General features: G+C 42.6%; 5 protein-coding genes across 13 annotated transcripts in view; 1 reads left to right on the plus strand and 4 right to left on the minus strand.

Annotated features, from left to right (window-relative positions):
• Positions 1-4,585, minus strand: part of LOC142994795 (tripartite motif-containing protein 2) — a 12,913-nt gene extending 8,328 nt beyond the window's left edge. For 2 of the 4 annotated variants that reach the window (XM_076145650.1, XM_076145647.1), the window contains exon 1: positions 4,428-4,585. The gene's annotated coding sequence lies outside the window, so the exon portion shown is untranslated. Of the gene's footprint in view, positions 1-91; positions 196-754; positions 937-4,427 lie in introns of those variants that run through there. The other 2 variants (XM_076145648.1, XM_076145649.1) reach the window with 2 other exon arrangements.
• A 10,493-nt stretch (positions 4,586-15,078) lies between these two features.
• Positions 15,079-25,419, minus strand: fhdc1 (FH2 domain containing 1). The gene is made up of 11 exons (XM_076145732.1): positions 24,913-25,419; positions 23,733-23,794; positions 21,220-21,322; positions 20,960-21,045; positions 20,501-20,601; positions 19,782-19,852; positions 19,502-19,609; positions 18,708-18,778; positions 18,073-18,190; positions 17,478-17,642; positions 15,079-17,331 (listed from the first exon to the last, which is right to left on the minus strand). Exons 1-11 carry the CDS (start codon positions 25,417-25,419, stop codon positions 15,079-15,081), a joined length of 3,645 nt encoding a protein of 1,214 aa, XP_076001847.1.
• A 9,970-nt stretch (positions 25,420-35,389) lies between these two features.
• arfip1 (ADP-ribosylation factor interacting protein 1 (arfaptin 1)) lies at positions 35,390-46,491 on the minus strand. Of its 4 annotated transcripts, none has more exons than XM_076145356.1 (10): positions 46,228-46,491; positions 44,748-45,145; positions 41,588-41,689; positions 40,400-40,508; positions 39,776-39,877; positions 38,490-38,602; positions 37,950-38,171; positions 37,398-37,555; positions 37,141-37,315; positions 35,390-37,026 (listed from the first exon to the last, which is right to left on the minus strand). In XM_076145356.1, the coding sequence occupies exons 2-10, from the start codon at positions 45,141-45,143 to the stop codon at positions 36,871-36,873; spliced, it is 1,533 nt and encodes a 510-aa protein (XP_076001471.1). In that variant the 5' UTR covers positions 45,144-45,145; positions 46,228-46,491; the 3' UTR covers positions 35,390-36,870. The 4 variants fall into 4 exon arrangements, with proteins under 4 accessions (XP_076001471.1, XP_076001472.1, XP_076001474.1 ...); XM_076145357.1 differs by lacking the exon at positions 46,228-46,491 and adding an exon at positions 45,841-46,173; XM_076145359.1 differs by lacking the exon at positions 44,748-45,145 and having other exon boundaries at positions 46,228-46,490.
• A 265-nt stretch (positions 46,492-46,756) lies between these two features.
• fam193a (family with sequence similarity 193 member A) lies at positions 46,757-60,149 on the plus strand. Of its 3 annotated transcripts, none has more exons than XM_076145466.1 (23): positions 46,757-47,181; positions 48,374-48,445; positions 49,409-49,648; positions 51,434-51,609; positions 51,701-51,868; positions 52,106-52,352; positions 52,459-52,583; positions 52,882-53,029; positions 53,155-53,229; positions 53,324-53,398; positions 53,485-53,597; positions 53,688-53,930; positions 54,057-54,213; positions 54,332-54,478; positions 54,646-54,921; positions 55,274-55,496; positions 55,591-55,950; positions 56,258-56,540; positions 56,982-57,168; positions 57,414-57,653; positions 57,781-58,675; positions 58,972-59,053; positions 59,170-60,149. In XM_076145466.1, exons 1-23 carry the CDS (start codon positions 46,960-46,962, stop codon positions 59,261-59,263), a joined length of 4,848 nt encoding a protein of 1,615 aa, XP_076001581.1. In that variant the 5' UTR covers positions 46,757-46,959; the 3' UTR covers positions 59,264-60,149. The 3 variants fall into 3 exon arrangements, with proteins under 3 accessions (XP_076001581.1, XP_076001582.1, XP_076001583.1); XM_076145467.1 differs by having other exon boundaries at positions 55,591-55,938; XM_076145468.1 differs by having other exon boundaries at positions 55,591-55,890.
• A 3,367-nt stretch (positions 60,150-63,516) lies between these two features.
• Positions 63,517-64,414, minus strand: part of tnip2 (TNFAIP3 interacting protein 2) — a 3,613-nt gene continuing 2,715 nt past the window's right edge. The window contains exon 6 of the mRNA XM_076145825.1: positions 63,517-64,414. This exon is cut by the window's right edge and continues 214 nt beyond it. Coding sequence (XP_076001940.1) covers positions 64,362-64,414 — 53 coding nt within the window. The 3' untranslated portion in view covers positions 63,517-64,361.

Consider the following 64,414-nt stretch of genomic DNA (forward strand, 5'->3'; position numbering starts at 1 on the left):
CTGTTACACATCTGTCCTCCTCTCTCCCTCTCTGAAGCCATAACTGTCTGTAACTGTAACTGAAGTGAATCGAACCAAACTGCTGCTTTACCTGGCAGGTGACATCGTTTTAAGTGTTGGCGACCTCAGTCCATCTTCAGCTGGACCCAACTGAACCAGTGACACCGACTAGGTCAGCATTCCTAGTTTAGAAAGGCCAAACCCAAACCAAGTGATGTTCCAAATTATAAATGCACTCATGTGACAAAGAACCCATCACTTCTATCAGAGAGATTCAAAAGACAAAACATTGCAGCACAGAAAAGCACAAAAAGGAAAACAGCTCAAATGTTACCATGTCAGTAACTCACCAGTCTCATGAACCAGACTGAGCAGATAGCCTCATAAGAAGGTCACCGATTACAATGCAAACATCCCCAAATCCTGCACACAGCCACAGCAGGACAGCAGCAGCCCTGTGCTGACAGTGGGCAAGGTTGCAGCAGCTACAGAGCTCCACTCTTACATAATCAGATCTGCACCAGCTAAGCAGAAACATTCCTGCTAGACTGAGATGTCAGTGAATGCGCAGTTAAAATTACCAATGAAAGGAGAACATTTATACTTCTGTCTAATGCATATTATTGTTTTGCATTTAAAATGGACAATAATCAAAGCCGTACATTTACACCGGGTCAAATGTGGGATCAAATGTTACACCGCTGTTCTATATTATTCAACATAACCATTGCCACAAATGAATTGGAACACTTACAGTGCTGCATCTACGGACCAATCAACAGGCGTCATCCAGCCCAGCACTCTGTACTCCCTCTGAGCGCCACACTTCCTTCATACAAGTGAAATGCTCAGGCAGCACCTCTGTATGCCAAAACCTTTGAACCAGGCACCACCGCTGATATTAAAGGTACAGACATAACGGCAGCAGCAACAAGCCGGAGAGGAGGCATCAGGATGTGTGTGTGTGTGTGTGTGCAGGACAAGCAGTGCGTGTGAGCATGTTTATGAATCTGAACTCATGAGAGACAAGCGGAGGAGGGGGGAGGCGGTTGAGTTTGATTCTGTGGCTTGGCAGTGGGTTTGTGATCATGCCTTCACCCCTCCCTCCCTCTGTCCCTCTCTCCCTCCCTCCCTCTTCTCTAAAGTGGAACATGTGCTCTCTCCTGTCTCATCCGTTCATCCTCTTCCTACCCTCCTCTCGCCCACAGTCTGAAGTAAATGCTGGCTCACTGCGGTCGTGTGAGCATGTGCAGCTTCACGACAATGAGAGCGATTATTGGCTGCCTGGCTTGTGAGCTAGCGAATGGGAGATGGCAGAGCGGGGTTTGGGGCTCCACTACAGCCAATAGAGTGGAAGCCAAAAGGGTTCTTTAGGAGTGCATGTGTGTGCATGTGTGGCCGTGCTGCTGACTCACTGCACATGCTGCAGACAGAGAGCAAAAACAACAACACTAGGGAAAGAAACAACACAGAAATGAAATGTGGATGGAGCGAGGATGTTGCCAAGAATTTAAGAAGGAATGAAAGTAAGTAAAGCATGAGAGAAGAAGGGATCAGCAGAATGCCACCAGAGACACTCCTGTTTGTACGCACATGCATTCCTTCATATTCACACACATACACACACACACTCTCAACACAACACAACTCAACAAGTCTAAATCGTGATAGGAAATCAGCAGAAATTCTATTTATTCTACTCTATTCTATACTATTTTTGACTTTTTTCAGGAGTAGAATAATTTATGGGAATAAATACGCATATACTTTGTAGGAAGCATATCTTTATGTCAGTTCAAGGTCATTACAGCCAGGTTGTGTTATCAGTTTGTTCAAGGAAACATGAAACTAAGATACTCAAAGCACAGCTCTACACTTTGTCCTCTGGCAGGAAAAGAGTCATAATACCCATGTGAAGGCATATGCAAAATATTCATCAAACATCATGCATAAATCCTGATCTTGACCTACATTATGGGGAATCTTATTTTGAAAATCACATGCAGTCGTACTTCCTTAGAAAAGGCTGCTTCCCGTCTAGCAGCATTTAAAATCTCTCATTTCTGCAGATAACTTTACAGCTTTTTATCATGGATTATATTTCAAAATAAAGGGATAGAGGGAGGGAGAGGGAGAGAAGGAGAGAGGGAGAGAGACCATTCATAAACACTTGAACAGTGAGCAGTGTCTACAGGTGCCTTACATTTGGATAATGCTAAATTTAGTCCTGCCCTCACCTGTTTACAGCATCGATGATAAGCACCCAGTGTGAGCATTACATCACCGACAGGCCGGCGTGAAAGCCAGTACCACACACAGTCGCACACAGCTCAGGGCCATGGACACAAACATGCAGACGCTGAGGAGCAAACACTTCGCTCGACCTGTTTGTGTTGCTGAACATCAGCAAAAAGCATTCTGTTACTCGCACATCTTGTATATGGAATTTTGAGGGAAGGAATTTTTGAACATTTTCAGTGATTTGCATGAACTCTCATCTCCTGAACGCATCCCCACCCCGACACCAGCTGGAAATGACAGTCTGAGCGGGTTGCAGAATCAATTTTAGCTACCAGGCAAAGGCTCTAATCTCTACTATAGAATGTGACAAATAAATGATCAGACTAGTTGGATCGTCTAGGCCTGTTAAATAATCTATTATGGTTGATTAACTTGGTGTGCAATGTATTGTATTTTGCGTCACTTTAGTACCTAAAGTCAGATGGCCTGCCTGTAATGGTGCCACTGAATACAGATCTCCTGATTAGAACAAATAAAACACACACAGGTGATAGTATTGTAACTCAATTGAAGTGTTATATTATTATTTTAGCACTCTTTTTACAGAGTTAATAATAACCATCACAAGCAGAGTAAAGCTTTATGAGAAAGTTTATTTTAGATGATTATTATATTTAATTACTATATTTTTTAACATTGCAGGAGCAGTTAATGTTTGACACCCATACTCCCTAAATGGTGAGCCTAGTATTCATATAGTTTCATCAGAACTGGAATAGATAATCAACACACAGGTTAATTCATTAATTTACTGTCTATTCTCTGTGTGTTATGTGCTTTTTATCGATTATAAACTATTTTAAAAACTCTGACATACTGAGGTGCCAGAGGATGCAGCAGAGTGTTGGAGGCCGTCTGTACATCATTGCCTTGGAGTCTTTGTTACCGTGGAATTGGAGGCTTCTGGTGCCTTTAAGAGGGTGACCTAAGACCCACCCCTGAGTCACAAACACACACACACACACACACACACACACACACACACACACACACACACACACACACACACACACACTAATCTAAAGGATCCACTAGGGAGAGGATGATGAGCGATTACAGCAGCAAAGCACGCCGTCAGTCTGACCATCCCCTCCTCCATCTCCGTCTGGATCACACACCCCTTTCAAAGGCCTCAGCCTCAAACAGCATCTATCACAACCACTGATGGGAACACACAAAGTAACTGCAAACAACAATAACAAACAATAACAGTCACGACAGTTCAATTCAGTATGAATTTACTGCTTCACTCTACAACACATTGGTTTGATTGCTTCTGAACCTTTTTCCGGGACAGAAGCTGTACAAAGACTGAATAAGGAGACATCAACATGCCCATGCGTCATTTTGCCATATAACTGCCAACCATGCATTCTGGGTTCACGAGATAAGACTATGTTGGTGTGTGTGTGTGTTTGTGTGAGTGTGTGTGTGTGTGCGTGTGTGTGTGTGTGTGTGTGTGTGTGTGTGTGTGTGTGTGTGTGTGTCTGTAAACTACTGACTACTACTGATCTCAAATTAGACATGTGCTCACGCAAGGCCATTGGAAAGTGCCTGTGTTGCACATCTGTCAACCATATTCACCTCAGACAAACATGCAGGTCTAAACCCAATGACATCACAAGGTAACAACATGGTTTGAAATAACCCTTATACATATTGATAAAATGTTATCAATAGTCATAAAAGCATGTATAGGTTGTGTCATAGAGATAGAGAACACAACGGAGAGATCTAAGCTTGCACATGTCTGATAATTATTTTCTCGTAAACAGAACATGACAGCACACTTGCTCCATTTTAAAACAATTAGAAAGGTGAGCTGTTAATGTAAAGAGTGCAAATATTTCCCTGAATTTACTCAAAGCAGGGAGTAAACACTGTGTGTACTGTGTGAGGAGCTGTAAACACCTGCAGGGAACATGTGAACTCCTAAGTGGAACCAGTATTTCTAGTATCCACTCACACACTCTCTAATAGTGCAACTTTTCCCGTAACACAAATCTGCAGACAGGCAGACTGAGAAACACAAGCCTAGTGTGATGACTTCAACCCATCGTCATTCTTCCATCTATTACCAACTCTTTCCTTTCAAATCTCTCTCAAAGCCAAAACATCCCACTTACTTCAGCTCCATGGCTGCCATGCTCTCCTCTCTCTCTCCCTCTCTCTCTGTCTCTCTCTCTCTCCACCGAGGGAAAAGGAAGCTGCTGTCTGTCACCTAATCCTCGTCATGTGTGATATAGTGCACCGGGCACAGAGGGAATGCATGTGAGCGTTATAATAATCCAAACACACTGACAGAGAGACACGGACAGGGGCGGGGCTGGAGTGTCAGAGGGAAAAGACGGACCAATCAAAGGGCTTAGTGAGGCTGGTGTGTGTGTGTGTGTGTGTGTGTGTGTGTGCGTGCGTGTGCGTGTGCGTGTGCGTGTGCATGTGCGTGTGCGTGTGCGTGTGCGTGTGCGTGTGGGGGGGGGGTTATAATGCTTGTGTTGCTTTTTTTAAAGTCCCAGAGCTGATGGGCACAGAGCAGACACAGATAAGCACTGACAGAGGAAAGGGGGTTTGAAATAGAAAAAGGTTATCTGGTTTAAAAAAAAATTAAAAGTTATTACAATACATCTAAACTGTTATTTTGTCGTTATTTGAATTTACTTAAATACACATTTTGTTAATATCTTTATTTGTATTCTTTATTATTAGAAAACATCATCTCAATTTATTCTTCAACTTCCTAATGTTATTGACTAACTGGCAGATTAGAATCCCAGTTTGTTTACATTTCCTCCACTTCTTTTTATGAGCACAAAATGCAACACTTTGTGGAAAGTGGCCAGGCAGAAAATGACATCCACTGTTTCCCTAGAAAGGCCTCAAGCGCTCAGGGGTTTCAGTTTTACCTTTAGCAAGATGAGATGATGTCACTGTTCAGCAGATAAAACCAGTTTGTCACGACCAAAACACACTGTAATGTCCCAGTGTCATGGTAACAGAAACAAGATGGCCATAATACTGTAGATCTCATTAAACCAGAAATCCACAAGAACCACAGAAATCCAGAGAGTGTTGATCACAGTCCAGGAACAAAAGATTAATCCACAGTTAGAGCTCAAAGTGCAAAGCGGCTGTCATTCATCAACCCAGCCATGGTGCCGAGCTCTGTCCTCTCCGTCTCCGAGGATTCAGGCACTGACATTGGTAAACAACATGGAGATGAGGTCATGCACCCAGGAGGGACCGGGAGAGGAGAGCAGCTCCTGTGGTCTCCTCTACCCACACACGTCTCAGATCAAAGTCAAGAGAACCACGTCAACAAACACAACGTGCGTGTGGGGAACTCTTCATTTACTGGGTTAGTGTGTGTGTGTGTGTGTGCAGTGTGTTGAGAGGTCTTGCAGTACAGTACCTCTGCAATGAATGTGTTTCAATCCATTTACCTAGAGCTCATCATCAGCAAATACACACATCATGACAAAGGAAGATTGCATATGCCACAGTAATCAGAACCCCACCCACCCACACAGTAGACACACACACTCTCTCTCTCTCTCTCTCTCTCTCGCACCCACACACACACAGACACACAAACACACACAGTTGTACACCCCCAGAGAATATCCTGTTTCTTAAAAGCTTTAATCTTATTGGCAGGCCACAAATAACGTTTGTAGTAATTATCCAAATGCATTTGTTTCCCCCCTGTCCATCCAGTCTCACTTAACTGGATTACTCACATCTCATAAATGGCTGTGTGAGAACAGGAATAGGTCAGTTACTTTCTATACATATAAGCTTTATGTAATGTAAATATATAGAGAATTTGTATTGAGGGGAAAAATCACCTAACAATATTTTTTAGACAGAGACAAGCAAATAGTGCAAAACACTGGGTTTCTTCTTCAGATGAAAGTATGTTTTTTCTTTATGTTATTTATTGTAATTTCGTTTCACAATGCGTGTTTCATAAAATGTATACTTCCAAGTTATGCAAGACTCAGTTCAGATGTTTTTGTAGTTGTGAACAATTGTCAACAGATCATTTGGTGTGGCTGAAAACACGACATCATAGGTGGAGCTGAGTTTGATTGACAAGTAAGGACAGAAATTCCACAAGTATGATGAATCCATTTGTCACAGCAGCCTGACATTTCATTTTAATTCAAAACAAACCAGTTGCTCAGGATACAATGTTCTGGGTCGACTAATCAAAGTATCAAGTCTTACTCTTACTAAATCAAAACAACAATAGAGTCTCATACTTAGGTGTGGCCTGCTGTGTATCCACCCATATGACAAAATGACACCCAGCACGGTAAAACCAGATCAGATTGTTCAGATGCTGAGGCCATTTAACTATTCCTTCAGTCTTTCCTTCCGGGCAAGGTAAAAGAAAAGCAAATGGCACGACCTACATGCAAAAGAACACAAAGACGAAGAAGGCAAACAACTACATGCAAACAGTCACACCGAGCAAGCATGTAAGCCACGAACAAACACACTGCTAAATGTTTGTTTGAGTGTTTTTTGTACAGTACGCTCACATACAAAAGACAAATTCGGATGGACGTCCCTCTCTTACTATACGCCCAACTGCCCGAGTCTGTTTAGATATTCTTTACATACAGTATCACCACAGCAACAATCATTACAGCTTTACTGTCACCAGTCTGTTGTATCCCTCTCACCTGTGTGTTGGTTCATAAGCAGGTGTATCAGGCAGCTCTTTAAGTCAATGCAACATTTCCACCTGTTTCCTAGAAGTTGTCCCTGAATCCCTGAGTATCTAACTTCAATTTAGAAGATATGGTGCCTTTTATGGTTGAAGATTGAGATTGGTTGAGATTTTTTTAATTCCTCAATTTATGCTGCACATCTTACTCATCATGTCAATCATTTGAGAGGGTCAGTGTTCTTTTGTGCAGCACTGTTCTCCTCTGGTGGCTGGGTCATGACAGACACTCTGCATGCCGATAGTTAGTATATAGTTTAGATAATATATATTTGCTGGCAGGGTCCAAATTAACTTTTTTTTAAAACTAGAAGCCGTTTGAGTGACCATAATAATGTCACATATTGGAGCTTAATTCTGTTGTATTCCTTGCCACTGATTGTAGAGTAATCAACTATTAAAGACTCCCACTTCCTGTTGTCTTGCTGCAGTTCACACACAAACACACTGTATCCCAAATTCAGAGCTACAACTTAATTAATGGTCACCAAGCTGGCTGGTGTCCGGTTCACATCGATTAGCTTTAGCCAAGCAGACGACACAGGAAAGCCTCAGCAAGACTCACAGGTTCATCCAAACAAAACAAGCACAATTAAAGCTTCCAAGGTGTTTACTCACTGTGCGAGTTGCAAAAAGGTTGATAAGAACATCAATAGTTTGTTTGGAAAGTCTGATGCTGAATATCAACTTAGAACAAAGTGACTTTAATGTGTTACACAAAAGATACTATTTGCCAGAGTTGCTCTAAGGCACAGATTTAATCAGCACACGTCTGTACAACAACTAAATATGTGGTCAAACACTGTCACATTTCTTACCTTGTGAAAAAACAATGTTTTACACAAAATAAACATCCTAAAGAGGAATTATTTAGGCCTAAAAACCTGTGAAGTTGTACTTGTTAATCAGGACAGTACACACTTACGTACGGTCATTTCAAATCAATGAATTTCCGGTTCACTGCAGAAGTAAAACATTCCACATGATAATGCACTATAGGACAGGTAGGCCAGCGATTCTATGTCACAGCAGGGAACAAGTGTGTGCTTGGCATAGACTGAGTCCTCTTGCTGGGTGGTTTACCTCCTGATGAAGTGTACAGTGTTCAGCATGAGGACACTTGTTCCACAGCAGCTGCAATGTTGCAGTATGGGAGGCCAGATGAGGAATTATTCATACTTGCTCACACACACACATTCTCAAGATCACACACACACACACACCATCAAGATCACACACGCATCATCAAGATCAAAAACGCACCTTCAAGATCATACACACACACCATCAAGTTTACAAACAAATCATCAAGCACACACACACACACACACACACACAATCAAGATTAAACACATGCGCTATCAAGATGATGTTGATAGTGCATGTATATGACCTTGATTGTGCATGTGCACAAACTTGATAGTGCGTGTGTGAGAGCTTGATAGTGTGTGTGTGAGCAAGTTTGAAGAATGTCTCACACAGCCTCCCATACTGCAGTGGAGAGTTTCTGCAGCCTGGACTGCATCACTCTCTACGTCCTGCTTACAGAATCACTTACTGCATCAAGCAGGTCTCTCTAATGTCACAATGACTCAAAAGATAGCTGCTGTAGGAAAACCAAGCACCAGGCCTTGAGAGAGAGGCTGTCACGCACGCACACACACACATAGAGAGAGAGAGAGAGAGAGAGAGAGAAACAAAGACTTGACCATGGCATTGGGTCATTGTTAACTTTGTATCCTTAAGTAGGAGAAGAAAGTCTTGACATTTGTATAATACTCCAAGGAAAATGTTACTTTTCTCTAAATGAAGAAAATAAAAAGGTTTCCGTCTTGGCATCAAATAAAACAAATGACTTTTTATTCAATGTCTAATTAAATGTATTACATTATTACATTAAAATAATGACTAAAATGCCACTTTGTAAAACCATTGACTGTATTTCTTGAAAGAGAAGTTAGAGCTACATAAAATCTAAATTCTCTTATAATATATATAATTATAAATATGCTATAGAGAATGTCTAGTTCTTGGGAAGCTTGGATCCTGAAATATTTACAATTAGAGTTAAAATGTTCATTGTAGCACGTTGCTGCACAGAGGGGCTCCGGTCTCCACACAGTACAAATGCTGCTGTTAGATCTGTTCACCTTCATGTATAAACATATTAAAGTCACATCATTATGCACAGACATGCAGGCGCACACGGACCTTCAACTCTTTAACACTGATGAGGTTTACTCAATCAACCCTCACACTCTGCATGTTTTAAACAGGACAGATATAAAAACACAGCAGACATGTGGATGTGAACAGATGAGACAAAAAGCCAACATGCAGCCTGGGAGCTCTCATTCACTCACCGGGTACCTGACAAAGCTGCCGTGACGCATCAGGAGGATTTACAGGACGAAAACACTCGGGGATCCAAAATGTGTGTGTGTCTCTGCGCAGTGATCAGTATGCACTGAAGCCAAACTACAGCTGAGAGCAGCTGCAACTCCTCCGGCTCATTTATTAAAGGGATCCGGAGCCTGCAGGATGAATGCAGCAGCAGCAGCAGCAGCCGGAGGAAAACTCTTCATCAATATTATATCCACGTGTAAAAATAGCTTGAATGTTTTCATGCTTTCACTCTGTGTTACTGTACCTCTGCGGTGGAAATGCTGGCATGGGCTGATCATCAAGTTTTCAAATGGTTCAATGCTTGAATGGGAAATAAGTTATTCTTTATCATACAATTTATTTTGAATGGAAATATGACGATGTGAATCCATATCAAAATGACTTACTATCTGAAATGATATAGAAAAGAACAAAACTATCAATTTGAAACCGCTTGTTATGTTATGTTATCTTATGTGTCTATTGTCATTCACACAGAAATGAGTTACTGTTATTGATTAATGTGAAAAGAAGAGCCTGGATTATAGGTAAAAGGGTTTATTTGTGTTTTCATATAATTGTGTATGTAAAGCTTTGCATATGTGAATAGTTAATAGAAAACAACATTAATGTAAATCAAGGGCTGTGGTTTGATTTACTTGTGATTTTATGTTCTTGATTATGGAATATGTGATGTACATAAGTTCATTCATTGTTTTGACACCTGAAATAAAATCTCATAAGGAAGAAAATCTGAATGTTGTAAGCAACATCAAGCCTTTCCTCTTGATGGGACGTCCCAGCACCATACAGGACTAGCAGTACTTTCTGAGGAAACCCCTCCCCTTCTTATGAGGGAGGCTGTTCCCATGACAACTCTACATTATGCAGCAGCCCATGAAAGGCTCTTTTCAGATTAAAAAAGGAAGAAAGAAAGACAGAAACAAGTTATTTGCATTCCTTTTCCATTACTGATTTCTGTGATGCCGATAGAAGAAAAAGGCGGTATGAGGGTTATTGTTTGGTGTGTGTGTCAGAGGGGGAGAGAGGAGAGGGACACTCGCTTAACATGCAGCGCACAACCAGGGAACACAAAGATTTCACTTCATTTCAACATCCCGCCTCATAACCAAACAGCTTAAACGCTTAAAACCCCAAATCTTCATCATCAAATCCTGTACAGTATGGATACGGTAAGAACAGTGTGGACAGTTTGGAGACATAAACAAAGATAATGGTCTTTGGACATCGTCAAAGTTTGAAACTATAGCATCAAAGCAGCTTCAGCACTGAATATAACCCAGGGCACAAAGATGACGCATTTCAGAAACTTTCCCCTTCAATCAAAGGACAAACCAGGGCACCCAAACCAGAGCTTGAGCATCATTTGCCTCTGTAGGGTACTGCACCTGCTGCTGCCATTAGTTCAGTCGAGCATGGCGGGATTAGAGAGAGGCCTCAGAATGACTGCTGAATAAATGATCAAGTCCTTTTGTCTTGTTCATGCTGTTGTGATTGAACATATGCCAGGAAAGTGACAATGCCAAATTTACAAATAAAAATTTGATGTGGAAATGATGTTGACGACAGGCCGGGAGGGTGAGACTGTCACATGGACGACCTCAGACAGGTTCATACGTGCTGCTGAGGGTCACCTGGAAATCAGGACCATTTAGTGATCGGGAGTGGAGTTAATATTCTGCAGGATATTATCACTGATCAGTGGATGAATCAGTAACAATTGTCCTTAAACAAGAATAAGGAATAATGAATCATCTCTTATTCGGTCTGGTCTCGCAAAGAACTCCATTGACAGTGATTTCAACTATCATGGACTTGACCAGTACAAAACTCCTATGAGCTGAAAACCAGAAAAATGGAATACATGATGTTTAACTGATGTGAGCAGGGGGATAATAGGTAATAGTGAGACCAGGTGTCACCACAGTGTGGGAAAGACCTGCAGCAGAAACAGAGGAAGTGCAACGGGTCAACTCTACAGGTGGTAGGCTGAGCTGAAGGATAAGGGGGGATTGAGAGGACCATAATCCTTTGCACACGGCTACAGCAACTTTGATCAACGAGGCCAAGTGTTGCCCCAGAGGGCAGGAGGGCAGTCTCATGGCCAGTCAGGTATACACTGATGTGGTCGGGGCAAACAAGAGGAGAATACAAGAAGATGGAAACAAGAAGCAGGAAAGGTGATGATTGACTCTGGATGTGAGGAAAGAATAGAGTTGGCAATGAAAAACAAAGGCAGGCAAATCGACTGCACGCGATATGAAAATGAGCAAAGAAACATCACAGTTCTTGGGTTGTCAACCTGTTTCTCTTGTCACTGTGTAGAAACACTGCAGAATCACTTGAAGACAATCCGGACAGTGATTCAGCCCTCTAATTAACTCTGTTGGCAGTTGTAATTTGATAATTTTCAAGTGACCCTCCTCATTTTAAAGGTTTCTCTAATTAATTCAGAATTCAGTCCGCTAATGTGTCTTGGTGTTGCATCAGCTAGTCAGGCAGTGAGTGAACCTTTATAATTATTGTAGTTTCTTGAGTGTGTCTATGACGCAATGATTGTAAACTCAGACTTGGACGTCTGCCGATTATGCGAAACATGAGATGCTCTACTGCCATCTAGTGGTTCATTTAAGCCTTGATCTGCTAAAAAGAGTTGTGTGCTGATTTGTTGTGTAAATGCATTTTCCTTGATTAATGTATAAATTGCAAAATTGACCTTCTCTGGAAAAATTCTCAATTATTTCGTGTAATGAAATTAAAAAAAAACAGTTTAAGTCATATTCAAGTCATATGCAGAAATGACAATGATCCAAATGAGAAAATGTGTTTTTATTTAAGTTGTTTTCATTCCTTCCTCAATAAGCAGCATTCCACATAATTTAATGTGAGTTATCTAGCATGAATATCGATATTTTAGGGTGCTTACGATTTAGAACTTGCAATTAAAATCTCTTTCAACACTGCACAGGGCTCACTGTCAATAGCAAGACACCCAACAAGTCTTAGGGTAACACAGCAACACATGGTTTTATTGATTTCTTTGATATCATCACCAGAAATATAAACTGCAGTAGACTAACATTACAATATGCAGCCCTGCGGTCTAACGATCAAAGACCATCTCTTATTCCACATCGTGATCGTCTCGTTTTTCAGTGTGAGACTTGTTTAGACTGTAAACGGCCAAGCAGACGGTTGAGCACCTTTTTGCCTCAGGTGTGAAGATTCTCATTGCAAAAAGTCACATAAGAATACAGTAAACATAAAATGAAACTGAATATAAGGGAGGGAAAAACACTCTAATCAGTCATTCCTTCTGGTGAACAAAAGATATGCTGCCTATACAGGTGCAAATGTCTTGTTTTGTGGAAGTGAATTCAGGAATACAATACAAACTGTAACATATTCACTCAGAAGAATATATTCCAGGCTTTTGGATATGGTTAGGTAGTAAGTGGACCGACTGATATTTTTCCTTGAATCCACTAGGTGCCGTCTGGTCTGTGTGCAATCTTTTTCCTTTAGACCACGTTACCACAGCGACCATCCCATAACAAGGAAGTGGTTGAAGGGCAACTAAGTATTCAAACTCCACGTCAGCCAGGCTGTTGTAAGCCAGTCACACATAATGTAAAGGCCACCCATTGTAGGGCTGTAGGCTCTTAAAACACATGGCAGCAGGGGGCATTGAGGCTCAGACAAAGGAGGTTGAGATGTATAAATTATGTCCTGTTCAACACCATAGAAGCTCTAAAAGCTCCTCTGTACACAAAGGTACACAATGGGGATTGTGTTTCCTTTTGAATAACCCTATTCGTAATTTAAATATAAAAAACGTGCATCTCCTTAAGTAAGGTCTGGAGAGAGACCATTTTTAATGCTCAAGAGATTTAATAATTGGGTACTGCTTTTATTTTATAGGCTATCGTTTATAAGAAGAATGACAGAGATTGGGTTCAGATGTGGTTGGGTCACTCATTTCCAACAATCCTTAAGATGATAGCCACAGTTTACAGGCTATAGGAATGGGTTTGAAACATTGAAGCTGCGTGGCGTTGACATGTAAATGCAGTGTGTCATGACATTTAGTCATCACTTCTTCAACTCAATTTGCATGAGAGCGAGCAGGAAGGACGCCCACAACACACCGACACACACACACTGTGGGCTGGTGCACATTACGCCTTTCAGCATCTACGGGAAATGCGGATGCTTATCACTTCTGTTGACCAAGGGACCTTCAAAAGAATCAACTCAACCATAATTCACTCTTTCATCGTGTCAGTCATCACTTTTTTCTCACCCTTCATTTTTAATGTTGTGTAAACATAATGATAGAAAAATACTATGTCTTTACATTATTTACAAGGTGAATCACTAAGCAACCGAGTCACAATCTCAATAAGATGTGATGGAATGTAAGGACAGGTCGTCTATCTACTCAATGGAGGAATTGACTGGTGAGGGCGGAGCTACATCAAGCTTTAAGGCAATACACTGTGATGTGTCAATGCCATCGAGGCAATGACACAATGCAGTTTGAAAGGCAAGTGGTGTGAAATGGTCAATATGGATGAATAATGACCGATCAGGGCTTTGTGTTTGAAGGTTAAAGGTGCAGGCCGAGACTAGAAGAAGACGATTACATTCGCTGTAGAAACACCAGGTGAAGATTACACCGTCAAAACATTCACAAGTGAAACATATCCAGTGTTATCCAGTTCAGACGGAGCTATTCAATGCTTTCTTCATAGCATTAGCGTTGATCTCGTACTAGTCTATGTGTACAGGGAACATTTCCTACATGCACGTCGACTCCACGATATTATGGAGGGGTTCTAAAATATTGTACAACCTACGAATACATACATAGAAAAAGGTTTGGGGAAGTACCACAGTTGGTGTACACTGGTGTATAGTTTAAGTGACTCTAGATATCATAGTTCCATAATATACCCAGTTCTTGTAGAAAAAAAAGCAAGATTACAGCTCTTTTAAAACAAATGTACCAGGTTTCATTTACTATTTTTATCATGCAGAGCCAAATGAACACATTCTACATCTTCTGCTGTGTAAAAGGCCACTGCGATTGTTCTGAGGTATCAAACAAAAAGGAAACCGTAGGAACCTGAAATCAGACAAAGCTCTAACGGGAGGAGGCAACAGAAAGGAAAAGCATCACAGCAGCAAGGTAACATTAGAGCCCTGAATAAAAAAAGGACACGGAAAACTCAGCGTTCAATTATCAGAGCTAATTAGCAGCATTATATTATCTGTGTGTTCGCAGACAGACAGATGCGAGCACACACACACACACACAGGAAGCTAAGCAGGCAAAAGGTTCCTGTGTTAAACAGTGCTTTGCCATTTGTTAGTGTAACCCTCCGCCTCTACAACTACATGAGTTTCTGTAGGAACGCACCTGGAACACATTGCATCTTGGTCTTTGCCAATCCTAAACCTGATATATTACATGTTTGAGGTGAGATAGCTTATGTTATTCTGATCAGAGTCCAGTCTTTAGCAACATACGGTAGGATAAAGTTCTGTACACGGCGAAGGAGCGCAAATATACATTTAAAAAAACAGAAAGAAGTTCTCCTTCTCCTTCTCCTTCCCAGTTTCTGCTATTTCCAGTTTTACTTCCAGGTAGGTTTGGAGTTTCTGGTGGATGTCACAGAGTCTTTGGACTGGACGGACTTGTCAGAAAAGCCGTTCTTAGGATTCTCCTCCCGCGTTGCAGGTGGCGGTGGAGTGTCGCTCCTGTGTGCGCTGCGACTGCTCGCCCTCACACTTTGCACCCGCCGCGGGTTGGTCCCTTGAGGTCGCTCCTCGCTGTGAGAGTGCTGCCCACCTGCAGCCGTAGTGTGAACTGCAGATGAAACTCTGCTGGGCTTAGCTGAGCCTTGCCGACCCATGAGCGAGGCGCTGCGTGAAGGCGTGGAGGGGACAGATGGGGGGGCGAGCTCCTTCTTTTTCCTGGTGGAGGAAGCTACGGTGTTACGGGCAAAGCTGGGCACTTTTGAGCCGGTCTTAGTGCCCGGTGTTTGTGAAGGGCTGTTCACGGAGGATGCCCCCGTCTGGGCCTGGGCCTGGGCCTGGGCCTGAGCCTGAGCCAGGGCTCTCAGGGTGGAGCGGCACATCTTCTCTTCGGGTGGAGCCTTTGGGATGTTCCTAAGGGGTTTGGCGCTGGGCTTGTGGATAGTAGATTTTCTCGGTGTAGCGTCACGAGCCCATCTAGCACTGCTGCTGGTGTGGCCACCTCCTCGCTGGGCTTTTGACTCATCAGGGGGGAGGCTGGAGTGTCGGGGGGGCCTGGCGGTCCTCTCAGTCCTTCCTCTGGCTGGGGTGCTCTGATCACGGAGAGGCCGGCGTGAATCTTCGCCGCCATGCACCGGAGATCTCTCTGTTCTTCTGCTGTTGCCTGATCTGACAAGTCTAGTGATGGGCACGACTTTCCGCATGCCCTGGCTCTCACTGTTGGTCAGCGGTCGCACATTGTGACTTCCACTGGGCTTGGAGGGTTTGGTGGCTTTGTTCTTGGTGTGAATGTTTTTTCGAAGGCTTTTCTGTGCCTCTTTCCCTGCTGCCTGTTTTCCTTCAGCAGTGTCACAGCTTTCTGTTTCCCACTCTTCTGTGGGTGCAGATGGGGTCCAGATGGATGCTTGATCCACAGATCCTGGTACTAAAAGTTCATTGGTTGAAGGTGAAACAGACTTGTCATTTGTCGACCTGGACTCCAAATTGGAGGAGAGAGAGCTCTGATCCTGCAGGCTCTCCAGGACGTTACTGTAGTCGCTGGTGCTTAAATCCGACGCCGGTCCTTCTTTCAGGAGAGGTGAGCTTTCCACATCAGAGTAATCCAAAATAACAGAGCAGTCGGCTTCGGTGCAGTCTAGTATATAAAACGTTGGCTTCTTACCTGATACTGAGGTATCTAGAGGCAGAGGGGTATCGCAGGTTGTTGACGACACTGTGCTGTTGTTGTCCTCTTCTCTCTCTCTCTCTAGAGAAGCCTCAGTCTGGGGGGCAGGATCTACTCGCCCTTCCCACAATGCTTCAGGATCTGACCTCCTTTCTAAGAATTTATCACCTGGAAGATTGTCCAGATTTGCGGGGGGTAAGTCTTTCTCTCTTTCTAAATCCCTCACCACGGTATCGCCATGGCTGACAAAGTGCACGTGATTGCTGTTATTGTTTGGGGAGGGGAGGTCAAAGGCTTGAGGACCGGGAACTAGAGTATGTTTCTCCACACTGACATTCATGTGGCTTGTAATTGTTGGGTTGGGCAGAGGGGCCGGCTTCTGAAAGACACAGAAGGACTGAGGAAGAACACTGCCCTCCGACACAGATGAGAAATGATTGTTGTTTTTGTGATGATTGTATGGATCTTCATTATCATTTAACCCTGTGTAAGAAAACCTGGCCAGTGGACTAATAGGTTCTGTTTCTGCATGTGGCGATGTCGCTGCCACACGTCTGTCGCATCCCAGCTCACGGTTGTCATCCTGGAATAAGAGCCAGGGTTGAGTCTTCCGCTGGTTGGGGCGGCCTGGACGAGGCAGGCTGTTAAACTTAGAGCGGTCCGTGACATTCTCAGTGCCTTCAAATACCCCCAGGTAGCCTTTGAGGTCGCGATCTGCTATGGAGGTCACGGCGTGGCGGTGGCGACGGGCGCTGGCTGAACGTCCCAGTGGGCTGTGTGGACTCTGAGACCTCTGCTGGAAGAAGTCGAGCAGGCCTTCCTTGGTGAGCATTTCCACATCATTCTCACTGCTGCTCCGCCCGAATCCTCTGCTCTGATCAACATCTGACCACGATAAACGCTTTTCCTCCAGCTCTCTCAGGCGTCGCTGTCTGGCTGCCTCCTTCAGCTCACGGTCCAAATTATCCTAAAATATGTGGAATGCATTGTGAGACAAAATGAAGTCTTTACAACCAGAACCCAACAGAACCGAACGGACACTGGCTAAGGCATCATTCCTTTCCTTAAACTCAAAACATTGCGGTTGTTTAAATCTCTTGAATCAGAACTAACCTTAACAGCTTTCTTGAACTTGATGCAGAAGTCTTGAAAGATGCGGAAGCACTCATCCAGTTTGAAGGTGTCTTTGTCTTCACAAAAGAAATCAATGAGGGTGTTTCCCTCCTTACGCAGATCCAGCCTGCGTCTCTTCAGGTCCTGAAGCGTACTTGTGGAACTCTACCACGGGACATGAAACACAAAATTGTTTTAGAATCTTTGGCTCTTGTATGGGCGTCTGATTCAGCAGTACAAGAAACATACATGACTAAAGGCCAATTCATACTTTAGGACTGAACGGGGCACAGACAAATTCATTCACACATTCAGAGTGATTTAGAGTTTCCAGTTCACCTGACCTGCATGTGTTTGGGCTGTGGGAGGAAACCGGAGCACGGGGAGGAAACAAAATATGCCCAAGTGTTTAATGAAGCCAGAGAGCAGCTGACTGTGGAAACAATTGATATCACTCCTTTATCCTTCTGATTTTTTCTTACTACCACTTCTGCCTGCACACACCTTTGAGGAATTGTACGCCTAGTGGACCCTAGCGGCCAACCCCAGCTATGTGGACATGGAAAGTCTGACTTTGTCTTAACACCAGCCCCACCTGAAGAAAAGGCTCCAGCTGCTGCAGTAGGTCCTCGTCTCCTTGAATCTTCTCCTCCAGGGATTTGATCCGAACATATAAGGAGGAGAACTCCAGCTCAATGTTTTCCACTGAGATTCTGTGAGGGAACATTCGAGAAGAGGCACACAGGTCACTGTCATGTGCTCATACATGCTTAAAGAGGCAATATTCAGTGGGATGAACCAGACTGTGGGCGAGTAAAGATGGAGGGGGTATGAACTGTCACAATTAAACCAATCAAATGGCTGAACAAGTGACCCAAAACAATGTGAGAGTGAGATTTAAGAAAAAAGATGGCGATGGAGCTGCTGTGGGTGAGGCAGAGTCAAGGAGGAGCACAACGTTTGCATATCCTAAGGGAAGATGTAACTCTCGCCATGCAAACATGTCCTTGTAAAACTGACAGAGCCTGACAGCCACCAGAGCCACGCTGCATTCTGAACAGCAGTCACAAAGCACTGCTCAAGATAACAGCTTCAATAAATGTGGTTTTTGAGTCCGAATTTAGGAAAATTAATTTTATATAATTCAGAAAACATCAAACTGACGGGAATGAACTTTTTGCTATCACTTTGCCTAACGGGAGGCGGTTGCTTTGGGAAGGAATTGCTTACCTGGCTGCACTCTGGACATCCTGGAGTTTCTCTGGAAACTTGAGCAGCTTCTCGTCTTTTTTCTTTGCCTCCTATGGAGAGAGAGAGAGAGAGTGACTTTTAAAATGACATCCAAATTATTGTGCCATCGCGGCTCTGTGAAGGACTACTACCTGTTTGGTTATGTAACTGCTTGGCTGGTCACACTATTCTACTTCCTGTCACCATCTGCTGTCTTGCTGCCCTCCTGTAAGATGGATTCCATCTAGTAAAGAGTCTCTAGACCTTCTATACTCAAACACCACTGCTAAAAAATACTTTATTTGGTGAAATAACTATTCCTTGTGTATTATGCACTGAAAAACGTGTCACATTTGTTTTGATTACGTTCCCACATTTGTTGTTTTGTGTGATTTAATTGTAGAAATCAGGGCCGAGAAATCAGGTGGACCAAAGACGTTCTAACATTAAATATTCATAGAATAAAACACATATCTGTACATTCAACCCAAAACAATTACAACTGCATATCATTTCAATTCATTTTCAATTTAATGAAATGTGTGTTTCAGGAACACTACTGAACCTAGTATTATTACCTTTTAATGTAAAACTATAAACAGCTCCTCATGAACATCTGCTCAGTGAATTGCAACCAAACACAACTGCCTACTACTTATAGTGAAACTAACATAATACATACAGTATGTATAGTTGACACTGTGCCAGAGAAGTGTTGATTCTACTTGGAAGTAGATTTGAAGCCCTGATATCTGATGTTGTACTGGCTTTGTTGTACAAAGATTTATACTAACCATGGCAACAAAGTGGAGCAGGTTCATCCCTGGTTTGTTGGCTTTGGTGTCAGCCAATGAAAGGAGAGATGAGAGCTTAAATCCAACAGCATTGCCTGCATATCCACCCTAAGGACCACAGGAGCACAAGCGATCCATTAGATCAGATTGGTAGGAGAGGAGAAAAAAGAGACAAGGAAAGGACAAAAGAACTAAAGAAGATAAAGGATTAAAAGGATTTTAGAGGAGTGAATATAGACGCAGGAGAGGAAATCTAAGAGACAAAGACTCATGGACTTACAGCATTCATGATGTTTCCAGCCTGCAACACCAGATGCAAAATAGCATGAAGCTCCTCGCAGCTCATCAGCTCTATCAGATGGGATCAATGCAAACACGATTAGAGAATCCCATTGTGTACCATCTTACTTTCATTTGTCACACTGCACAGACAGCTATCAGCAGTTAGAAACAGAGGGAGTAACATTTAGAACAGTTTCAGTGATTATTTAATTCTTACAGTATTTAATGTGAGAGAAAATGGTCACAGAATATAAAGCTTTTTGCCAAATTCTGCATTGGCCAAGTACGGCAAAAAGCTTCAATTTGCTGATCTGATAAGAAAGCACACTCAATTTGTCCCTGTAACATTTCAGTGACAGTTTAGTCCTGCAATGCAGTGAAGGGGTCATGGTACTGTAGGAAAATCCATAAGCACAGCAAGTGTGAAGACAGCATGAGTCAGCTAAAACCACAGAGAGGCTGAACTGCATTAAAGACTGCAAAACTTTACTCTGGAAAACAAAATTCTACTACACTCCATAAATCACTATAACTTTGTTGTAATATCATTCAAATATGAAACAGTTTTGATTCTCCTGCTCATTCTTTCCTCGGCCTCCTCTCAGGTGACGTTCCTAGTTTTTGTTCCCCACCGCGCACAGCTCAAATATCTGGGTCACCTGCCTAAGCGCATATGACCGTGTGTGACCGTGTGTAGCAGTGCCCGTGTGCTATTACCTTTAGTGGCTACTCGGACAACATCTATCTCATGACTCATCACAGCACCGGATGGAGAGAACTCCGCGCGGAGAACCATGGCCTCGATTCGTACCTCAAAGCTGTAGTATATGGGCACAAAACAACAACACATTATCTATGATTAAGTCTTAAGATGATGCTGAGCAGAAAATAACTCCATCCTTTATTGGCCTTTTTCACTATCATGGTTGGGATGATAAATGAGAAACAGCGGGGCATTTATGTTAGGCTGGATGGACAGAGAGCTGTGAAAATGTGAAAAAAACATTTATCAGGACGTTTGAACATGTGACTCCCAGCAGCAGTGCAGGTAAGACTGAAGTTCAGCTGAATAATCTGTGCAAAACTCTCATGAATGTAACCTGTGTCACTTTATCTTCCATTGGCAAGTACTTCAATAGACAGAAACTACACACACTTCCACTGAAATCAACTCACCGTGGCACCTGGATCAAGAGGTACATAAAGGAATCGACAAGTGACAGCTTGTTTGGGTCGCCTTTAAAAGCCTTAAGCTTCTTGACCTGCGGAGAAAATAAAGGAAGAGGAAGTTAAACTCTGCTATCCATGTTCAAAGTCTTTAAGCATCATCAGCACCTTTTCACCTGTCATGTTCTGGTGTTTCATTCAAAATCCGCTGCCATTCAAAAGTGAAAGAAAACAGTGTTCTTAGCACACACACATGCACAAATACGGACCTCGTCTGTGTCGGGTAGGAGCTTCACCAGGTCTTTGAGCAGCTCCGCTCCGTAGATCTCGCCTCTTCCTTGTCGTATGTCTTCCACAATGGTGTGATTAGACCTGCGAGACAGCTCACTTGAGTGACGTTCAATGGTAAATAGCACAGGTGTTCTCTTTCAGTGCTCAAATCCAGCTGTGTGTGGATTTATTCACAAGCTGGCTCCGACATTGAAAGGATTTCTTCAGCTTTGTACTAACCCAGGTAAACAGAAGCTGACACACATCTTTCCTCATTGCTTTGTTCCAGGTTTTACAATTGATTGTCAAGCAAAACTCAATGTGCAAAAAATCAAAAAGACTCTTAATGTTGTGCTTTAATATAAAGTGCAGATCTCCAAATCACAGAGCTCACTTGCAAGCATAAACCCTGCATGTGCACCAGAAACCCACTAAACCAGGTCATTGTGTATTTTCGGTTATGTCTTGCTACTTCAGACAGGGCTCAGGTCAGAACCACTGGAACACAACAAGTCTGTACATAACATACTGTAAGAAATCCTTCAACCTACAATTAAATACAAGCCAATGTTCGACTTATGCTTGCTATCATTTTTGAGGGTGTTTGTGTTGTTGTTGTTATTGTATTGCCAGGTTAATTACCAGGTTAAGTCAGTATTTGTGAAAACCAATGTAAAACAGTTAGGGTTAGGTGAGGACAGAGTGTGTGCATTGGATATGTCGGTATAAGGCATTATCAACATGTCAGCTGACTGTGATGACGCCACAAGCTGCATTCCGTCCTGCCTGTGTATAATACTGACTCCTACGACAGTCAAATACCATTAAAATACTGTGGGTGGCCATGCAAATACACCATCATGCAAACACACACCTATCACACTCTGCTACAGAGTACTTATGTAACACAGCGTGAAGTTTGTATACACTTCTTTGAGATTTCCCGAAATTCAAAACAATTGTCATTTTCATTGTCATGTTATGAAGCTCTTCCACATTTCCCTCAATCCCTGCTTTACTACAGATTTGAGCAAAACATGCAAGGAAACGAGCAGAGGACAGATGGTTTTATTCCTTCCTCAAGCGCGATCTGAAGTGCGGACGTACTGAAGTACTGACGACAGCAGCACAGCTGGATCAGTTTCACATTAGCAAATAATGACAGATGGAGTAATCAGTAAGTCATTCGTTGTAATAATAGTAATAAAAAAGCTAATGGTCAGGGTAAAAAAGAAATAAAATGGAATGCTTAATATTACAGTAAGTTTCAACTAATTGATTTGATGAAAAGCATGGTGAATGTGTTCATGTAGACACTTTAGCCCTGCAATGCAGTGAAGAGGTCATGACACTGTAGACAAATCCATGAGCACAGCAAGTGAGGGAAGACAGAGTGAGTCAGCTAAAATGACAGAGAGGCTCAAAGCCACTTTAACAATGTGAAATATTCTCCTGTCATTGCAATTATAACTCTTAATATGATAAGATAAGACAAAATTCCACAGAGCAGCTATTGTTGTGTTATAATGGGAAACACACGTAGATATTACCACACAAACACAGCCAGTCCTCAGTGGACTTTACCACTTGGGATGTTTTATATTTGAAGAGTTTCATTTGTTGTTTTATAGTTCTGTATCATTCAGATCGACACTGAACACATGTCCATGCGACATTTTAACCAGTTGATGACTTAGACGAAGTAAAGTCTACGACACTATGGGTCTACGTCTACATACACCTGAGTTCAGCTGTAGCAGATCTGTCTGACAACAGACAAAGGTCTTCTGTTTCCTTGCTCATCACTCCTGCAATAAGGGCTCTGGACAGGATTGATTGATCACATTAGGATCGGGGATCAAATAAAAGCATTGGACTTGATGACATAGATGTTGATGCCAACCAGCAATTACTATAAAGGCTTTGAATGGATAATTCCTGAGTTAGGCCATCCCATAAGGAGAACATTTTCAAGGTACCATCAGATTGTTTTGACATTGGAGGTTGGATCTCTCAGACATGTCAGATAATAGCATGAAACACTAAAAGCTAGAAAAGACCACTGTGGGCTGTCAAGTTGGAAATAAAGCCAATTTTCTGCTATTCTGAATCATCACTCTTATCCACTTTGATCTTTGTCTCAAGTTCCATTGCCTCAAGATTACAAAAAGTGTTTCATCTGCAAAACCAAAAACAGTCTGAAGGCTGAATAGCTCGTTACTTAGTCTTGTCTCATGGTGCTTACTTGTACTGGCACACTTAGTTTGCTTATGGCCAGAATTGGATCACAAGCAGAGTTAGACTTATACTGGCAGAAACCTAAGAAGACAAAGTCTCTGCCAAATAGTATCCATTAATTCCCCCTCTCCTCACACAGCTCACTCAGAGCTGGAGGTGTGTGATGGCAGAAAGTGCGCAATACTCTTAACACGTTTGACATCGGCTTCAGATCATAAAAACCCTCTCTGCTATCTAAACGGTCCCTCCCTCAGGTAGCGAGTGAAAGACTTACTTCTTGAACTGCTTAAGGAAAATTCCTACATTCATCGCCCTCTTGGAGTCCAGGATGCTGATCTGAAACAGGTGAAAGACAATTTGAATTTGTTGTGGTCATTAGCTGCAGTCTTTAAACACAAGAACACACTCCTCCAGTCAGATATATTCACATATACACTTTTAACACCTGCACCATGACATAACCCTTAGTCTCAAACAGTCACTCTATACCACAACTGAAATTCCACCAGGCCACACTTGTAGTACCACCTTCCTCAGGAACAATGGCTTGTATTGCCTTCTTTTCAAAGGCGACCGTACAGTGAGTTCTTAAAATGACTCCCACTCAATGCCTCCTTATAGCTTTTAACGAAAGCATTAAAGGACATTTGTGGGATGAATTAAACAAGATGAGGACAGGTGAGTAAAGAAACCACTCATGTATTTACTATTATATAACCACATGGACTTACAGGTAAAATGGCTATAAAACATGAACATGTTAAAGGTACAGAACAATATATGTGATGTAAAGACAAGCATACACTTGCACTAGGTCTACTTCCGTGCACACAAGGTGCTTTTACTGTGTCTGAACCCCCAATGGAGTATGGAGGGTTACTAAGTACACTCAGTCCTTTGAGGGAACACAGAGGGGAGTTGCTGTGTGACATGAATGTCTCACGCTCGTCTTCTTTACACATCACATGTTGTTTTCCAGCAGTTCACAATGAAGAATCCCCCCCTTTTGTACTATGAACCTGATTTTTTGTCATTTTCTATAAAGTAAAGAAAAGGCGTAATTTAGCACCATTACCTAAGTAGTCCCCTAAAGAAATACTTCACATGTGCTTAACTAGTGTACTTATGAGGCATTGTTCAGCTTTGAACCTGGGACATGTAGTATGTGAGCTGTAAAGTACAGTTAGGCTTTGATTTGCTTGTATAAAATATTATTTTGAATAATGTTGATCTGTAATGCTAAGGAAATATTAATTGTAAAAAGAGGCACTCAAGGTCCGAGGCTGTCACAGACTGGCTACTGTACCAGAATTGCCCCCCATTGGTCCTGGGGAGGTTTGGTCCCGGTTTATTTTGTCATGTTTCAGGCATAATACAGCTTCCATATTGTCAGTAAACAAAGCTGAAAATATTTTAGATGACAATATAGTAACACAATGATGCCGGCCACTCACCCCATCCTTGTTGCTTTCCTTGAAGGAGCGAATCCTAGAGACACTGGTTGAGGATCCAGCTGTCTGCACTGCCCCACGTGTGCCCATCCCCACCTCCTCCTGCTGTCCGAACAACTCCTCCACTGAGCGAACATCGATCTGGTAATGCTGCTGCCGCACCGCCATGGTCCAGATGTTGGGCTTTCCGCGTACCTTCTCCTCTGGGATTGTCTTCCAGAAGAAACTGCGTACGCGCCGCTTCTTCCGCAGATTGTGGTTGGGAAACATGGCTGGCGGAGGAGGCGGGGGTGGCGGTGCCCCAGGAGGTGGGGGCGGTAGGGGAGGTGGCGGGGGTGCATCGTGCTGAGAGGTATCGGGGGTTTCACTGAGGGAAGGCAAGGTGGAGTGAGAGTGGCCAGACATAGAGGAGGGGTCAGAGGTGGTGATGGAAGAAGTGGTGCAACTGCTCCCCTCACTGCTGCAACTCTCCGTGTCATTGGTTGTGGATGGACAACTCATAACATGCATCACACTGCGCTGCGAGGCAGGGCCCGGTACCAGGGATAAGCCGTTAGCATATGAACTCTACGCAGTCATTAAGTGGTGCACAAACTGTACAATAAGTATGATCAATCTTTTCTTCTTTTCAAAGATTTTCAGTTAAGTAGATTCTCTTCTTCTTCACTTCTGAAGAGCATAGATCAAAACGGATGGCGCAGTCTATGTCCCCTTTCTGTCCCAGGAGTGTGGTTGTCCCTTCATCTAGTCAAAACGAAGGGAGTGTGTCCTTTGATTCGGTCCATCTCCATCACTCAGCTGGTCGTCCACCGTGCTGAGCAGAGCCTTTGAAGGTTACTTCCCAAAGGAAGAGGGAGGGGGGCAGTAATGGCCATGGAGCTACAGAAGAAACAAAAACAACACAGGATGGGATTATACTAAGGTAGTCATGCATGATGTCATGGACAATCTGAAATTAGGGGAAATTAAGGGGTGCGATAGATCAAAAGAGAAGGGGTTCCTAGTCAAAGGGGCTCAGAATAAGGGAAATCCAATTTGATTTCTTTGAAGGACTTTGAAGTCAGGTTGTGGGGTGTGTAATGCTCGGAGAGATTACACACACAACATATCTAACTGGACATGTTTAGTATCATATACACTTTTCATGTCCAGTGAGAGAAAGAGAACAGGGGCAAGGATCATCAGAAGCATTGTACAATAATCTATAATCAAAATACACAAATAAGTTTCATCAATTACAAACATTACAAATTTGCCTGACATGATTTTGTTGCCCTGATAAATGACACATATCTTGATATGTAAAGCACCTGCAGCACAAACCAACACAGTACTCACACATTGCAGTTCTTTGTTACTTGGTTACTCGGGGAATTTGCCTCCTCTTGCCTGTTCCATTGAAGAACATGCACAGTCTGACATTTACAGTGCACTGGGTTGTACTGGATTTAAAAGACTTGCTTGTGAAAACGTACCATGTGGGCAGACTTAAGCTTTTGCATGGAAACAAATGAAGACTGAACCAATCAAAAAGGCAAAAGTCTCCAACATTAGGACTACTTTCATTTAACGCACGGCACAGAATAATATTCTATAAAAGCTGTGAGGAATACCATAGCTTTAGCAGAATAACTTATTACTAAATGTTAAATGTTTATTAATGTAGAAGGAAATATTATTATCATTATTCTGTTTCAGCACAACACGCACACACACACAGAAGTGACACAGCAACCCGATACTTTCCCCAGTCTTAACAAAGCGATGAGTGGGAGTTCTGACATAAAACAGGAAATATGTCGCCCTTATGGTAAGAATTTGGATTCAGGTTCAATAATCTGATTCAGATTAGTCAAGGTGCTCTGTTGTTTAGTTTCTATAAGGCAGATAGGTGGATGGATGGATCCAGAATTGGATTTGTAAAAAAACAAAATTAAAATCATCCTCAACGATGCTGTGAAACACGTTTTGTATGTGATTGCCCCTTCATACCTTTTTATGTAATGTCACAGTGACAGACTATTAGTGAACAGCCGCTCCACCTGACACCCTGCCATCTTTACTAATTAATAAGCGGCGGACGTCGTGAAAGGCCTCGTGTTGCCAACATCAGCCCGTACACTCAGCGGTTCCCATCCTGTGAAGCGGACCACATGTCTAATTCATAGACTCAGAAGCATCAAACTCATTTCCTCCTGTGGAGCCTAAACTAGTCAGCCTCCTCTCATGCAGCTCTCTTAATTCTATCGTCTGCTATTTCTGTCACACAAACATTTAAATACTTTTCCTGCCTGCGTGGTAAAAGTGAACATCAGCTCCAGCTCCGGCTACACACTGCTGCTTCCCTGGAGCATCAGCCCGATTGATTTTTGGTGTTCCACATTCAATTAATTACGTTTCAAAACGCATGAGGGTACTAGACCAACACGACATCGCTCTAACCAACAGGACTACAAAGAGAATCATTGGGCTCACATGATTTACAGAGGCGGAAACACAGCTGTCAGTAACACTATACACAAGAGGCCTGAGGGAGCGACGGCAGACTGCGTGAGAATGAATGCTTCCAGATTCCACACATACACCTGCTGCTAGGAGTGAAAGCACACAGAGTTGGGGTCCATTTCTAAAGTTCCACCTGTTGCCCACCCTAAGGCATCCCGACTCTGATCAGTCTTCATTAGTGACAGGAGATACCCCCGCCCATTATCCTTCATCTGTGATGGGTAACACACCCTCACTTAACACAAAGGTGCCTGTGCTCTTCCACAGGATGATACATGAAAGAGGGAGAAACAAGGCCAGTGTTTGTGTTTCTTTGGCATTTATGTATTAATTCATTCAATGTAAGTGTGTCAGCGTTATCAAAGATTGTCAGATTTAGATTTGCAGAGAAGATGTTTTACAATAACAAAACAAAGCAGCAAACTGTCATAGTTGGAAATGGAACCTGCAAGTGTTTATAATATTTGTAATAACTGTCATCAAGTTTCCTATAGAGCCACAAAGTCCCAAACAAATAAAACTCCATCCTCACAAATGTTGGAGGTCAAGGTGCCCCCGCCTGCTCTAATCCTCTGTTGTGAACTTCCCCTTCAATTTCCTGAGGGTCAGTGAGCCCCGCAGAGCTGAGGTCTTTCACTCACACCGCAGGGGCAAAGAGGTGCGTTCACAACTGATTTGGTCAACTCTGTTCCTTCATCATTACCATGGGAACGCTCGTTAGCAGAGAGGAGGTTTGGGTACAGCCCAGTGGGAAGTGGCTGTTGGGTCTATTTGTTTCTGATCCCTCCGAGCACCTTGATCTCTTGCTGATCTCTGATGAGGGGGCACAGCGTGATGTGATGTTATTTTTCTGTCATGTCTGTAACACACACTCAATTCCATACTGATATAGATGACTGTGCGGGTATTTGTTGTTTCATCTACTAGATCTACTGTTGAAACTCCAACCCACATGTGTAACTCACCTGAGAGGTGCTTAAGTCCTCAAGCAAGCTTGAAGTCTGAGCAGGGAGGAGCGCAATTTTGGTATTAACTCAGACTTGTGCACGCATGTCTGAAGCTCTGAATACACTAAGTGCCCTCGTGTTTATGAGTGTGGGTCCACCTCCATCACTTGCATTGTGTTTTTCTGAATGTATTTTCTGTGTGAGCTGGTTGAACAGGACAGCAAGTCCACCTGAGAATTGTCTTCACACTGATGTGTTATCTTTCTGATTTATGTGACTTGTTAGTAAAATAAAAGGAGGGGGACACATTATCTCACTGAATAGCATACATACACACACACACACACACACACACACACACACACACACACACACACACACACACACACACACACACACACACACACACACACACACACACACACACAGTGCTCAGGCTACTACTGCCTGGATACCTGGACAAAAGGCCGTTGGTGCTAAAAAGGTCCCTTTGACACATAGAGGATATGGAATGACACCCTGTAAATATCTGTGGCAGACTGAGACAAACAATTTCCAGTACAGCCATCGCACAGCAGAGCTACAGCAGAGCAACAGAAGAGCTAAAGCAGCTACTAATGTTCATGTTCCAGAGGGTGACAGACTGCAGCAGGATCTATAATGTATTCAAAAAATGTAAAAATGCATTCTGATATTTCCATTTAAGTTCCTCTGGATAAAGCCTTCATATCATACAAAGTGTTATCTACACAAATCATGTCAGAGAAACAAATGCAAGATATCAGATCATCAAGATATCAGAAAATATCAAGTTGTACTGTCAAACATTACATCACCTCACATCAATAACTATGTCACGCACAAATACAACAATACAACAACAAAACACAACAGAGGCGGGGATCTAGTTGTGTAACAGTGCGGACACGGGTCTAATTACAGAGAAAATCCTGGACTTATCAAATATTTGAAAAGACTGAGCTGTAAATCTTATCCGTTGAATGCTGACAGAACCTGAGTGTGTGTATTCCTCTTGTTCCGTTGAATAAGATGACTGTTTTGCCATTGAATGATGCTGACCCATAACTTAAACACCTGCATAAACCTACAGGATTATGAAACATTGATACACAAAGCAGCAAGCTCTCAATCGACAACAAATGGATATTATCCCCACAATACTGAAAGATTTTCAACTATATGGGCAACTCACTCCAAATAATACTGCAGCATCTCTGCACTGATGGACTTTTAATTAGCTCTAAATAATATATGATCACACAATTATACTATCAGAGAGTTAAAACATTCAATATGATCCTTCAGCCATACTCCCTTGACACAAAGCTCAAGAATTGGGCTCTGGATGAGTTAATAGATTCACTATACTCAAAAAGGCCTTACAATACTCAGTATGCTTATTAACACAATCCATGGTATTTTGACTTGAAGAGTACAACAAAATGTTTAAGTTTACATTTAATTTACCACAGTGGAGAATACATGGGTTTCTGATGATTCAGGAAGCTTAACTCTGCTCTGGAGTTTGCAGGTCTGTTTAGAACTCTGATTTACATTTCTCTCCCTGTCAACATTTGTGCATAAAGTATCATAATCGACGGAAGTCAGCAAAGCCATGACATCACAAAAAAAACAAAAAAAACAAAAAGGATGCGTGTTTTGCTCTGATGCTGCTGCTATTCGGACCTATCATCAGATCTTGTCAGTGCACAGGGTGGTAATTGTTTGCACTTAAAATAATCTCTCAGATGTTCCTCTGCTGTGAGCACGAGTCATGCATTTTACCAACAATACTCTCTGCATTAGAGTTCCATTTAGTAACGAAGGAAGGCAATGACTCTTAAACTCATGTTGCATTTTGTAACCAGTTTCGTTAGGCTGGCCAGAGCAGAGCATTGAGTAAAGAGCACTGCAGAGAGGTTCATTCATCACATCAAGCCCATGAAAGGGTTTTCACAGATAACAATAAATGCCTGACAACATTTCAATGAAACCTGGTAAATAAGTGTGCAGACATATTGACCACAAAAATCATTAAGCATAACGGATGATCTGTCAATTTTCATTAATGGGGCAAAAGAAACATAAGTCACTATATTGGAGCCTTGGCAGCACATTGTGCACTCATCTAAAGCCTGAGCATGTTCTGTCTAACCCTGTCTTATTCAAACAGATTGTATTTACTTTTTACGACCAGCAGCTTAAATAAACAGATCTATCATAAAAGAATTAATAGTAAACCTTCTTTTGTGCCAAATCAAAGAGCTGCTGTGTCAGGGAAAATCAAAGCCTCTGTAAACACAACAAAACACATCTGCAAGCTCAGGTTTAACCCCTTAATAACAGTCTAGCTATGAAACAAGGTGTAGAAACTGACATGATTAAAGTTGCCAGCTGAGCCTGTCCTGTCATTGTCTAACTATCTCACCTGTAGCATAGGTTATATTGTGCTTATCAGTATCAACTAGGCTTACCTCTAATGATATAACCGGGGGTTAAAACCACTGCAAATCTGATTCAAACAAACAGAGATCTGTGCTAAAATCCTCTTAGCAACTGACCAAGCAGAAAGTGGTTCTGAACCCTCATTTATTTGGGCTCAGGGTTAAGAATGCAATACAATTTAATAAAGCAGCTCTGGGATTATTCCTTTCTTTATTTAAAATGGCAATGTTCATTTTTTTGTTAATACTGTGCAACCAGAATGGTAATTCAACTCTATGGTAATATATGAGGCTGATGTAAGCTGTATTTTGTATTGTGCTGCTATAAATGGACTTTGTAGTATTCTGTACCTCTCATGTAGTATAATGTTATTCAGGGAGGACAAACTATTAGGACCACCCTTCACAATACGATTGAACACAACACCACTATCAAGGGCCTTAAAAAATGACCATAGACTGAACATTTCAAGCTTGACAAAGGTGGGATTTAATTAAAGGTTTTGTATTGGAAAAATGAGATTTTAAATGCTTGCCTTATAAGCTGGTTATGTGTATATGAAATAGTAATAATTTTATACCACAAAACATATTCAAAGTAATGACAGCTTCAATGAGCACTTCCAGAAGCACTACAATAAATGTACTAAATGTTAGTGAATGAGAGACTATTATTAAAAGAGACTATTATAACAGAGGGACATTTAGACCCGGTGCAACAAAACCCACTCAGCCAAGGTAATGAGGAGAAGACATCAGCCATGACAGAGTAAACCGTCAACAGAGCTCCGGATAAAACACAGCTTTGAATTTTTCCCTGTTTGTTCTTTTGTTAACAGGTGATCAGTGTCTCCCCTGCAGCAGACCACTGCGTCTGTTACCTCTGGCACTGGGGTCCAGTTTTTGGCGAGGGAATCTGAGCCTGGTGCCTAGATTGGCTTTAGGCACAGATCTTGCTGCACCTATCAGTGTTACGTTTCAGACTTGCCGAGAAGCACTTTTAAAGAAGTGTCTGCCACGGATCTCAACAGGTTAAACGTAATCACAGCATGGAGCACGCACCAATCACAAACATAATAATACACATTTTATATGAGCTAGTAGAAACCCGGATTAACAATTGGCTTAAACCAATAATATTATCGACACATGGAGAGTAAGGTGCAGCTTGTGAGGCTAAACAAATGCGAGAAAGGAGGCAATACAGCAGGTGTTTGGGTAACCATAGAGACAACAGCAGGGAGACATGGAGGGAATGCAAACATGTTTACATGGCAGTGGGGAAAAGTCTACGCCCGAGAGCATAGAAACACAGCGGGCTTCATTAGGATACACTTTAATACCTGAGAAACACCAATTACAGGAACCGTATACGCACAGATCACATTACTGAGTCCTACAAAACAAGACCCAGCAGCCGATGAGCAATGTTCAGAAATCCCCAAAACAATATTTACTGAGAGAGCATATCATATTGTGTTGTTATTTTAATCCGCACAGAATCATCTGTAAATTTCTGCCAGGTTTTGGCTTTATTTTTCCAATATTTCACACATTGAAATTCAAATTTGGCTATGTGTAAGTGATAATGGGGGTACATGGTGTTGGGGGTATGACATAACAGGTCCTAATCTGGGTTGTGGAGGCAAAACTGCCTCTATACACAATTGTTTTCCTCCTCTTTTCAAAGATTTCTGTACTTTTAACTTGTTTGTCATTGTAGGTTCAAATGGAATTTATATGACATGGACATATTTTAAGACAATAAAGAGCATCTGAGTTGACCCAAGTTGGCGACAACTATTCAATCCCTCCCAGCTCCCACACTAATAAATCAAGTCCCCCAATATCTTCCTCCTTGGGATGACGTCAGAGAATTGAGTTTTCCATGTAAGTCTCGGCCTCCACAGCAACCGGGGTGACACTGCCCTCCCCCTTGACTTGACCCGCAGAGAAACTCTTTTTTCACAGGGGTATTGTTCCCAACACTTGAATGGATTGCCCTCTAATTCATCTCAGCATGTGAAATAGTCTACAAAAGCCAAGGAAGTAAGGGTTTGGGGTTCAGAACAAAACTAACAGGGGTTAGAGTTATAAAGCCGTACATGCTGAACCCCAGGTCGGGGGGCACAGTGCCTCAGTTAGGACCTCTGTACCGTTTTCCTGCTGCTATTGTAACTTTATATAAGTACATTGACAAAAATAAGAGGCTATGTTAAAATAAAGGTGTTTATTTGATATGAATGGATCATTCTATTAGAAAACAAACCTTGAACCATCATTTAATAAGGGAGACTGTAATTTAAAAAAGTATGCATCCGCCACACATACAGAACTTGAAGCCTATAAAGTGTTTGAATAACTTTTTTTGATACTAAATACTTTAAAACTACCAAATGACAAGTATGTGATGTGATTGAATTCCTATTTTCAATTTTCCCAGTATTGTCATCAATGTCCCCTGTAATTGTCTTGGTGTAGAAAAAAAGTCTGAGCTTTTACCTAAAGAATTCTTAAGTGGAGACTTAAATTGAGCCTATTTGTTTTGGGAAATGAATGAGGAACTGTAACAGTCAAGAACTGGCACGGGTATGGATTATTATACCAATCTCTAATCACAAAACAACTGCATTAGAATTGTGAAACTCTACACTTGTAAAATGACTGCTGGCATGAAAACCAAATATACACAAAACGTTCATGTGCATCTATTATAACACATTTTGTTTAGCCTTTAACGCTACTTTTTGTTTACACAACATTTGACTTGTCTATGTATTACAACGTTACTTAAACTACTCTAAATGTTCATAGTTATGTAATTTGTGTTCCCCACTGCATTGCAGGACACTGTCCGTTTGTCACCTTTACATAAAAGTCGAAAACAACAAGCCCAGAGAGCTAAATGTTCCTGTCATCTCTGCCATCATCCTTAAACTGGGGACGAACAAACGCCATGCGATGACTTTTACTGCCACTTCAATCGTAGCATTTTGCACCTTGCATGATACAGCGGCAACGGGTGAACCGTCCTGAAGGACTTACCGGGCAGATGAGGCGATTTGTCGGGACACGTAATCCGCTCCGACAGCGTTGGGAGTTAGTAGGAAATACTTTTCAGAGGAGAAAATCTGCGCTATTCTCCGGTTAGCGGCTCCATCTGTGCGCTGCGCGGAGTCGTTCAGTCCACCGAATGCGTTCACGTACACAGCAGCAGCCAGGCACACGGCCGCGCGCGCTCTCTCTCCCCCCCGTGTGATTGGCTCAGGTGGATCACGCGCGCGCACGGCCTTACCCGGCAGCTTGTGACCGCTGGTGCAATCACAAGGCCGTTTTAGCATCAGTGAGGATGAGGTGGATGATGAAGATGGGATGAGGGCGAGCGCACCTAGCCTGAGTTTACCTGCTCTAACGGTGACGTCACTGGGCAGTCTCGAGTGTGGGTGCGTCTCACTGCAGCGTGCAGATGGGGATTCTGGGGGGGAGAAACGCACAAATACGTCCCGTTGTTTGTCCTGGTGGTTGGCGGCATTGTGGCAGGTCACTATCTGGACACCCTCTCCTCTCCTCCCATCTCTCTGTGCGGCCCCACTGGTACCGGCACAGAGTCCGCTCCTGGGAAATAAGAGGACGAGCACGATGGCCCACTTTGTGAAATCTTTTAATTAGGACCGCTATTATTGAGATTTCCTAGTCTCTTTTTTGGCAGTTCTGCATCAGACTGAACCTACCGATTTTGATTTGATTATGTAGGGTTGACGTTAACCACTCATTTAGCATTAAGAGTAAAATATGAAATACTGCTTTGAAAATGCAAAAAGCTCTACCCGGTACTCTTATTTCTTCTACAAAATGCATTGTATAAGATAATCAGACTAAATTCAGTGTGATTAGACAGTACAGTATTTTCAGACTCACTTGTGGGACTGACACAGATGTTTTCACTCAGTGTATTTTGACTCACCTCTTCAAAGTGTATCTGATTGACATCTCCCACAGGATTGATGTGCTTCGCTGCAGAAATGAGTCTTTGAGGCAGAGGTTCTCAAGCTGTGGTACGTAGCATAGGTACTACTCGAAGCACCCTCTGGTGGTACATCAGATGTCTATGGAAAATTCTGCAGGGAATTCCAATTATTTCAATCCATAAAAATTCTGCTATTCTGGCAACCTATTGACAAAATGTGTGTAAGTAATATCAATATTTGAAACACCTGTATGGGTGTGCTGAGATGGTTCTAAACACTTAAGAATAGTACCTTACTTATATAGGATCATTATATAATCAACTGCTCTTCTTCTATGAAACGCCACATTTACGTGCAGAAAGACAAAAACAGACGGAGGATAAGGGCAGACCAGGTGCAGTTTACTTAACAGATACGTAATTGCAAATTCTCAGTTGACACACAGGCTGAGATTTCTTAGCCCTAAGCATTGTCATTGTGTTTTACTTTGCCAGAAACAAGCCAATACACTGGAAGCGGCAGCTAGAGAGCCTGACTTATTCGCATTCTGTATAGCCGGCTGAACACACTACTATTGTAAAACCACTGGAGGCACTTAAGGAAAAGTAACTTTTATTTTTCCCAAAGAGGTTATACAATACTCAGAACTTCTTAAACTCATCCTTTAATGATCCACTAATATAAATGTATAGATCCGCTAGTACATAGTAGTACTAGCACTTCCGATTATAGGTCTTCAGGAAAACCAAAACCAAATGGCAGCGTTGTTCAAACACTACATATAGTCGAGGTAAAATGGAGGAAATTACAAATATAGACTCTTCTATTTCAGGGGAACAATAGATTGATGCACAAGATACACTCTCAAACTGCTATACTGAGCCAAAGGAACAGCACATAACAGGACATGTCAGCTGGTGATCAATACCAGTGTATGTTCCCTTTGAAAAATATACTTTAATCCAATGAAAGAAATATTTAGCAGCTCAGGCAAATGATGCTGGTCTTTCAGATTTACAAAAAACATTAATTGCATTTTGGTTTTCATCATATTATACAGTTCTTACAAGCATTTCTAGTTTCAAATGCATAAAAGGTAAATATGTGCAATATCAATAGATCTTTGAGAAAAGCAAGTGTTTATAATAGATTTGGACTTTTGAGAATCTACTGGAGTGGTTTCGACAGCTTTCAGTCTGTGATGTGTGGAGTGTTACAATGTGTGTTGTACAGAGTTTGGTCCATTCTCTTCTTTTAACAGCTGCTCCTGAAAATTGGTAGTGAGAGCATTCGTCCAAAATGAAGCACAGATAGCACAGAGGGGAAGGGATTGACAAATCAAGACACCAAGGCACATTTAGGTCACAAAAGGCTGGACCTGCGTTTTCTCCGGAATTGACATTTTGAGGTAAAAAGATTTTAGCCATATGCCATGTACTGTATATGTCGAGAAATGCTAAAAACGACAGGGAAAGATATCAATTAAGCGTAGCATCATGTCTCTGTAATCGTATGTCACTGACATTTGTTTTTATAAATAACCATCAATATGACTTAAGAGATATATAATCAGACCAGGCTGATGAATGGGACCAATTTGTATCATCATTTCAAGGCTGTTTGGACAGGCCTCCTCAGAATAATAATCATAAGAAAAATATTGTAACTATAACGGCAGTCATTTGATCACCTAGCTGCCCTGACAGAGTGAACGCGTTTGCTGTATTGAGATACAACATTCATATGCTGGAATAAAAAGGCCATTTCCAAATGTATCTGCTGCAGCAAGTCCAGTTTAACAGATTTGTTAAATAGTGCAAAAGTGCATTTCCTAGGATTTGAAAAAGGTTTAAGAGAATGAAGGAAGAGATTGATTAAGTATGATGTCACGATAATCTCAAGCAGACGACGAAGGTAAAAAGGAATGTGGGAATTACTTTTTTTTCTTTCCTTCTGTGTATTTCATAAAAGAGTTATAATCCTGAAAGGCAAGCAGAGTTCATTGGGGAGAGAGGGGAGGAAGGTTCTGTAGCTTCTGATGAGATTCCTGTCAGCCACTCGGGCTAAAGGGAGTGATTAGTGCTCTTCTAGCCAAGATGGTGTATCACCACCTGGCATTTTCAACTTGATGTGGAACTGCTTGAGCGTCTGTTCCAGCTGCTGTTGGTTTCCCGCATAGTATGCAGCTATGGCGTTGTGGAACAGAATGAGCTGATTATGCAATACCTTCACCTGTTTGAGAGCAGGAGAGAGAGAGTACAGGCGATCAGTACACTTAACTAAGAGCCAACATGCTGGCACAGGTAATGGCCATGGGATGTAGAGCATAACAAGCCTTTAGCTGACCTTGTTCTCTTCCAGGAACTTGAGCTTGACAGAGACGTCATTGCGCATCTTCTCAAACTTCTCGCGGTAAACCTGGAAAAGCTGCTGGGACTGCTCCATCTTGGGCAGGGTGGTGGCATCTCGTGGCCCCAGATTCAACTCCTCCAAATCTGTACGGTATGCATCATATTCAACCCTGTGGGAAACATAAGTAAATAGCATGGTGGAGCAAATGCAACACACTGAAGTCAGATTTCTCTTTGGTCTGTGTAGATTACCTGGCAGCTTCATACTGTTTGATGTTAATCAGGGTGTCTTCGATCGTTTTGTCAACCAGTGTGTTCACACTAGCGATGAAGAAGTTGATGGCACCCAGCAGGTTCTCTCCATTTTTGGACAAAAGTTTTTGGGTGTCAGCATTGTAACCAAACTCCTCCTAAAGAACAGAGTTAAATCATTTAATTCCTCTCCCCAAAACATACACAAAATCTGAGCTGAGCCCACCACTACCTGTCCATCATTAATAAGTTTTACAAAGACACTTTCAGTAGAGTAAAAAAGACCAAATAACACAATATTTAATTTGTCATTTGCCTTTTAGTTTTTGTTTCTTTTGCTTAAAATTTCGAATCAAAAATCGAATAATGCATCTATCTGAACATAGTCAGCAACAACATAATACTGTGCCATCTAATGAATCAAAGGGTTTGAATACACGATTGTACGTACAAACCTGCCCTAGAGTGTGTGTGGGTGAGGATTAAGGTGGGACTTTGCCTGCCGCTGACCCCATGTTACCAATTTCAATTTGCATAAACGTATGGACTCACATGGAGTTCTGGTGACTTGAGACTGAGGTCGGCAAAGGCATCACCCAACTGCTTCTGTGTCAGCATAATCTGGGACAGCTGGTTGGCGAGTGTCTGAGCCAGTTTGATCACATTCTGGTACTTTCTCTTGTTGTCGCGGAGCACTTCGATTTGTGCCTCTAGCTCCAGGTCCACGGTCCTCGAGCCCCGACCCAGCTTCTCTGAAAGGATCTGCCTTGTACACTGCGGAGGAACAGCAAGCTTAGGAATTGTACACTCTGATCAGACTTTTGAGTGTATTGTAAAATACTCAGGGTGACAGCGTGGAGTGTGTGTGTGTGTGTGTGTAAAGGAGGAAGAAACCAGTGGGACAGAGTAGAGCCACAGAATGTAAAGAGAGAGATATTCACATGTGTTTATTAGTTAGCAGCATAGTTCACTTCTTTGCAAACACCCTAATGAACAATGAAATGATAACAAAATGCAAGTAAGAGAGAGAGAGAGAAAGAGAGAGAGAGGAGTGATAGAGGAGGGAAAACAATTAAGGACAGAGAGGATTACTTTGTATGTGTTGATGCTCCACTTTCTCACTAGGTCCAGTTTTTCCATGGCAGGGCTCTTTAAGTCGTCTGCAAGGACCACAGCCCCACTGTTTGGTTGGCCTTTCATAGTGCCTGGACAGTTAAAAGTCATTCACTTAGTGAGCGATTGAGTTATTGGATTGACTGGCTCAATAGAGAGAAAAGTAAAAGTTAGGGAGGAACAAAACAAGCGTATCGATTTTCAAATAGTGATATGAGATTGTCATGTCAGCACATATATCAATACTTGAACACACACTGAATGCAGGATGTCAATGAAAATGAATGAATGATGAATTATGTTCGAACACAAGTTCTGGGTATGTGGCAAAGTTTGATTGGATTGGTTGTTGTTTGAAAAGCCCCGTCCTAACACAGCTTTAAAGCATTGCAGGACGCTGATGACATTTATGATTATTCAAATCAAAATGGAGCTGACAACAAAGGCCTCAGTATATAAACTACAGTAGGTGGCCCCACATGGTCAGACACCATGTGAGAACTGGTTGTTTTGATAATCACAAAATGAAACAAAATCAATCAAAAGTGGGGATAAGTTGTTAAATCATTGCTGTCCTCATTCACAGCAATTTTAAGGGAAGACGGTGTGACGAAAAGACAGAGAACTGAAGAGAAAAACTGAGGCCATACACACCAGACAAACTGTCTGACAGAATATAAAATCTAGAAATTTACAGTTTGTCAAACACCGCTGCTACCAAAAATACCAGGAGAAAGAGTAGATCTCCTGCTGACTGATGAACAATGACCTAATAACTGCACACTGAGACCTTTAGACAAGATTTCCTGATTTCAAAATGGGGGTCACATTAAACGGAAATCAGAAGTGCTTTAATGTGGTTTTAGGATAGCGGGAAAAAGTTGAAAGAGACTGGATGCCTTCATTTGGAAGGACGACAGATGCAAGCTGGAATACCCACAGAAATTTAGGCAAGTCATTTTTCCCTAACACAAGCAATTGCTTAAAGCGAGAGGTTGCATGAGATCTAGAAATGTAATACTTTGATCATAGGAATAACCCCATATGAACACATATTAGCCATTGCAAAGCAGAAAACCATTTCAGTTAGTCAAGACAAAGGTTGGCGAGCCAATTTTCAAATCTGAGAAGAAAGGAAAGGTTTCATTCTGAATAGAACACAGCCTGTGGGAACAAGGAGAGGGTGAGAAACCAGCGAAGACGGATAAAGGGCAGATTAGGGTTAATTTAGTATGTACACTCCCATACTCCATCGCTGCAGGTACCTTGCTCGGCATGACTTTCACTGGACGAGCGTGCCAGGCGGCTAGCGACAGCCAAGCTGGGAGCTACAGGTACAACGGGAGAAGTGGGCGCGCTTGCTGACCCTGGGAGATTCAAAGTTATGGCTCGTTAGTATGTCGCCACCCCACCTTTGGCAGTGTAAGGGTGGATTTCCTATTGGTGTTGATTGTTTAAACAACTGTGGGTCTACTCGTGATCTAGGACGAATGTTCTACTCACCTACACTCGCAGAAGTAACATACATGTATAGTATGAAATATAATCACAGCAACATTATTAGCAAGACCCTACTCAGAGGTGATTTTTCATTTGCATTTGAAACAAGGATGTGATGATGAAAAGGACGACACAATATGGAGATCAGAGGGAACTCATTAAATTCAATTGGATGACAACCTTTACATATTCAAATGTCTGCCTTTCAAATTTCACAGGGATGGAAACCAAGAGTGGGCCACCGGGAATGAAGAGACTCAATTATTTGCAACCAGAACATGTGACAAAGGAGTCAAAATCAAAACACCACATAGTTGGTTGGAAATCCATGTTCTGGTTACAGCGTTCAACAAACAATGTCTGGATATTGAAAGAAATAGGTATTTCACCTGTGAATGGTCCAGATTCAATGATGCCCTCTGTTGTCGAAGCAAAGTTGCTGGAGGTGACAGAAGACTCCGACAGGTTTTGGGGCACAGGGCCACTGGGGAAAGAGTCCTACGGAAAGAGGAGAGAATCAGGCCCTTTATTAACAGAGGCTCACCTGGATCACCATGACAATAAGACCAGACAAGGCAATGACACAGTAAAGGCCTTAAGGACATTCAATGTAGGATTTACTAAAGCTAAGCTATGCAAGTTCATTCAGCAGATATTCTGAAATTCAAGTGGAGGATTTGTTACATTTGAATTGGCAGAATACCTCCACCAAGGCCCAACAGTTCTCATATTATGTTTATCAAAAGTTATTGACTGGACCATGACACCAGACCTTGATTCTCCCATGCCTGATTCCAAAGTTATTGATTAAATCTATCTTATCATTATAATGCCACCATCAGGTTGATTGATGTTTCAGTTCAGTAGTGACTGCACTTGTCCAACAAAATTGGACAAGCCCAATTAGCCACAGCCACTTAACTTTGGCAGCCAATTATAGCAAACAGTGTCTGTCAATTCTGACCCCTTTTGCCATGGACTTGTTTTTAGCCATTTGGCCCCATATTTAGAGATTTCTGTTTCTCACGTTTTGCCTGTGACTGGTGATATAAAAATGCTCATAATAAAATGCGGATATAATTTGTGGAACTTTCCTGAGGGTGAGGCAGTAGAATCTTTAGCACTCGACAGATTTATTTGATTTGACAGCGTTTATTTAAGTTAATGCTATGCTGATTAATGTGCCTTCAAGTCAATAAGCTGAGAATAGTATTAAAGTATTGTTGTAGTTGTAGTTTTTTCAGTGAACCGTAACAGCAGGCCATTTAGAAACACTGCCAGCTCACAGCCGAATGGATGAGATGCAGAGAGAAGCCCGGAATCCATCACAAAGATTTCACTACTGCATCATCAAACCTTATTTGCAGGTTTATGTTCTGAAGGGTTTATTTAGTTTATTTATCTTATTAACTGTAGGGTGCAAGACAGCCTCACTCAGCACCGTTTCTTTTTCAGTCCATGTCCTATCTGTGAGTCGCCTATATGACCACTGCTCTACTCTCCAAATCAACAAGGTCATGCTTCAGGAAAATACATTGAGAAACACAGACGGAGCAGAAGGCCCTGTAAGCTCTTACCCTCTGGAATACAGTGTCAGGGCTCTGGTCCAGGTTTCCATTGGTGGTGACTGAGATCTCAGCAGCTGAGCTTCTGTTGGGCTCCTCAGCCATTATGTTTTCCTGTATTAAGGAAGGTGAAATGAAGCAGAACATACATCAAAAACAGAATACCGGGAAGATGACATATAGGGTTATAGGGTATTGGATCACAGTTGTGGGCTGCCATCTTGTGGACACCGATACATGTTTATATCTCAGGCCCTGGAAATAATTCAGTATTTCATGGAACCATATAAATACAGACATGATGAAGTGATATTGGTGAACTAGTGCATATTGTGACATTTACTGAAACTGATTTATGATGCTGATTTCAAACGCATACCCTGCCTTTGTAAATCACAATAATAATATGTTCCTGCTCGGAGCACTGCTGTCATAATTGTGTGTTTATAACTTGTGTGTTTTGCCCTCTTTCAACATTTGTTTTTCAATCATTTACCAGCCAAGACTGTAATGAGTTCTAAAGTAACGACAGATCCTAATTTTATAGTATTACAGCCCTGGAACATGAGGCGCTTGTGCAATCAGTGAAATCTATTTACAATATCATCCTGTTATACAAAGCTCTTCCCCGTTTTTAAAAAAAGGTGCAGCAGTGTGGAATATGGTAAAGAAGACATTACATTAACCCAACCCCTCTAAAAATGCAGTTTTGGTGGAGAATTCTACACATATCTCTTCTCAATTGTGTCAAAGCTTTACTGTATAATAAGATGGCATTAAAATCCTTCTAACACTGATTATTTGAAATTAATATCTTGTCATTCTGTTATCTCATGTGATGAGCAATACCAAACATGTATTGTAATTAATAATACCACCAAAACCAGACTTCAATTGTAAGTTATAGAAATCATGTTCCCTCATATTGCACTAGTTAAACTGGTGTGACACATTGACACACTTAGCTGCAGGTTTACATGACAAAGTGTGTTGACTTGTGTAGAAACAACAGTTTGAAGAAAGGTCAGTTTTGTTTTGGACAAACAGGCAGTTCTTGCTGTAGATATACCTGGGCTAGATTTGGTAGAGTCGTGTGTCTTAAGCAGTGTAGAATCGGGACACTAGGACACTTACACAATGACAATAAAGCTCTCTATTTATAACCTATACCAACTTTAACAATGACTTGACTTTGCTTGTAAATTATGCACATAGCAAAGCGCAGAATCACTGAGAAAACCTGAATGCAGATGCCCACTATCTTAATAATGCAAACTAGCTACCAGGTCGCCCGGTAACAAGATCCAGTTCAACTCCAAGCGGACAAACTAGTTTCAATGAGTGACCGAACAAACGATCTCAAACACGAGGCTGGGTTGGAATAGAACCTATTTCACGTAAAACCTAGGATGTTTGTTTGTCCTAGGATGTTTGTAAGTCCTTGCTGACTTTAGAACAATGTATTGAAAACATTCTAGTGTACTTTAACAACACAAACACAGGGAGAAAGACATACACAGACAGACAAACACACATGGAAATTAAGTTAAAAAAGGATACGTGGAAAATGAGGCACCATGGAACCCTAACATAAAAGGCAGCCTGATGTTTAATAAATAAAATCCCCGAAAATGACTTCATATAGCTGCTGCAAACTTTACTTTCCTGAACCCTTAAGACACTAAAAAGATTGGTCAACCTTTTCATAATGGCTTCATTTTGACAACAATGTGCCATCTGATATAGGGGTTATAAAGGTTTCAAACTGGTCCAACACCAGGTGTTTTGTGGTCTATACGGTAGACAAACATCCTTTCTTTCAAACCAGACAGTTTAACCAAACGTTTAAAAACAAAACCATGCCATTAGTTACTTCAAAGTTTAAAAAAAGAAGGAAATATATGTGTGGAAAAAAGGTTAAAGACTGTGCTTTGGGTGTGTTCTGCCACGTGACAGACACATAAATACTTAAAGGCCATCTGACGCCGGGAGGCAGGCAGCACAGACATGCAGATATCAGTTTGTCCTCCCGTCTCGTCAGGTACTGCAGGCTAAGACTTCCTGGTAGTACTATGTGACACATTGTGAAACAGGGAGAGTCTGGTAGCGGCCCATCAGAAAACAGACAGAGGTGAAGTGGCTCTAAATGAATTGAGGGGCAAGGTGATGCATGTCAGGGATTGTGAATGCCTGCAGTTTTGTATCCTGGAAACAGGCAAACCGGAGGAGGGAGGGATGGGGAACAACAATGAGCTAATTGTTAAAATAGCTGCGTCAGCCAAGAGGAAAGAATCGTGGCTCGTCTCCAATACTACAGGAGAAGAGTGCAAAATAAATATGTAGCCTGATGCTGCACCCACACTTCAAACATAAAGGAAGGATTAGGATGTAAAAATCTAAAATCTGGAAAACAAATGTGGATGACAGCCACGGTGCCTTTTCTATGGAGGAACTACAGAAATCAAAGGGTGACTTTTTGGTTTGATTTTCTTCACATATTTCAGCAACCCAGTAATTCTGTGACTGCCTCAGAATGTGCAGGCAGGAGTCCAAATCCCTCACGTAACAAGCCATGTGACTGACAGCACACCAAATCCAAAAGCTCAGTGAGCACACACACACACATTACATACAGGAAATGCTGCAATTTCGGCAGAAATAACTCTCACTGAATCAGTGTCAGGCAAAAAGACAAAAAAGCCATTGAGAAGCGTATACTTACTGACAGCAGAGACCATGTCTACTAATAATCAACAAATCATGCCTCAATGTCTTATATGATTAGAATGGGAATTCATAGTAGAGACAAAATCAACAATGACATCACAAACACACACCTGGAGAACGGTGAAATCGTAATGATTCTGTTTGATTTAATAATATTACTTTAATCAGAGTAGGACAGAAAGCTAGCGCAGCACACCAATGATTAGCAACAAAGCGGCAACATCAACTACAAGTAACACCCACACCAGCTAATAGAGAAAAAGCAGAAGCTTAACCACAACTACAAGCGGAAAAGAGAAAATCAAACAAAACCACTTAACTGCTATTACTCAACTTCACGTTGTCCATTATAGAAATGCTTCACAACTATTTTAATTGATTATGCGACCAAAGGAGAGACCAGCACCACCACCAGCACAGTGTATGAAAGTCAGGATAACATCACCTTGGTTTGAGTCCCATTTTCCTCTGGGGTTTCAGCTGCATCACCATGGTGATTGGTGCCACGTCCCCCATCACCTACATTGCCTGATATGGGTGCAGCGTGACTGCTGCCCTCAACATCTCCATCCCCGCATGCCGCTGCACTTCCCCTCTGAATGCCATCATTCCCTTTCTGGCCATCCTTGTCACCATTATCTGTATTACCCTCAGCACTGTCAATATCAATGTCGTACATCACATAATCACCGTCATCCCTGGCCCTAGAGTTATCTATACCGTCAAGCTTTACATCCTTGCTCAAAGTCTCCTCTGTTTTGTCAGCCTCCTCACAATCCATTTGCACGTCCTTGGCTGACGTTGTTCCAGAAGCCTCAGCCTCAAGACTAACTTCAGACATACCTGAAAGCAGACAAGACAGGAAGGCATGAATAAGTCCTACCAGGTTATCCCACTGGTTATGTTGCAGTGTTGTGATGCTTGTTACACAGCAGGAAAGTAGTTTGAGTGAACATCAGGGAACATGAAGATGTTGCGGTGTTATATACATGTACTTAGATAGTTCATTGAATGACTACATCGTTGGTAAGCACTGGCACTGTATCATGTTAGCTGCAGGCAAGGATCACAAATCAAAGGATTACACATCCAGCAGGTGACAATTATCAGCGTTCGATTGAAGAGCTGTCATAATCCATGTCACGCAGACAAAGAGACAAGTCCATTTGAAGTAATTGCTGGCAACTTGTAACTGCAAATACAATATTCCAGCTCACCGCAGGTATGCATGAAGTCATTATGAAAAGTACGTTGATCCGACTTAAGCACATCTCGAACATTCCACAGAGAGAACATGAGGGCACTGGCCATTGTGTATAAGGCAGACTAACATTACAGAAGCTGGCATGGCATTCACACACTCACTCGCACGCACACACACTCACTCACTCACACGCTCTGACTGCCAACACGCTGTGAAGCCCAACATGATTCTCAACATTTGTTTGATAGTTGCAATGATCCCCTGACCTTTACGTAGTCCCTAATCTTAAACAATCTAACAGAGGTCAAAGTTTGACGGTGTTAGGTCAACTAACCTGATAACAAACCTCAACCAGCAAGTCGTCACGTGACCAAAGGCGGCGATACTTTACAATACCAGGAACAACAAAGCATCGCACTAACTGTGGCGATAGTTAGTTTTATGACTACGTGGAATTATTTGTTAGTAAAAAAAAACAAGAAAATATTTCTGTAACTTCAACTATCAGCTCGCCCAAAAGCTGCCCGCACAGAAACGCGTTAACGTGAATATGACAAACCCGCTGACGTGTTGCTAGCTAATGTTCCGGCGAGGCAGCGCTTAACGCAGACGCCAACATGATAAAGACTCAATTGGTTAAAAGTGCGCAATATAACTACTTACACTGTGGAAGTTAACGCTAAAATTTGATGAGGCTGATCAAAACTTTAGTTCGCGTTACCTGTCAGCGGCCGTGGCTAAGTATGTAGCTGTTAGCTGTTGTAGTGATGGAAACCACGGGTGTAGCGCTGCGCTGGTTGTTCTCTTCAAATGCGGTACAGTTGCTGTTTCTGCAAACCTTGCACGAACACAAAAACTAACAATTTAACACCGGCGCCCTTTCAGTCTCGACCAGCGGGCAAGACTTGCAGTTTGAACCCCGGAAAAGACGGATCCACTGCGGCCCCCGCCTGTCATCTGAAGCGCAGGGCATTTTCTTGCATGCCATCGCCCCCTGCTGTTCAAACGTGGCATGCGCAGTTTGTGTCCTTCTCGGATCTTACAAACTCATTGAGGTCGATCAAGTTTTAAACAACGTGACTGAGATTAAGTGGGAAGCGCGACAATGTGTAGGGTAATATGTTTGCGTCGTTGATATTTGTATATTAATTCAATTATTTCAGCTGCAATGTGTTGAAGCTGAATTACACGAGAAACACAACTTCCCATAATTCCCAAGATAGCTGACGTACAGTGCGTCGCAGCGTAAACTAGCTCCTAGCTGTGGAGTCCAACCAGGGGCCATATTGGAATCTATGAAGTCGGCTTGCACTTAGATGGAACTGAGTCTCTGTCGTTTTGGGAGTCTCTAAAATCGTTATCCCGAATTTACACCGGAATAATTGTGCAAGGCACTCCACCCGAGACCCTGCCAGATCTGGGCGGCACGTTGTCTCTGTTGTTTTGTGGAAAAATGAGTCCAACCGATGCTAAACGAGGAGCTAAACGCAGGAAGAACAAGCGGGGCGGTGGCAGTAGCTGCAGTGCTGTCTGCAACACCAGCGGTGGCAAGGCCGGGGTTTCGTCGGCCCTGGGCTGTGCAGGAACCGCAACACCTGCCTCCGTCGTCAGCTTTCTAACGCCCGGCAGCGGTGTTAGCGGGAGTATAGGCTCCATCACGGGCATGAACGGAGAGGTAAGGGTGTCACTTCATGTTCAGTGCTGGATGTCTAAACGGGGGGCGATTAGCTTGCAGCGTATCAACGACACAAATCTGATTCTGGGCCCGATACTGATGAGAGGAACCGCGGTGTAGCTACAAATGAGCTGGGGCTAATTAACGCTAATCCAGATTGTTGTGTGTTGTCAGCTACATTGTCAAGCTTTATAGCTGGGTACTTATACTTACATTATAGTGTAACAAAGTGTAAACATTACGTAGCATTCTGCCACAACAGTGTCTACTACGGTAGCATTAAGTTAGGTGAGCGCAGCTGAAACTACAGCAACTTTGACACCACCAAGGATGATTTGGTTCAAATATTTAACTATCATGGTGTAGGTTAAAATGATATTACATCGTCCTCACCAGTCTGATTTGTTATAGACTGTAGCTTCGGCACATTTTGGCCCAGTGTGTTGTTACCCAGACTAACACCAGTGCTAGCTAATGCTATTGAAGAGGACTACACAACTTTAGCTCTCTCAGGCCTTAATTTGGTTTTACAAGCTACCCTGAAATGTCTTGTTCCACACGAAGCCTCACTTCTGTATTTGCACAGGTATAAGCAAATCCATAAACTCTAACTTGCCTATTTTAGCTCAGTTATTTACCCCGCTTAAGTTGATGCTAATCCAACTGGTTGCTTGACACTAGGTAGCCTGATAACTGAAGCAAAAAATATAGTTCTTCTTTAATGTTTGTTTAGAAGTGATTTGATCGATCCCTTTGACGCTATTGCTGGACAGTATAGGAAGTATGTGTCTTTTTAGATGTTTTCTCTCTGTAGTGTATGTGTGTGTGTGTGTGTGTGTGTGACTGTGAGAAAGGCCTTCACAAAACAAACGTGCGACGCCTGTCTTGCACACATGCTAACGCTCTTCAGGCTGTTGTGATGTTATGAGAATGTGTGTGATGATCTCTGTGCTTAGGGGATTTAGCCACCAAATTGCCATGGTAACTCATACCTGCATGCTAATCTGAGCCTGTTAGAACTCTTCCTGGTTTAGACGGGATTAGAAATGGGATGAGATCATTAGCTCACATATATTCAAAATAAATGACCATTGTTGAGAGTGGATTTGTTTCACGTACACAGTTATAAGCTGAATTAATATGACATTTATCAGACAAACATTTGACATTGTGTGTTTTCTGTATCCCTCAGGTCAAACTCAACAATGTTACACCACAGTTTACTGAAGGGCCGGTCAATGCTGACTTCTCTGGCGTGCTTCAGGTACATTTCCTGCAGAAGACCACTATAAGGATGTGTACTGCCAATATAACACAGCGTACTGTAGTCATTCTGACCCTCTGAGCTCCAAGAACATTAACTTTGAGTATGCATTTAGAAATGAGTTGAAAATGAACACAGCACCGTGTCCTCATATTCCCTTCACTGTTGGTGTTGTAAGGCTTGATACCCAACCGAATGGTGATGTAGACTGAAATCAATGATCAGGTGAAGCTTTTTGTGTAACATATTCCATAGTATAATCCGTAGAATCGGTTGTGCTGTGCTGAGTTCAAGGTTTAATACCAACTGTACAGGTTTCATTTAGAACATGTAGGAACAGGGGAGTTCTGTGGTTGCTGTGTTGCAGTATTGTGTATTTTGTCACTGCAGCTGGTGTTTTTATTACATTTGAGCCTATGAAATTGAATGGTTACATAAATATTACTGTGATCAAGTCTTTGATGGACCTGTGTTAAGTGCCTGGTACCATTATGGCCTCACTGGAATGTTATTTGGAATCTCTTGGACACTGATGGTACATGGTCAAATGTAAAATCTGAAATTTATTGTTGTAAATCCAAAGCCATCATTCGCTTCACCCGCAGACATGATGTCAGTAGATGTCATTAATTGAAACTGCTTGTTACTATTTATGCGCTCCTCCACTTATTTACATTTCAAAACACTCAATGGAGTGTTCTGATAGCTGATGTACCTGGAATGTAATGCTAGGTCCAAGCCTGTAAAGAAAGATTTACATAGTCTGATATTTAAAGTAATAACTAAGTATTAACTAAAACAATCAGCTTTACACTTGAGTATAGACAATTTAAAAGTATAGACATGCTGTATTACTTCATAAGCAATCACTCAGGCTAACAGTGACTTTATGTTAATGTTGATGTGGCCTCATACATAATCCCTTTGTCTCTGTATTTCCTGTTTTCCACATGCCCACCGCAGACCCCATTCACATTCGGCTTGAATCAGCGGGCTCCCTACACAGCTGGTGACCGCTGCCTCTTGTGCCGGTGTGAACGCAAAGACAGCGTTCTGCCCTCAGAGGCAGGGGTCTCAGGCCAGAATGGCACAACAGCCTCCAAGACCCCCAGTGCCCTCCAGCTCCCCTTATGGGTCTGCCCTGACTGCCGGCAAACAGTGGAGAAGGAGGACCGACACACTGGTCTACAACAATCATTGGAGGTAAGTCACAGTTGTGGTTAAGCCTGATTTTTTTGGAAGGTGTTTACAAAACTGAGGTTGTGCGGCATTGCTGTTAATGTAGTATAGGAAAAGTGCGTCAGTTTCCAGACCTAACCTGCCCCAGCACCCACATCCCACATATCTGCAGTTTAAGTTACACAGTCGTGGGCTGTGGGCTGTGTTCCAATGGATGGTGGAGCTGATTTTGTGTTGCTTTCCTCCCTGCTTTTGGGTGCACTTGGTTCCTCTATTTTGGTGGAAGACTCTTCAGCGGTGGTCAGGCTATTGTCAGTTAGTCGCTGCTATGGTATCAGTGTTTAAATCATGGCTAAAAGATAAATGCAGTATTCAGACTTCCTTTTTTCTTCTACTACTATTGGGTTTCGTCCAACATACACACTGGAAATAGCATGTCAAGCCTATGAATGCCACGATGATGAAGTGAATGCTAATACTCTGTATGTATAAAGAGCTTCTTTATGTTGTAAAGCCTATGCTGGGCTCCCAGGTTGTGCTTCCCAGTAGAAAACAAGAAAGCACCGTGTTTAAAAAAAAAAAAAAAAAAAAAAAAAGTGGAATTCAAACCTGCTTTTCTTGTTGTACTCAAAGCGATACTTCAGCGGTCTTACACAATTTCTTTTTTTATCATTTACATCAGAACTAGGTCACTGATGTTGTTCATTTGTATGTTGTAGCATTCTGGAAACACGTGATGTTCATTTACCACTTCCATAGGCCTTTGAATAACCCCCCCCCCGGATCAGTGTTGGTGTTTCTTCAACACAAACATTTAAGAAAATAGTTTGAATATCGTCTGGATTCTGAAATAGAACTGTGTTCTGCTATAATGATGTTAACGCCTTGTAAAATCAATTTTGTTTGGGTACTATTTTCGCTTGCAATTCGGCCTGCATCTGTATTACTTTTGGCATTTTGCCAACGCCGGTGAATCCTATCCGAGCCGCGTAGAGCTGCAGAGGATCGATTTGTGATGCACGCAAGGAGCAAAAAATGATCAAATAAGGAATGCACCAATTACGTCATTCATTGATAAATGAAAGTTGATAAAGGCTCTTTCCGTGGCTGGTGAATGTGGCCCGAGCCATTCCAAACCAAATCAACACTTACCGTGCCCTTTGCATGGCTCCATTGTTGCTTCCATTGGACAGGAACCTTCCTGCGGAGGGCAGGCTTATTATCAGTTCAAGTCACTTAGTAACACATATAGTAACGTTTGGATTATAAGGGGTAAATTGCAAAGGAGCAGCACCTCTTCAATGTCGATATATTTTACTCTGCAATGGAGCAAACATACAATCCTCTGTGTGGTACTGTGGAGAAGCTCATTACCTTACAGCAGGTCTACACTGCCCCATGTGTTCTGTTTAAGCTAAGCACATCATTAAAAAAACATTCTGCTAAAGAATGAACTGTTTGATGGATTATTTGTACTAGAGTAAAGCACTTGAAGGCTGCTTTCCCCTAGTTTGACCCCCAGCCTTAACCATCAATAATCCTCAAGGTTTTAGTCAATCCAGTCATGCATCAGTATTGGAACAATCATTTTCTGCATAGAAGTTAAGTCAGTGGATGCGTACCTAAAACTGTAGTAACCGCTTGCTGATTGTGCTTGTAGGACGGATATAGGACTTCAAAAGAGATCTTCAGATCCTCACTTCTCTTTGATAAATGAAACAATACCATACGGGAGGATTGTCTTGAATCTTGAGGAAAATCTGTACATTATCCATTATTTCACTATCCCCTTTGTTATGTATCGCACAGAGCCAGGACTTCCTCTTGCACATGCCTGTGGCTAATGGAAACCTGGGCCAGGAAGCAGCCACAGCAGACAGACTGACCACTGCTGCACCTACACTACCAATGCTCTCTGCCCCGGACCTCACCGCACCAATGCCTGCTGATACAGTGTGCAGCTGTGAGGCCTGCAATGAGAGACGGTCGGTTAATAGTTCTGTTTTAATACATATCGTTTATTATAGTTACGTTTTTGGGGAAAATAATAATTGTGTGCCCTTAATGAAATGACAGGGAAATCTCTGCTGAGTCAGAGAGGGAATCTCAGCAGCTGCAGAACCACTGGTCAGAGGTCCGCTACCTGGTGCGTTGCATCTACCGCCAGACAGGAACTCCGCTGGCAGACGATCACGACCAGCCGCTAGAGAGGGATAAGGAGGGCATGAAGGAGCTGGTGGACAGGTAGAACTACTAACACAGTCCAATCTCATGTCCTGCTCCGCTCTGTCATGGTGTATGTCCAATAGGAACACACACAAGCACAGTACCGCTCTGAAAAGATAACCCAAGTTATCATTACAGCCACAATATTTTCCGTAGTATACTGTACATGTTTATTGATATTCCTTATCTTGTGTGTGTTTTGAAGAAAGTCCTTTTATAATATGAATTGTCTAATCTTTTCCTCCCTCCTTTCAGACTCTGTGAGAAGGACCCTTACCAGCTGTACCAGCGTTTGGAGCAACAGGCCCGTGAGTACGTGTTGGAAATGAAAGTTCGGCTACTGAAGCACCTCTCTGCCGGCTCCAAGGCTACAGGACCATCTGGGCCTCTGGCTGCAGCTCAGGGTCCTCCCCAGGCCCATCAGTTCATCTCTCTGCTGCTGGAGGAGTACAGCGCCCTCTGTCAGGCTGCACGCACCATCAGCAGCTTCCTGCTCACGCTGGTCAGTCGGTTAATGGAAATATTAGAAATTTGATGCCCTTAAGGTGGTGTCACATTGTCGACACCCCCGCCTCTGCTGTAATCCAAATTATTTTCTTTTCCCCCAGGAGAATGAGCACCTCCAGAAATTCCGGGTGACGTGGGAGCTCCACAACAAGCACCTTTTTGAGAATCTAGTGTTCTCAGAACCAATCTTGCACAGCAGTTTACCTTCACTGGTTGCGCAGCTGAAGTAAGACACATTTCAGTCATTCAGATGAAAATATTACCAGACCGTTACTGTAAAAACTAGATTGTTGTTCAATGTTGCCAAATGGAAGACTTGCTCTGTAAACTTAAAAGACTTGCTGAAATCCAAGTTTGACCACAGTTAAATTGACTCTTTTAAATGTCTGAACACATTGTTACTTATTTATCTAGTTAATCAGATGTTTGTTTGTTTTTTTAAATATCATGCTTAATGGTCACAAAGGTTAATTAAAAGTCAAGAGGTAAATGACAAATTTCTTCTTCTGTATGCATTTGTTCAGTCACGGCACAGCCTCCCATGATTCATACAATGAGGACATGTACAGGACCTTGTTGGAGAGCTACCAGCAGCTACAGCAGGAGATGGCGTCTGTGGCTGCTGAGTGGCAGGAATGTGAGAAAAGGATTGATGACTATGTTGATGAACAGGTATACAAAACCAAAACCAACAATGAGACAAAACCAAAACCAACAACTACACAAAGCAAAAGTATTTTTATGTCAACAAACTGAGAAGTAATAATGAAAGTAGTAAACTTCTGATTCTGTTCCAGCTGCTGTATAAGGTGGATGGTCCCAGTCTCAACAACCAAAGAACAGAGCCACACAAGTCTTTAATTAGCAAAAATGTAAGAGATTTTGAAAATATATGTCTAAAGTCACACCTTTCCTTTCTCAGATTTATAAAAACGTATATTTCCTTAATTTCATGGCCTTTTCCAGACTTTAAAGACAAAGCAGCGAATGCTGAAGGAGGACTGGGAGTTCTTTAAGCAGAGAAGATTTATAGAAGATCAGGTATAATACAAGGATATAGAGTTTAAACAGTAGATTCAGTGTGTTTTCAACCTCAATGCAGTGAATGTTTGTGTTTGTTTTTGTAGTTACCCCACAGTAAGAAGACCAGCACTGCAGATCACAACTTCACAGAAACTATGCGAATGCTGTCCTCCCATCTCAGTATTCCTGACTGTCCAAATTGTAATTATCGGCGAAGGTGAGTTCATCCGTCATTGCAGCAGTGTTGAGACAATGTGAAACGAAAATGATTGCATATAAATCTTTTCCTTGTGGCCCGTATCTACAGGTGTACGTGTGATGACTGTAGTCTTTCCCATATCCTGACATGTGGCATTATGGACTCTCCCATCGCGGAGGACCTACACATCAAGTTGCCCCTGCAAGGAGAACCTCCTCGAGACTACCTGACAGAAGTGCACCCTCCCAGCCTCTCCTCCGGGAGTTCGGCATCCGGTTCCAACTCCAGCTCCCCCATCACAATTCAGCAGCGTCCGCGGCTCATTCTGCCCGATGGAGATACCAACACATTGTAAGTCAACCATCTGCTCATGGTCCCGTGGTCATAACTCTCCTAAATCCAAACCTTTTAGGACAGCGTTTAGAATGTGAAAATGTTTCCCCTAACCTCACAACTTGTTTCATTCTGTCCATTCAGTATTAGCGATGATGACTGTGAGGTTCCTCCATTGTCGAGCAAGTTTGGGGATATCTACCCAATGAGTGGGTATGAGGGCAACAACATCACAGCTGCGGTGAACGGCCTCCACAGTGAAATCAATGGGAAAGGGGAAAATGTGGCACGGAAAGATGGGGTGAGTCCTTCACTTCTTTATTTTACTTTCAGAAATGGGCATTAATTTTCCTGCCAAGTGCCTAGACGATTGAATACTTTCTCTTACTTATTTTTCCATTTGCACCTTTCTGCCTCAGTCTCCTCACCTGAGCAGCAGCAGTAGTTCATCAGAGGGCGATGAGGAGGACGTTGATGGTGAGAGTGGTGGAGAACCTCCAGGGCACCAGGAGGAACTTTCCCCAGGAAAGAATAGCAGTCCTCCACCATCTTATAGTCACCAACAGGTATTCTCATCGTGTCATCATTCCATGTGAAGGCGTTGGATAATCCCGCCACATATCCACAACCGTTCATTTGATTATGTTAAGATACTTCAAATCAAAGTCGTTCTTTCCCTCGTAGCTGAGACAAAAGATCGACTGCATTTTCTCTGTCTGTGTTTTCTCTATAGGTACAACAGGTCCAGCATGCCTGCGAGTGCCACGTCTGCAACCAGGACCCCAGCTCCTCCACCCTGGGCCCCGCTGCATGCCTGCCACCTAATCGTCTCCACGCCGTGCCTCCCCTCGCTGTCGGACACCAGTTCTTTACAGACGGCAAGACCCCTCCTGCTCACCCGGCCCTCCACCTCTACCCCCACATCCACGGGCACCTACCACTACACAACTTCTCCCGGCCCCTACTGCACCCTACTCTGTACCCTCCTAGTCCTTCTCTCACACACAAGGTAAGCCTCCTTGACCTAATACGTCCATAAAGTTGGACTTAAATGTGCTTTCGAATCTAAAACAAACAGTATCTTTGGTGGTTTCCCACAGAGCTATTTCCTGATTCATTCCTTGTCACAGGGGAGTTTTTGGTTCCAATAAACACACCGGGCTGACTTAGACAGTCCAATGTCACTTCTGTAATTTTAATGATCTGCCACAAGGGGTCATGCTATACCCAATGTAAAGCAAACCAAAACTGAATCGGCTGCCAGATCAAAAGAGTAGTGGGTAGAGTAGAGTAGAGTCTCATTTTTCCAAGATAAAACATTCATTTCCTAATTAAACTCTGCACCCTTCTCCTGTTCTAAGCCTCTGCCTCCGACGCCCACATCAAACCACTCAGCAGCCAAACAGCCAGCCTTTAGTCCATCATTACCTGAGCACGTGTACCAAAACTGCTTCGGTGGGGCAGGCGGGACAGGTGATTGGAACAGCTCACTGCAGTGCCTCTCACTGAAGTTCGAGAACCTTTGGGATGCTGCTGTTATGAAGAGCTTGAATACTTCGGTGCTGTTGCCTGAGTCCCTGCCTGGTGAGACACTCAGATAAAGTGTAAATAGCCTAAGGTTTTTGGGGGGGTAAATTAGGAATGACCCTTTGCTCACCGAATTTGTGTTCTTTAATAGGTGACATGCTTGGACCGCCTCTCGCAGATGTGCCCCTCCCGCCAACAACGTCCCTTTGTCCCCAAGGGGAACAACCCTCTCTGCCCAACACTCTACCCCCTTCCTCCTCCTCCTCGTCATCGTTGTCGTCATCGTCATCAACGTGCTCCTCTTCCGACGCCAAGGAGCAGAAGAAGAGCAGCGCCAAGAAGAAGTGTCTGTACAATTTCCAGGATGCCTTCATGGAGGCCAACCGAGTGGTGATGGCCACCTCAGCCTCCACCGCCTCTGTGTCCTGCACTGCCACCACTGTCCAATCAAGTAATAACCTACCTAAGCACCTGTCATCTCAAAGACCCAACACTCTAGGTGACATAGGAGGTAGGGGTAGTGGATACTCATGTAACTGCTGTGTTTGTTCATGTACGTTGTCAGAATTTGGGCGAATGGTTACGTATAAGCAGGGGTGCACACAATGTTTCTTTGCAGTCTGATACTAAAATGAGAATTAGTGAAGGTATGTGAGTGAATTTTGTGAATGAGCTGAAAGTGTGAAGCTTAATCTTAGCTTCACTTCCAGTATGTGTGTGTGTGAGTACAGTGTGTATCCTACTAAACTAACAATGCCTCTGTGATTGAATTCCTTAAATGATTTGTCTTCTCATCAGATGTATTGTCTCCCCTCTAGATGATGTATTTCACAATCTAGGTAAAGAGGACCATAGGCAACCTACTTCAACCATCCCTCGAAACGGCTCTGCAGGTTTGACCTCCCTCCCTCCCCTCTCTGGCCCCGCCCTGCCCCCAGCACCCAGCACCCATCTTCCCGCGATGGGATCGCAGCCCTTTCCAAAGATGGCTAATCCCGCCCCGGACTTTGTGGAGACCCACCAAGGTCTGTGCCTGCCCCCTGCTGAGCCTCCCACCCTGACAGCAGAGGGCCCTGTCAGCGCCCCTCCGAGTGTCTGCAGGTTAGCCCACTACCTTTTCTCGCCATTTAGCCCAGTATCAGTGGATAATATGGATCATGTCTCTGCAGTTGTTCAGGGTTGTGGACTGTATCTCTCCTTTAGAAACCCCTCACACAGATATCAGTGCAGGGTCAATGTTTTAAAGCATCCAATTAGTTCAGTCGCCTCTGCTTTAATGATTGCTGTTTCAGTGTTTCACAGTTAATTGCAGCTCTACTATTGGATGTCTCATCCACTTGTGTGTAGGTGTCACTATGATGTATCGCATTTATACCAGTGTGTCAAAGCGTGGAGCCGATTCTGTCCAACGACTCTGTTGCCTGCATTGATTTGGCTGCAGTTTCCTCACCGTTTGCCAAATACAAACTAGCCGGAACTGATGCTTTGCTGTAGCAGATCAATTCAAAACAATGAATGAAAAGAGTTGCCTCGTCTTTTCAGTGATCCTGACTGTGAAGGCCATCGATGTGAGGAGAACGGGGCATTTGAGCATCAGGCGTATGATGGTGAGGAGAGCCAGGATGAGGACAGTTGCTCCGAGCACAGCTCTTCCACCTCCACCTCCACTAACCAGAAGGAAGGAAAATACTGTGACTGCTGCTACTGCGAGTTCTTTGGCCACGGCGGGGTAAGATACATTTATCTCTCAAAGTAGCATTTACTCTCTGAAAAGTATTTGGTATAGTTGTTTGGTAGCTAACATTTGGATACTGACAGTTCAGTTGGTGTGAATATTGACATGTTTGACAATGTATCTACTCCAAAGTTAATGAGGTTTTACATCAGCTGTTCTCAGATGTTTCTATATACCAAATATCACACACTCTTTTTAACTCCTCCTTCAATTTCTGTCATCCTCTGTTTTGTCCTCAGCCCCCAGCTGCACCCACCAGTCGTAACTATGCAGAGATGCGGGAGAAGTTGCGCTTGCGTCTGACGAAACGGAAAGAGGAGCAGCCGAAGCGAGAGGAGCAGCAGCCAGTGCTAGAACGAGATGGAGGGGTTGAGGACCACAGGCGGGTAGAGGACCTGTTGCAGTTCATCAACAGTGCAGACAGTAAACCAGCCTCCAGTTCTAAGGCAGCCAAACGGGCCAGGCATAAACAAAAGAAGGTAGCTAGCGAAAAATTGTTCTTATGTTTGCAATAAGTATGAAATAACGTATCTAATGTATAATAATGTTTCTACCAAAGAGATCTTAATAAATGGTAATAACAAATTGTTTATGTCTGTGTGTCAGATGGAGGAGAAGGCACGTCTGGAGGCAGAGGCCCGTGAAAGGGAGGAGCAGCAGCTGTTGGAGGAGCAGCAGCGGCGACGGCGGCAGGAAGAGGAAGAGGCAGCGCTCCAAAAGGAACTGCTCCGGCTTCAGGAGCTGCAGCAACATCGTGCTGCCAAGAAGAAAAAGAGGGAAAAGGCGAAGGAAAACACTGCCCCTCCCCAGAACAATCCTCAGCCCCTCAAACAGACAGCTCAGAACGTTCTAGAAAATCTTCACAATGGCAAATCGCAGCTCCTTCACTCTCTTATTCGCCTTCCTAACCAGAGGGAACCTAGATTAGACCCTGTACCCCGGCCCATCACGCAGCACAGCCCAAAACGCAGCAGCGAGAAGGCGTTTTCCACTGAGGTCACCACGCCCAGCTCTTCACCCACCCTTCAAAATGGCACGTCTACTCAACTTGAAGCCAACAGTAAAGCTAAGGCCAAACAGTCTGCCAAGGTGGCCATGTGTGAGGCTGCAGTACAGAGAGCCCCAGAGTTACCCAAAAGCTTGGATGTGGCAATAAAGCTAGCAAATTGCACCACCGCCACCACAACAGACACCAAAGCAACACGGAACAGGTCTGCAGAAGTCCTCCTTCCTCCTCCAGGCACTGAACCGAGGACGGAGGAAAGGAGTAACAACAACAACAGCAGCAGCAGTGGCAAAAGGCAGCAGCAGCAGCCGTTGGCACAAGTGAAGGAAGAGCGGAGGAGTCCACCTGTATCAAACCCTTCCCCGTCTCCCCCTCCGGCATCCCAGTGCGAGCAGACCCAGAACGGCAAACCGCCCAGCGCCGAGTCCCCGCAGCCCAAAAGCAAGACCAAGAAAAACAAGAAGAAGAGAGGGGAGAAAATGAACACCTCGATCGGTTGGTATTATTTTTGATCAATCATGTTCACATTCTTAAGATTGAGTTGTGTGGTGTTTAGGAAGCCATCTTGGCTGAGCCTGAATAGTAGAGACCCCAGAATACATTAAGCAGAAAACAGCTAGGGATTTTGATCTTTTTCAATTCATTGGATTAACATTAACGAGCTACAACTGTCACTCTAGCATGCAGTAAGTTCAAAGAAAATGCAATTATATCACAGATATTTTTAAGAAATGCTTCCTGTATTCATGTGAAATCAGAGGCATGATCATGAATGTGTTATTTCACTTTAGATGACGTGTTCCTGCCCAAAGACATCGACCTGGACAGCACTGAAATGGATGAAACTGAGAGGGAGGTGGAGTATTTCAAAAGGTACGTCCATTCGAGTTTAACGCCATAAGACAATGATACATGTCTGGAACCGGTGTCGGGGTTTTGAGTCTCTTTCAAGCTTCCTCCTCAGAACGTTCATGATTCTGTCTCCGCAGGTTTTGCTTGGATTCCGCTCGACAGACCCGTCAGCGACTTTCTATCAACTGGTCAAACTTCAGTCTGAAGAAAGCGACGTTTGCTGCGCACTGAGGGTGTTAGTGAGTGACTGTCGGACACAATCAGAACAACTATACCAACCCACGTGTGTCACCCAAACCCCTCCACCACCACCACCACCACCACCACCACCACCACCCAACACTTGTCCTCTCAGAACCTCTTTCCTCCTGTGCCCCAATCACACCCACGCTGCCTTGCTTTGTTCTTGTCGCTGTGCGGTTCCACCACAAACCCACCCGGACTGATCCACTTGCAGAAGTAAAAACAAAGAAAATGAAATGAGACAAAAAGAATTCCAAAATGCTACTTTACATCAGATTAATTTTCCTTGCGTGCTTGTGTGCTTTTAAAAAGTCTGAGTTGGACGTTTCTCTTGACTGAAAAAGCCATGGTCTGAAATAGTTTTTTCGTATACTGGCTTTACCTGTAGTCAAAGATATTTACTGTGTTTGGAAGGTTTCCTTCCAAAAAAAGACATAATGGAAACAAAAAAAGAGAGCAATGTGATGAATTAAAAGCTGTAATTGAGTTATTGTGGCTTACTATCCCATCGTTTCCACTCCCTAGCACGGCCTCTCATCAATATGATTGACAAGGAAATGGGCTTGGTCAGCTGGTCTCCACTCCCTGCTCCCCCCCGCCACCCTATTTCACAGAAAGGAGGAAGGCATAATACTTGACTATGTTCTTTTTTGGTTTTTAAATTCTGTTTAACAAACTGTTGAGTAAACGTGTACCCATTACAGTTTTTGTTTTCTTTATTTTTGACCTATAGCCAGCTTGTATCAGAATACTTTCAGAATGAAATTGAAAAAGAACAATACTCACACTATCAATCTGTTATAGAGTGTATATTGTATTAACACTGAAGCCAAACTGGCTACTTTTAACATATTGTTAAGTAATATTAAATCTTGTCTTTCTTTTTTGAAAGATGGAATACAGTAGTATGGCAGGATATGTGTCTTGTGTCAAATATTATTTCCATGGACACTACACTAACAATCCACATAAATAAATGCAGCGCAGCACATTTCCCGTCAACTCTAACCTCTACGTGATCGTGACACATAAACATCATTACAACTCCTCTGTGCAGTTCTGCAGCTGCTCAAGGTTGCGAGTTGAATCACACCCTCACGCGTTCCTTCTGGGAAATCCACCAGAACGAGAGTCATAATAGTTGTCTAACTGTAACTGAGCTTTGGAGCCTCAGGTTTTTATGAACGTAAAGAAAAGGTAGCTGACGTGCTAGGTGACTTCAGGCATTACGTGGAGCTCAATTTCATATACACGTGAAACCTAAGGGAAAAATGATTTGAGACGGTTATGAAATCAAGTGCATTCCCTCAGGGTAAAATCACCATGAATGAGGTCAGGTGATGACTTATCTCCATGTAGATGAGTTCATTCTGCACTTCGCTCTTAAACACAGCTGTCAGGGCAGAGTGCAGATCGGCCTTAGCACTTTAGCAACATTGTGTTTTAATGACATTTTTATGAACTTTGTTTAAGCTATCGGTAATTTTTGAACTTTAATTATAAAGTTGGCAATATCTTGGCAAAATGTCCTCAAAGTGAGACTGCTTTTACAAATACACAGTGTGTGAAACACAGAAAGTGGAATTGAACTTTGAATCTGGCTTTACAACCTATAATCTATGTGCAGATTTCCTCTGGCATGACACTGTGACATTCACATGATGCTGTTAAACTGTAAAGTTAATCAGAAGACACATTGGAACATTTACATAACCCGCTCTTTTTTTTCAAAGTTGTGAAAATATTGATATGAATCATTTCTAATTTTTATTGAATTTTCTGTACAAGTACGTCAGTGGAATACCATATATTTATTTTGGCAAGAGGAAGTTGTCCATTGTGACTACTTCCTCTTACTTTTCCCCAAGGCAAATGTTTCTTAAACCCACCAAGTTTACAGATTTAGTGAATGGCAAGTATGAGGTAAATGTACTTTACATTACGTACAAGACAAAAGTTTTTGGTGTGAAAGCCACCGGCGCACATATGAGTCATAGTTTGTTTCAGATATGAATGAGTGGCTGGCTGATTGCACTGTGTGCTCATTCTCAGTCACTGTGTGATGTAAGATGGGATCTACCTAATTTAAGCAAAAGGCCCATAGTGTTTCAGACAAGATCAGAGACAGATGTAGGTCAAGATTAAACAGATTTGTGATTTGATCTTTTTGGGGATAAATTATTTGCAAAAATCATCTCTATGCCCCAAATTCTACCGTTTCCAGTGAAAAACAATGGTTTTAGTGTTGGGTACTGTAAATCTATGGACATTATATTTTTTTAGTTTTTATATTTCCTGGATTTTTGCCTTTGCTGGAAGGAATTGTGGTTGATGAAAGAAAACAATGGAGACACAGAATGTGTGTGTGTGTGTGTGTGCATGGAGCAGTCTGACAATGACAGGGTGAGCGCCAATAGGATTATTAGAAGGGATCAGAGTTGCCTTGTAGCTTGTAATCAGAACGCTGATCTTTTCATTGTCAGTGCCTGGAGGGCTTCAGGATCACATACACTTCCATAGAGGGAAATCCCCGTCTCTCCAGCCGACGGTCACAACCACAATTGTGTTTTTGATGGCCAAGGCCTTGGACTAGCATAGCAAGAAGAGGAACAAGCCCGGTTAAATTTAATAGAAACTACCTTAGCTTATTTACATTACCTTAAACAGATCTGCTCGCCGACTATAGAGCCCTCTACCTTCAGATAAACTGGAGTGTGTCTTTTTGGGAATTCCCTCGTGATGATGGGAAATTCCCATTCTTTTAGGATACACATGAGATTAAAGGCCAAATCTATCTGTTCTGTATCTGTGTGGATAAGTGTCAGACTGAAGTTTTCCCTCTCTGTAAATTCTATGACAGCCACATCCCGGTGCTTTGAACCCTTCAGCAACAGGAACTGGTCTACCACTGTCACCTGGTTGCTATTTGCTCTTGTTAAGTCAGGTCTTTGTTTCTAAGAGACAAAAAGTTCCCAGACACTCAGGTGGGGACGCTTATGACCTATTTTTTCCACTCTGTGGTGGTTTACATTTGTATGTGTAGATGTTCACTCACATATAGACCCTGTGATTGTAAACGTGTAGGTGTGAGCTGGTGGGGGAGAATCCCCAGAAGACAACTCAAGGCTTCTTTTTCTATTATTGTTCGTGTGGTTGTCTTCTAGAAAAGTTGCCCTTTAAAGACAAAATTGGAACTGATCATTCATCCCCTTTTGTGTGCACATTTAGTTGAGCCACGTTGCAAATATCTTCGTTTCCTTATCGGTGACTCGGTGATTTACAAACTTTGAAACCCCCTCACCAGTTTATTCATCTAATTCAGTGTGTTGTGCAAAGCAATTCTGTATATTGGACAAAAAAGACTTTTGTTGCATTGATGACGTGCAAAGTCAGGAAATCTGACCCTCTGTGACATCACAAGGGCTGCCTCCTGCTGGGGATTTGGACAAGTTTGTGACAACTAAAGCCACCCCAAGACCTTTTTCATCAGTTCAGCTGTAAAAGCCTTTGTAAAGAAGAATCACTCTTTTAATCCACTCCTTCTTGATTCTAGCACAGCCAAAAAGCAATCCAGGATTTCAGAAATGTTCTTGTCTTATTGTCAGTGTAAATGTTCTTTTATCTGATCAAGAAACAATGCAGCCAAATGGCAACAGTATGTGTTCACCGACGCGTACAATCACTCACGACATCTCATCTGTGTATTGTAACTGCCTACTTCCTTTTAACAGGGGATGTCCAGCTTCCTGTGCTTACACCGAACCCATGACAACTGACTCACCAAGCGGCACAGTCAGGTTGTTTGTGTCAGAGTGAGACTTTGCAGGGACTGACTGGAGAACGTTTTAGTCACCAACTGATCCACGCGCAGTTGTTGGGGTTTGGATGTAACTGGAGCCGCCGTCCCTGCTCTCTTCTGTGCCCTTGTAGTATTTTCCTCAGCCGCACAACAGCTGGGAATCTGACTGTCACAGTACAGCGTGCCCATTCAGGCAATGCTGGGAAGGGGTTTTCCACAGTGCACAAACACACACGTGACATAAATGGACACGCACAAACACACACACACTAACAGAGCTGCACACAGACGTGGATTAGGAAGGAGCCACATTTTGGTGGTTAGTCTAAGATCTGCGGTGGGAGCTCCTCAAAGCCTGAGCTTCAGACGAGCTGGAAAAACAAAGTACACCACAACAATAATAAAACGTGCAAACGATATATAAATCACCTTATCACAAGTGTGGATAAGAACAATCTTTTATTACAAAAATATTCTGCAAGTTCAAGAAAAGCAGCACCAAAATCCAAGCAATATGTCAGTTTAGATGCAGTGTTGCTGTTTGACACTGCAGATATTAGAATAATTTTCTTTCTCAGTTTCGACACAAATTGACACTTTAAGCCCCAAAACTTTACTATTATCGGGAAAAACATAGACCCTTTTATGGCACTGGAGGAGGAAAAAAAGGGAAATTGCGCTCTAAGGATTTACGTTTTCACTTCAAAGTTATTGATGCAAAAAAGAGAATAAATATTAATATAATAGTGATATATCTTAAATCTGTTATTATACAATTTACAGAAAAGAAATATGTAAAAGCTCAACCAAAGATTTAACATGAAATAGCACCACATTGATCAAATAAAAGTCCAGATCCAAATAAGCTTATGCGTCACAAATCTCTGAATAATAATCCAACCATTACTTTTTGGCTTAATGTCAAGAAAGTGCAACATGTTTTGTAAATTGACGCAACACTGAGGTAGAGGCCATTTGATTTCATATATTGCATTCGACATCCACTAACCCACCACATGTAGAAGCCCCCTGCCTTACCCCGCACACACTCATAACCTGACTCAAAGGAAACAGTATGTGGGCTTCTGGAGGCTTGATAAGATGTGAAGGGGGAACTCTTGGATGTACAGTTCTGTTTCACTATGTACAATACATATTAAATGATTTTTCTCCCAAATGGGAAACTCCACTCGAGCTCTTCTGTGCCATGTAGTGATTATCTTCAGTGTTCAGTCATTGTCAGTGAGAGATTCCTGTCTTTCCCCAAAAAACGAGTGTCCGCTCCGTTCATAACCTGGCACACTCCTCGCAGTGACGCAGGTACTCGGTTGTGTCCCTGT

Source organism: Genypterus blacodes, unplaced genomic scaffold (genome assembly GCF_046128005.1).
Source record: "Genypterus blacodes isolate CSIRO-AG114 ecotype Tasmania unplaced genomic scaffold, CSIRO-AGI_Gbla_v1 ptg000030l_1, whole genome shotgun sequence".
NCBI classification, from domain to species: domain Eukaryota; kingdom Metazoa; phylum Chordata; class Actinopteri; order Ophidiiformes; family Ophidiidae; genus Genypterus; species Genypterus blacodes.

Excerpts from the sequence above, each read along its gene's own strand:
- fhdc1 (XM_076145732.1), bottom strand. The coding sequence starts at position 25,419 with ATGCATGTTATGAGTTGTCCATCCACAACCAATGACACGGAGAGTTGC. Across the intron at positions 19,610-19,781 it reads CTGGAAACATCATGAATGCT|GGTGGATATGCAGGCAATGC; the intron begins GTAAGTCCATGA and ends TGTGGTCCTTAG. Across the intron at positions 18,779-19,501 it reads TGCTCCACTTTGTTGCCATG|GAGGCAAAGAAAAAAGACGA; the intron begins GTTAGTATAAAT and ends CTCTCTCCATAG.
- arfip1 (XM_076145356.1), bottom strand. The coding sequence starts at position 45,143 with ATGTCTGAAGTTAGTCTTGAGGCTGAGGCTTCTGGAACAACGTCAGCC. Across the intron at positions 39,878-40,399 it reads TGAATCTGGACCATTCACAG|GGTCAGCAAGCGCGCCCACT; the intron begins GTGAAATACCTA and ends TGAATCTCCCAG. Across the intron at positions 38,603-39,775 it reads TGAAAGTCATGCCGAGCAAG|GCACTATGAAAGGCCAACCA; the intron begins GTACCTGCAGCG and ends TTAACTGTCCAG.
- fam193a (XM_076145466.1), top strand. The coding sequence starts at position 46,960 with ATGAGTCCAACCGATGCTAAACGAGGAGCTAAACGCAGGAAGAACAAG. Across the intron at positions 53,230-53,323 it reads AGTCTTTAATTAGCAAAAAT|ACTTTAAAGACAAAGCAGCG; the intron begins GTAAGAGATTTT and ends GGCCTTTTCCAG. Across the intron at positions 58,676-58,971 it reads GAAAATGAACACCTCGATCG|ATGACGTGTTCCTGCCCAAA; the intron begins GTTGGTATTATT and ends ATTTCACTTTAG.